Genomic DNA, 72,089 nt, shown 5'->3' on the forward strand with positions numbered 1-72,089 from the left:
AAGAAAATATAATACAATACAAAAATATTCTCTTGTAATTAAAATGTTTAGGATATAATTTTAAAATCATATATATATATGTAGCATTAAGTTGAAAAATACCATCAATCACTTATTCCCTGGTGGCTCATACAGTAAAGAATCTGCCTACAATGCAGGACATCTGGGTTTGATCCCCGGGTTGGGAAGATCCCCTGGAGAAGGGAATGGCAAACCACTCCAGAATTCTTGCCTTAAGAATTCTATGGACAGAGGAGCCTGGTGGGTTACAGTCCATGGGGTCGCAAAGAGTTACTGACCATTTAACTTTCACTTTTAAGAGAATATTATTTTATTGCATTGACTCTAAGATACCATAAATGGTAAACACATCTTTAATTTATATGCAATTAAAATAGAAAAACAGTGGCAAATAACATAATGTCATTAATAAATATTCAGATATCTTAGAAAATTGTTGAAATCAATAAAATAATATATACACATATACCTGCATACACACACATTTTATTTTTTTGTTTTTTTAGGTAATAGTATATTCACCTGCAGCTGTCACCAATAACATAGACAGACCCTATGTGCCCTTGATCTTCACACAGCGATACCAGCGCTCAAAGCTACAGGGCAATATCCCATCCAAGAAATTGGCATTGCTACAGTCCTCTATCCTTGTGTATGTATTTGTGTATCTACCACCACATTCAATACACAAAGCAGTTCCATTACACCATGGATACCTTGTTTTGCCCTGTTGCCTGTCATCTCTGCCATCCCCAGCCTTCAACCAGAACCTCTGACAAATACTAGTCCGTTTTTCATTTCTATAATTTTTCATTTCAATAATGTTATAAGTGGAATCATGTATATGGTTTTTTGGTATCAGCTTTTGGAGTCAGCATAACTCCCTGGAGATTTTTTCAAGCTGTAGCATGTATCACTATTTCCTTCCTTTTGATTTCTAAGTAGTATCCCATGGTATGACTGTACCACAGTTTGCTTAAACATTCACTCAGTTAAGAACATGAGTTGTTTCTAGTTTTGGGCTATAGCAAAGAAAATAGCTCTGAAGATTCATGCACACATAAACTGAAGGTTTTTTTTTGGAACATAGTTTTCATTTATCTGGAGCAAATGTCTAGGAGTGCAACTGCTTGATCTTATAGTAATTATAAGTTTAGTTTAACAAGAAATTTTCAAGCTCTTTTCCAGAGTGGAAAACATTTACCCTGTTATAATCTAAATCTCGCTAGCATTTTGGGCCATCACTTTTTTTTTTCAGCTGTTCTGATAGGTGTGTAACGGTACATTGTCTTATTGAAGTAACGTTGGCTTATAACATGACACGTCTTATATGTAAAACACTTCAAATTCTGTATATACTACAGTGTGCCCATCACCAAGAGTTTAGTTTGCATTCATAATCCTACAGCTGATCTCCTTTACCCATCTTGCCTTTCCCCAAGCCCCTTCGCCTCTGGTAACCACAATCTGTTCTCTGTATCCATGTTCGCTTTTGTTGACTTTGGTTTGCTTAATTTTTAAATAGTCCACATATGAGTGAAATCATAAAGTGTTTTTTCTTCTCCGTCTGACTTTTATTTAGCATAATGTGAGAACCATTGTGCTATAAGTGGCAAGATTTCATCTTTTTATTGCTAAGCAGTATTCCACTGTATATAATATAAAAACTTCTTTACTCATTTATCCACTGATGGGCATTTAGGTTGTTATCCTATCTTGATTATTGTGAATAATGCTGCAATGAATATAGGAGTATATGTAAATGTTTTTGAATTAGTGTTTTCATATTCTTTGTATATTAGAGATTTTTCTTATTTCTTGAGGTATTGCTGTAAACTTCCCTTTTAATACTGGTTTTGCTGCAAACTCAGATTTTGGTTTCGGCTATTTTCGTTTTCATTTGTCTTTAGGTATTTTTTCATTTCTTCTTTGGTTTCTTCACTGACCTAATAGTTGTTTGGTGGCAGGTTGTTTAGTTCCCACTTATTTTTTTCCAGTTTTCTTCCTAGAGTTGTTTCTAGTTCCATACCATGGGATTGGAAAAGATGCTTCATATGATTACAGTCTTAAATTCCCAAGGTTTGTTTTATATCCCAGATAATGGTTCAGATCCCTTTGCACTTGAGAAGAATGTATTCTGTTACATTTAGATGGAATGCTCTGTATCCATTTATCAAGTCCACCCAGTCTCATGTTTCATTTAAGGTTGCTGTTTCCTTGTTGAGTTTTGTCTGGATGATCTACTCATTGATGTAATTGGGCTTTTATAGTCCTCTGTAATTATTGTGTTGTTGCCTATTTCTCTGTTTAGGTTTAATACTAATTGCTTTATATATTTTGATGCCCCTACGTTAGGGGCATATATATTAGTGATTGCTATGTCTTTTTGATGAATTGTCTCCTTTATCACTATATAATATTCATTTTTTGTTATAGTTTTTTTTGGCTTAAAATCTATTTCCTTTAAAATGAGTATGGGGCTACACCTGCTTTCTTTAGGATGCCATTCCCTTGGAGGATTGTCCTCTACCCCTTTACTTTAAGCCTGGTTTTGCCAGCACTGAATCTTGTGGACACAGCACACAGTTGAGTCTTGTTTTTTTTTTTTTTTTTTTAACCTGTCTAGTCTGTGTCTTTAGATTGGTGAATCCAATTGATTTACATTTATATTGATTATTGATAAGAGCTTAGTACCACCATTCTATTTTTTGTTTTCTGGCTACTCTATATCTTCCTGTTTCTTTTATCTTGTTTCTGTTATTTTAGTTAGGTGGTTTTCTACAATGTTTTCATTTTTTTTTCTTTGCCTTCCGTTAGATTTATGTTTTGTGGTTATCATGAGGTTTGTATAAAATGTATCATAAATAAAATAGTCCTTTTTTTCTGTTGATAGCATCTTGTCTTAATTTGCCTATTAAAGTTTTATCCTTTTCCTTAAGTTTTTGTTGTCTCTAATGATCCCTTTTTACGTTGTGAGTTCATTACCAACTTGAAGTTATGCTGTCGTTATTTCTACTGACTTTTTCTTTAATCATTATACTATACTTTTAACAGCCTATTCTGATATATTGAGTTGCTATTTTCTGATTTTGTTAGTCTACTTATGTCCCCTTAGTCAAAGTTTCATATCGCCTGTTTTTGGGTTTAGGCAGAAGAGCTCCATTCAGCACTTCTTGTAAGGTAGATCTAGTGGTGGTGGCATGCATGCGTGCTCAGTCACTTCAGTCATGTCCAACTCTTTGTGGCCCCATGGACTGTAGCCCACAGGCTCCTCTGTCCATGGGGTGCTCCAGACAAGTGTACTGGAGTGGGTTGCCATTACCACCTCCAGGTTACCTTCCTGACTCAGGAATTGAACACATATCTCCTGCATTGCAGGTAAATTCTTTACTCATTGAACCACATGGGAAGCCTCTAGTGGTGATGAACTCCCTCAACTTTGTTTGGGAAAGCCTTTATTTTGTCCCCATATCTGAATGGTAACATTGATAGATGCTCTTGGATGACAGTTTTATCTTTCAATACTTTGAGTATGTCATTCCAATCTCATGGCCTGTAGAGTTTCGGCTAAGAAGACTGATGATAGCTTATGGGGCTGATATGAAAGCTTATCTACCATAAGCTTTGCTGATTGCCATCTTTTTACCTTGGCTGCCTTTAATATTCTTTTTTTCTGTCATTGATTCTTGACAGTTTTCTTCACAGTCCAACTCTCACATCCATACATGACCACTGGAAAGACTACAGCCTTGACTAGACGGACCTTTGCTGGCAAAGTAATATCTCTGTTTTTTAATATGCTATCTAGGTTGGTCATAACTTTCTTTCCAAGGAGTAAGTGTCTTTTAATTTCATGGCTGCAATCATCATCTGCAGTGATTTTGGAGCCCCCCAAAATAAAGTCTGACACTGTTTCCACTGTTTCCCCATCTATTTCCCATGAAGTGATGGGACCAGATGCCATGATCTTCGTTTTCTGAATGTTGAGCTTGAAGCCAACTTTTTCACTCTCCTCTTTCACTTTCATCAAGAGGCTTTTGAGTTCCTCTTCACTTTCTGCCATAAGGGTGGTGTTATCTGCATATCTGAGGTTATTGATATTTCTCCCGGCAATCTTGATTCCAGCTTGTGCTTCTTCCAGCACAGCGTTTCTCATGATGTACTCTGCGTATAAGTTACATAAGCAGGGTGACAATACACAGCCTTGATGTACTCCTTTTCTTATTTGGAACCAGCCTGTTGTTCCATGTCCAGTTCTCTTGGACTGCAAGAAGGTCCAACCAGTCCATCCTAAAGGAGATCAGTCCTGGGTGTTCATTGGAAGGAATGATGCTAAAGCTGAAAATCCAATACTTTGGCCACCTGATGCGAAGAGTTGACTCATTGGAAAAGACCCTGATGCTGGGAGGGATTGGGGGCAGGAGGAGAAGGGGACGACAGAGGATGAGATGGCTGGATGGCATCACTGACTCGATGAACATGAGTTTGAGTGAACTCCGGGAGTTGGTGATGGACACAGAGGCCTGGAGTGCTGCAATTCATGGGGTCACAAAGAGTCGGACACGACTGAGCGACTGAACTGAACTGAACTTGACAGTTTTAATATCCTGTGTCTTGGAGAAGGTTTTTTTGTGTTGCGGTAATTATGTGTTCTCTTAGTTTTATGAATTTGTGTATCCAGTCTCTTCCCCAGGTTTGTGAAGTTCTCAGTAACTATTTCTTTAAATAAACTCTTCATTCCCCTCATTCTCTCCTCCCTCTCTGGGATGCCCATTATCCTCATTTTTTTAAAATGAGGAGAAATTGTATGAGCTTTTTCCATATTTGTGATCCTTTGCAACATTTTCAATGCAGTATATGATGCCATGCTCTTCTTAATGATTTAAGATTTTTTAATTTCAAATAATCGATATTTTGAGAATAAAAACTTATATTTCTTTTTAACATTTAATCCATTTGAAATAAATTTTATCATATTTTTCCCTGATTGGTCATAGAAATATATTACATTAATCCCATAGAAAAGTCCTGATTATACATACCTAAAATAAATCCTCAATAAGAATTATATCTATAATTGCTGAAGTTTAGATTAAACCAAATTATTTCCTCAACCAATTATTATAATTTATAAAGATAAGTTTGAGGTCATAACATACATGATTAATTATTTTGCTCCTATCATAAAGAACATAAACACTAGCAATTAGCTTTCTTTCTTCCTTTATCTCTTGAAGATTGATCTATAGAATTTATTTATTTGAGTAAAGTACACACTATTACTATACTATACATTGGGCCTAATGATGCATCTTAGTTAAGGCAATTTTAAGAATTTGCTTGATCATGACCATTTTCAAATTATATTTATATTTTTATGACATTATTAAACAAATGTTTTCAAAAATTATTTTAAAAACTAAACACAAATTTTAATGTAGTCTTAGGTAAATGTAAGTATTCAAAAAGAACATGTTTTTAAATATAAAGAAATATATACTAAGAGGCAATGTAAGAAGTTTGAAAGAAAAGTGATTGAAAAGGAATGAGAAAGTGCCACTTGCTCAAAAAGACCTTATTTTCAAACCAAATATTGAAAATCCATTCGGTCAAATGTATATTTTTTCTTTCCTTTCAAATTGCAATTCCCTTGAATGGAAAATGAAGATTGTAAAGAACCATTCTTCAGTTATGGGAGCGCTGAAGCCATTGTTGAATTTGTTGAATTACTCAATTATTCCAAAAAGTTGTACAGAGATTGCCAAGGGTGATGGTAATGAATGAAATTGATCTAATCTTGCAATATGAAAAGAATTTCTTGGAGTGGAACACTTGTTTCACAGAGGAATCTTCAGGGAAATAACTGGCAAAAGCATCCTTTTTTCATGGAAGGAAACTTATTAACATGACATATAAGAGAAAGCCTGGACATTTTAAATCCTAATGCAAAGCTTCTCTATTAGAGTCCCACAGTAATACTAGCTTCAGAAAGCGTGCAAGCATCCTGAAAAATGAAAATGCCACAGCTCTTGTCACAGTCATATACATACATTCTTGGCCAGGTCTTTTTAATCCTCATCATGTAGTAATGTGAAATTTAATTTATTGTATGATCTGTCAGATACAGGCTTCAAGACCTGTGAGACTACTAGGCATCTTTGATTTGCTTTAAAGATTGGCACCAATCAATGGCACTCTGATTTGCATTCATAAAGCAAAGCTACTACATGGGACTTTACAGTGTTGAATCCCAGTGATGAAGTATACTTATATGATACTTTACCGCTTTTGAATTTCTTTCATATATATTTCATTACTTGAATTCCATAGCAACATTAGCAACTGTTATAATAACTGCAATACATCTTTAATTCATTTCTCCACCTATTCCATTCCATGAAAGCAGCTCACAATAGCTACAGAAAATATAAAACTATGCTGGCTGATCTCACTTTAAATTCATGACCAGGAATTTCAAGTGGGTACTTAGCACTGCCAGGCAATTTTACTACGTTTCTCTAGTTCATTTACTCTCCTACTTTTTACATGACTGTTGCACAGCCCTTTCATTTTCTTACTCTCTGCTGATAACTTTGCTTCTCAATTATGGTTCAGTTCAGTTCAGTTGCTCAGTGGTGTCCAACTTTTTGCCACCCCATGAACCACAGCACGCCAGGCCTCCCTGTCCATCACCAACTCCTGGAGTTTACTCAAACTCATGTCCATCACGTTGGTGATGCCATCCAGCCATCTCATCCTCTGTCATCCCCTTCTCCTTCTGCCCTCAATCTTTCCCAGCATCAGGGTCTTTTCAAATGAGTCAGCTCTTCTCATCAGGTGGCCAAAGTATTGGAGTTTCAGCTTCAACATCAGTCCTTCCAATGAACACCCAGAGCTGATCTCCTTTAGAATGGACTGGTTGGATCTCCTTGCAGTCCAAGACACTCTCAAGAGTCTTCTCCAATACCACAGTTCAAAAGCATCAATTCTTTGGTGCTCAGCTTTCTTCACAGTCCACTTCTCACATCCATACATGACCACTGGAAAAACCATACTCAATTACTGAGATAGGTGCAATTAGAAGAGACTTTCTAAATACTCTATCATTAAATCTATCACTCTACATGAGTCTGTACCTATATATTTCTCCTTCCCTTTAATTGCAAAGGATGAACCATTCTTGCTGTCAGGCCCCTTCCTCTGTTCTTTGCATCCTCTTTCAACTCAAGGACATCACTTCTGGGTTGTTTTTTGTTTGTTTTTTCCACTTTGTTTTCTGTATCATCAGTTTCCCCTCTCTGCTGTTTCTTCCATCAAAACACAAACATATTATGTTAGTTTTTTCCTTCAATTATTTCTCCCTTAACCCTTTACTCTCTTGATCTAACATCTAAGTTCTGTACATTTGTCTAGAGAGTTTCAGTATTTTCCTCTCATTCACATATTACCCACTCCAATATATATATATTTGTCACTATCATTCTACTGAGACCACTCTGGTCAAGGTGACCAGTGATCCCTACATTGTGGAATCCACATCTTGTTTAATCACTCAGCAGCCCTTAACCTGCTAAACATATCACTATTTGGAGCCCTTTTAGTAACTGAATGCTGCTGCTAAGTCACCTCAGTCGTGTCCGACTCTGTGCGACCCCATAGATGGCAGCCCACCAGGCTTCCCCATCCCTGGGATTCTCCAGGCAAGAACACTGGAGTGGGTTGCCATTTCCTTCTCCAATGCATGAAAGTGAAAAGCCGACTCTAGAGACCCCATGGACTGCAGCCTACCAGGCTCCTCTGTCCATGGGATTTTCTAGGCAAAAGTACTGGAGTGGGGTGCCATTGCCTTCTCCATTAACAACTGAATAGACAGTATCAATCTCACTTGGTTCTCTTACTTTATGGCTCTTTGAAGTTTTTTGCACTTTGCAGTTTTCTTTTTCGTTCCCTGACTTGCAAATACTGTAGTTCTATAGGCTCAGTCCCTGTATTTTTCTTTTTTATCCACAATTAATCTATTTTGACATTATCCAGAGTGTATATGCAAATGCCATCTAAATGTTAATTATTTCAAATTTACATCTTCAGCCAATCCACTCTCTTGAATTCCATATTTCAACTATTAATTTTTTAAAAATATGAATATACCAGTATGTGCCCCCAATATTAATGTTTACAAAATGGCACTTCTGTTCTTTCCTTCACAAATATGCTCATTCCTGAATGTATGGTAACTCTGTCTTTCCATTTGCTTGCATTATCCTTGATGCATCAAGGTACATCCCTTGATAGTTCCTTGTTCTTATTCTTCACACACAGTTTATCAGTAAATCCTGCTGACTCTACCTTTGAAAATTGTCTAGATTGTGACTATCATCTCCTACCAACATTACTACAACTGCATCTACCTCATTTCTTTCTTTCTTTTTATTGCTTTCAGCACAGCAACTAGGTTTATAAACTAACATCAGATTCAGTTCAGTGATCAAAACCCTTCAATATGTCCTCAATTTATTTCACTGACTTTTGAGAAGTTAATTATCATGGCCCCAGATAATTCTTTGACCTTGATTCCTCTCCTTCCATCATTTGATTCCTCCAGTCACATTATCCACAGACTTCTCTGGACCTCAACAAAGATATTTTAATTTGAGGTTACTTCTGCCATGTTCTTTTGACTGTTCTTCCTCACTTTTTAGGGCTGTACTCAAATATCCTCTTTTCTTAAAGGTCTTTCTTGATGATTCTATTAAAAATAGCTAACTTTTCAAAACTGGCTTCAGTAACTCTCTAGCTCCATATCCTGCCCCCCCCCTTTTTTTTGGGTCTTAACATTTTTTATCTAATATAAATCTATAGTGTAAGGATCTTTGCATTTTAAATGGTGTTTGGCATACAGAGGCACTCAACAGATACTTGATAAAGAAATAAATATTAAAGACTTTTGGTACATTTGCTTTTTTCTGTCTCCCTAATCATCTATTACCACACTAGGCTATGTTGTTCAAACAAGAATGGGTTTCATCTGTTTTGTTTAAGACTATGCCACCCAGTGTAAGATTAGTGCCTGCCTCCTAGTAAGACCTTATCAATAAGACATTAAATGAATGGATACATTAAAAATATTAATATTACTTTAAGTCAAGAAAGAATAAATAAATTGCATGAACTTTTTGTTATATAAATTAAAACTGACTTCAATTCAGATCATTAGTTACAGTGTAGCTTTAATCTATATTTTCACATCATCATCTACCATGGACTTCTCAGTTTCCATATACAACTTATAGCTCACAAATCAGAACAATTACTATTCCTGAGTATAGAAGGAAACTACACCTATTTTCCATGTTGTTGCTTCTGGCTTGGGTGTTTGCTCTTTATAATTTCTGGTTAATATTTTATTTATCTTTAAAGATCTGATTTAAAGGTCAACTTCTCTGAAACCTTTCTAGACTTTTGCATGCGGAACTAATTACTCTCTCTTCTGCTATTTCACAACTCATTTATGCATTCATTGAATAATTATTTATTGAATTTTCTGGGGAGTATAATAAGACTTTGGAGACAGGAATGGTTACCTAGATGAATTTTACTGTGAGTTCCTTACTGCAGGTTTTCTAAGGCATTAGAAACAATTGCATATTGTTATTAATTATTGATTTATATATGTACTATCACAATTTTTCCCCGGACAGTTTCCATGAATTATTCTATTTGTGGTTGTTGTGGTTCTGAATACTCTGTTTAGTATATACCAACTCAGACAGTGTTTGTTGAAATGAAATAAAACATCTATTCACTTCAGGGCTATTTCTAAAATTGTATTTTAAAACTTCCTTACTTTCTCTGTTATGTACATTACTGTTAGAAACAATACCTAATCTCAGCACACTCAAATCAAATGGAACACAATTTCAGTAAATTATATCCAAGTTTCAAGTTTGCCTTTTTCCCAATTGCATATTGGCTGCTCCTTCAGTTGGATAGTTACATTGTGATTATTTTTTATATAAACTGTATGCCTATTAACTAAAGAGGAAAATAAAACATGTTTTTTGACCTAGAGATTTGGGAAAGCCCATTTTCCATATTTTGTTTATTTACTTACTTTACAAGGTGATTCTTTTCTCCCAGCCAAAAGAGCTGAAAAGTCAGGCTGGAATAAATGTGAAAGATCTATTACCTTTAGAGAATATTCAAGCCAAGATGGAAGCACCACCTAAGATGCTCTGAAAGCCAATTTACATCTGTTGTTTGACCAATAATTTATAAACAGTTAGAATACTCTTTGGGGCATCCCCTGTGGCTCAGTGGTAAAGAATTCATCTGCAATTCAAGAGCCACAGTAGACAAGTGTTTTATCTCTGCGTGGGGAAGATCCCCTGGAAGAGGGCATAATGACCCACTCCAGTATTTTTGCCTATAAAACCCATGGACAGAGGAGCCTGGCAGGCTACAGTCTATGGGGTCACAAAGAGTCAAGACATTACCGAAATGACTTAGCATGCATGCATGCAGAATACTCCTCAGAGAGAAGTGTCAAGATTTTTACCATTGCTGTAGAATAAAATGGGGAAATTTCTAGTTGTGTAAACACTATATTCTTATCTAATTCAACCAATGAATGACTGTAAGTTCATACTCTCTGCTACTTGTAATATGTATTTTTCCAAGACTGAAAACCAGTTCTTGAAAATGTCCAGAGCCATGATTTTTGTCACGATTATTTAACGAACATTCTGGGTGATTCTTTTGCATTTCTTCTATGTCTGATTATTTTGTTCAATGTCAAGAGAGGTTAACGGGATTCTCTGGCTATAATCAGCTCATACCTTCTGGAAGAAAGGCAAAGGTCAGTGCCTAGCAATTAAGTCAAGGTATTTTCTAAAAGATTCCTTAAAGTTCATTTTCTTCTAGACTCACTATGCATTTTAAACCTTGTGTGTGTGTGTATGTGTGTGTGTGTGTCTGTTAGCAGCATCCCTTTCTGTCTTATAACTATATATGTATTTTCTTAATGAAGGTGCAAATGTAAAATTATACTTTATGTGAGATTGCACTTTATTTAATTTTGACTAAAAGACAGTAGAGGAAACATTCAACGTTACTATTCATCAAATAAAATTAGAACATTTCAAATTTGATAATACTAGATATTAAATAGAATTATGTAACAAAAGATGCTCAGTTAAATAAGCAACTTTTTGCTTATTTAATCTGTCAGTATTGATTTATCCTGGAGAATTCAGATTTGTTCATCATGAAAATAAATAAGCATGTTGATTAACAAGGACTACTGTCATTTTGATGTCTTCAAGTATATGGTTTTATAATAACATAGGCAACTGAAAATACAATTTCCAGTCTAAATTTAATACTTTTAAAAGTGAGCATGCTCAATATGCCATAGGGCATATTCCTCTATGGTGATAAAATCATCAAGAACGATTATGCTATTGATAGAGAAAATCGGCCATACAACAATATTTAGAAAAGAGTTCTACCAAGTTGCTCATTATAAAATCATTCACTATCCTGCCCCCAGGTACAAGTCAGCTGCAGAGAAAGTGACAGTGGGGATGAAGGCGTATTTTTCTCTGTTGTTGGCACCAGTCAGTATAGAAATATGGGAGCAGCTGGGAGCAGCTCAACTTGATTCACCCGAAATACAGAGAAAAAATCCATACCAGGAGGAACAAGAGCTCACTGCAAGAGTTCTGAGCAAGTCGTGATGTGTAGTGCTTCACAATGGAGTTGAGCCCAGCATCTCTGGGTGTCTTAGTACCACAGTCATGAGTCAGAGGTACAGCCACTAGCTAGTCCCATACTTTTGTGGCCCCTGCCCCTTCTTTTTTCAATGTCAGAATGAGTATGTCAGAAAAATACTACAGAATTCTTCTCCTGTTTTTAAATTTTCTTAGAAAATCTTTCACTGAATAGAACAATTGCAATTTCTTTCTTTTCCTAGTAAGATCAGTAATTTTAGCAAGTAAAAATATTTCATAGCAAATTCTTCTACAAAAGATTATTTGTTGTTTTTCTGAAATTCAAATTTAACTGGGTATCCAATATTTTACCTGGCAATTAAAAGGCAAAAAGCCCTGATTATTACTCGGTTTCAACCTGAAAATATAAAACGTATTATTGGGATGCTGAAAGAACGTCATTTTCTGTCTGGTTTATTTAGAGTTCTAATCCCCTCAGCTGGAGTTGGACACTCACAATGGTGCCCAGGCTGTTTTGTTTCTATAGTCTTTTTAGAATCCTAAATTTGAGCTTCATTGACTAGGACATGAGATCCTTTTTCTTCCACTCTGGTTTCAAAGAACACACGTTTGCAAAGGAAAAATCAGTCTGAGAAGTCAGCTAATGAATTTGCTGAACAATTTTCAGACATGAGATACTAGGGTTGGATCTTTCTAAAACACCGTGGAGCTTGTGTTTTCATGAGAAACTGAAAGGAGAGTGTTATGGCAGAGAGAATATTGGCTTTAGATGCAGGAGATTCAGGAGACACATTTTATTTTTATTTCTATCTTTAACTGGAGCAAATAATATTATCTTTAAGAAACTCAGCTTCTATCTCTTTAAATGAAAAAAAGAAAAAAATAGTCCTTCCTAAGGTATGTCCTCCCAAATTTAACAAATTTGAAGATATGTTTCTCACCATAATTAAAACTTAAATCAATTTATTATTTGCAGAGTCATTTAAAAATTCTGTTATCCTTGAAGTTCTGTTCTGTGTTTTCTTTGTTTCATCATGACACACATTATTCCCTTTTCAATACTGTATTCTCAGGATGCAGGATGTATCTCACACTTAGAAGGCATAAAACAAATATGTACAAATATTGAAGGAATACTGAGTAGTACAGAACGATAAAGTGAAATTTATATCTGGCTTTACACTGGTTAAATTATAGATGTTTCCCCCCAGAGTAGTCAGTATCATTATTTGAATGAAATCTCCAGGGAAATAGAATTTTTCCCCTTGTAGCAGGTTTCACATATATTAGACATTCAATAAAAATATATTGCATGAATTAAGAAATCATCAGGACCTACTTATAGCATTGAAAGTGCCTAATTGCTTTGAATAAAATTCAACATAAAATTCTTGAAATAGAAAGGAGAAAATATGATTTTCCTAAATGAAGTGAAGCATTTTTAATTTTATGAGAAATAAAATTTGTCAGTCAGTTTTGTATGATATGTAAGCAAAAAAAGTCATTTCTAACTTGATTTATAGTCTTTTTAAATTATAAAAGTAAAAACTACATATTTAAGAACATCTTCTTGATACTGCTAAAGTAAAGAATAACTTTATTATGCATTTTTTTGTTTTTAGACATTAGATTTTATTATAGTCATAGTCAACAGTTGAAGATTTAAAATTAAAATGTCTCACACTGAATTCCCCAACCTTTTTTTGATTTGGGAACCATTTTCATAGTTTCACATTATTTCACAAATATATATAAACCAAGACAGCACACACATTTTTGCATATCATATACACATTTACTCAATTTATCTAATCTAAATTTACTTCATTTCATTAGGTCCTACTGTCAGATGCCCGTTAAGGTACTGAGAAAAGACAAATCTGAATAAATAATCTCCAGTTTTCAAGGGCATTCTGGTGTAATCACAATGTGAATCTTTTTTCCCTAGATATTTAGTATAGTTTAAAGTGACAAACCATCTGACTTTTCCACAGCACATCTAGTATAGTGAATGTCAAGTTAGATAACTTATTAATCAAGGGCTTCTGTGTAAGCAGCAAGTTTATTTAATAAATGCTTTTGGCCAGATTGTACTGATTTCTGTAAGGTTAATGATGCTTCATTTATTTCAGTGACTCTTTCATTTCAATGACTTTACACCTTTCCACACAATAGTCATAGTATTCTCAATAATTAATGATGATTATTAAAGATTTAATGTATCAGGGGCCTTTCAAACAACAGTTTACATGACATCATTTGCTCCTCACAAAGAAATAGGAAGTTATTATCACTATGTTGGAGTTGGAAAATGAAACAATATAGAATAGTTTACATAATCTGTAAGTAATAGAGATGAGATCAAGCTCAGACAATGTGCAAAGACAAATTTCTCTCCATAATTAAAACTTCAATGAAGTTATTATTTTGGGGCTCACACATCACTGCTTCAAGTTGCCTTAAGAACCAAGTGATTAACAAAAACTTACTATTGAACTGTGCCAGGCCAGAACTAATAAAATGTGGTTTTGTTTTTTCTTATTTTATAACTATTTTTTAGCACGTGCTATTTGCCAGTCGGGTGTCCCAGTTAGTGCAGTGGTAAAGAATCCGCCTGTCAATACAGGAGACAGGAGAGACACAGGTTCAACTCTGGGTTGGGAAGATCCCCTGGAGTAGAAAATGGCAATCCACTCTAATATCGTTGCCTGGAAAATTCCATGGACAGAGGAGCTTGGCAGGCTATAGTCCATGGGGTCACAAAGAGTTGGACACAATTGAACGACTGAGCATACACTGGAATCAGAATCCTTACCCAATGGAAATCACTGTGATGACTTTTGTGAACCTTTTAGGCCTTGATGAGCTTTTATGTAAGGATTGAGAGTAAAGTACCCTAATCAGAATTTTAAAAAGGAATTTCTAAGCCATCACTTTTAGTGAGTGTTAGGAATCAAGCCAATGAGGAAAGAATCAAGATAAGTGCAATGGACAATATGGCAGCCAAAAATAAGATATAACCCGAGGGCAAGGAATTTGATGAAAGGATAAACCAAGAAAGAACATGGACAGAGACTGAGTCATTGATTAGACAAATGAATGACTGATCTTGTCACTTTCAATACATATATCTTGGCATCAGTAAAACATAATCATAGTTGCATTTCTCGGTTGGCATAATTTCTTTTCTTTCTACTAATGTTTGATTTAATTAAGAAATTCACTGATAGAGAATAGAAAGTAGAAAGTGCTTCATATCTTTTATTTCTATAAAATAAAGACTCTATATCACCTTAAGAAAAGCTGTTCGGAAATTCAGTTCCCACTTTGGTATGAGACTAATGTGCCCTGACAGTTGGTGTTATACTCCTATTGCTATAATCATGCAAGACACAAAGTCTAATGTGAAATCACATTAACTACAGGGTAGCCTACTATTTGCAAGATTACACATGGGATAGGTCAATTTAAGAAGATGCTAGTTTATCTTTTGCTTGGGATGTGCAAATAAATAACTTCTCAGCTATTTCAGTGGGAAAGTATTAAAAGGACATACCATAAATATTACTCTTTCCATTTGGCATATAATAGCAGTTATTTTTTTTTCCCCCTTTAAGTGATTTCCCAAAATTTCTGAAAGTGAATGAAAATAACTTTGAGTAACTACTTTTTGTCAAGTACTTTTGTAGAGGCTATATTTTACAGACAAAGAAATAAAAAGAAAGCCTGTGGCAACAATCAAGATTTATACTCAGATCAATCTGAATATAAAAACCTTAATTCTATAAGCAAAATTGTTTTCACATTAGACCTTGGCATTTACTTTAAAAAGTGAGTGAAAACTTTCACTTTTTTTCTGTAGTCATATTTTTGTTGTTATTGTTTAGTCACTTAATTGTTTCCACTCTTTTGTGACCCCATGGACTGTAGCCCACCAGGCTCCTTTGTGCATGAAAATTTCCAGGCAAGAATACTAGAATGGGCTGCCATTTCTCCTTCAAGGTATCTTCCAGACCAGGGATCAAACCTGTGCCTCTGCTTCTCCTTCCTTGCAGAAGTATTCTTTACCACTGAGCCACCAGGAAAACCCAGTCGTATTTGAATAGACTGTATTTACTCAGTCAGTCAGCAAATACTTGCTGCTGTTGCTAAGTCGCGTCAGTCATGTCCGACTCTGTGCGACCCTATAGACGGCAGCCCACCAGGCTCCCCTGTCCCTGGGATTCTCCAGGCAAGAACACTGGAGTGGGTTGCCATTTCCTTCTCCAATGCAGGAAAGTGAAAAGCCGACTCTAGCGACCCCATGGACTACAGCCCACCAGGCCCTTCCATCCATGGGATTTTCCAGGCAAGAGTACTGGAGTGGGTTACCATAGATTAGGTTACCACTTCTAATTCCCAAGGAATTATGAAATGGTCAAAGAGACAGAAAAGTTTGACCAAGAAAGGAGAGTTCGGTCCACATGCTTTGCCCATTTCTGGTCGGTTCCTGAAGGAGACATTGGGTGCCTCTTGGCATTGGCAGGTCGGTATAAACCCCCGACAGGTTTCTGCCATAAGCCGTATGAGATCGCCATGGAACCACAGAGCAGGGCTCCTTACTTGCTTCACGCAGGGCATGTCATTCATTCACACAAGCACACCCTAGAGTTAGTAAAACACAGCAGAAAACGTATTTGCTAAGAGAACAAAGAACTAGAGCTCCAAGCATCCTTACCTTGTCCTGAAGGATCCCAGACGAGCCCCCAAGATGAAAGGTTTTTATTGAATCACTCGAAGACACTGGGATTCTTAGCCCCCCCGGAGGAGAATAATTCAATCCGGGGCCAGAAACTAAGCTTGATCGCTCAGAGCTTTTGTGTAATAAAGGGCTTGGTGGGTGGGGTCAATGCCTTGGCTTCTGGGATAAGATTAAAGCAAACTTCCCTTGTGGCTCAGAGGGTAAAGCCTCTGTCTACAATGTGGTAGATGCGGGTTCGATCCCTGGGTAGGGAAGATCACTTGGAGAAGGAAATGGCAATCCATTCCAAGTACTATTGCCTGGAAAATCTCATGGACAGAGGACTGTCCAGAGGACTCTGGTAGACTACATATAGTCCATGGGGTCACAAAGAGTCGGACACAACTGATCATTCATTCAAGGTGAAAGTGAAAGTGGAGAGTGAAACAGTTGGCTTAAAGCTCAACATTCAGAAAATGAAGATCATGATATCTGGTCCCATCATCTCATGGGAAATAGATGGGGAAACAGTGAAAACAGTGTCAGACTTTATTTTTTGGGGCTCCAAAATCACTGCAGATGGTGACTGCAGCCAGGAAATTAAAAGACACTTACTTCTTGGAAGGAAAGTTATGTCCAACCTAGATAGCATATTCAAAAGCAGAGACATTACTTTGCCAACAAAAGTCGGTCTAGTCAAGGCTATGGTTTTTCCAGTGGTCATGTATGGATGTGAGAGTTGGACTGTGAAGAAGGCTGAGCACTGAAGAATTGATGCTTTTGAACTGTGGTGTTGGACAAGACTCTTGAGAGTCCCTTGGACTGCAAGGAGATCCAACCAGTCCATTCTGAAGGAGATCAGCCCTGGGATTTCTTTGGAAGGAATGATGCTAAAGCTGAAACTCCAGTGCTTTTGCCACCTCATGCGAAGAGTTGACTCATTGGATAAGACTCTGATGCTGGGAGGGATTGGGGGCAGGAGGAGAAGGGGACCACAGAGGATGAGATGGCTGGATGGCATCACTGACTCGATGGACGTGAGTCTGAGTGAACCCCGGGAGTTGGTGATGGACAGGGAGGCCTGGCATGCTGCCATTCATGGGGTCGCAAAGAGTCGGACAGGACTGAGTGACTGAACTGAACTGAACTGAAAGCAATAACCATGGATAAAAGTCTGAAACCTCATGGAGTTTTTACATTTTAGTGAGGGAGACACATAAATTAACAGAAGGTATGAAAGACTGAAGGCAAGAGGAGAAGGGGACAACAGATGATAAGATGGTTGGTTGGCATCACTGACTCAGCGGACATGAGTGAACTCCGGGAGTTGGTGATGGACAGGGAGGCCTGGCGTCCTGCGGTTCATGGGGTCACAAAGAGTCGGACACGACTGAGCGATTGAACTGAACTGAACTGATGTTACATGGGGCGATGTTTTAAAGTTCTCAGTTTACAATAATATGGAAGCTTTTTTATTTTTAGAAAGTTCTGTTAAAATAAACTTTATTGCTCTTTATTTTCTATGAGGTAATATGATTATTAATGTGAGGTACTACATTAACTTCTTATATATTTATAAACTTATTTTACCTTAGAGTGACTTACTGTAGTTGGAAAATACAGAATAGTTGTTAAATGACATAGATGAAAATAAATTCTGTGACAATGTTCTTCTGAAAAGTGAGGAATTTTAAAGATCATAGCAAAATTATTTTAACTACTAAAGGAATTCCCTGAATATGCATAACTTATATTTTGTCTATATTTTAGTTATCCTTCTACATGCATAGTCGCGGTAACCTGCTGATTAGTCAAAATTCAAAATTTAAAAGAGTCCAACAGCACATGGAAACTAGGGTGATTTTTAATAATAAGAAAAATATGTTGCATCTCAAATCTAAATTGGTTCACTGGGAGATGATCTAAAGCTGTTTGAACATCTGTTTAAAATGGCCCTCAAGAACATGGTTATTTTGGATTAAATGAAGATACTTCACTTTGGAAAATTATAGCTTCTAAAGGACATGCATACCATCATCCCCATTTTCAACCCATGCTTGTCTTCTGGAGCCCAATCCAGATGCAAATGATTTAATGGCACTTAATAAAATCTTTGGAGACCTATAGTGGAATAGTGCCCACTGGTCAGTATTCAGGCTTGCCAGGGATTTCATTTGCATTTGCTCCTAAATATAGAGAATGTAATAATCAGTGTGTCATAATTGCTGTTGTTCAACACACTGTGCTTTTTTCTTTCTTTTTTCCTGCCTTACAAACTAGGTTTCTTTTCTTTCCTTATTTCTTTTTATTTAGGTGAAAGAAAATGGCTCTAAATAGCAGGAACATCATCCTTTAGCTCTGTTTTCTCTATTACAAGAGATATAACTGCACATGCAAAATTGCTCTGCCCAGGGAATTGTTATTTGAATCTCTTTAAATCCACTGTGAGAACACAATCAAGTGGACACATAAATGTGATTGAAAAAATTCCAAATTGTTACCTTTAAAGGTACATTTGCAAGATAAATATTACTGTCTACATTTCCATTTATTCTGTGGGGTTTTTTTCTCTTTCAAGACAGTGTTAACTAATAGAAAATCTTTTATGCCTTCATTTAAATGAAAGCTCAAAAACGCCTGGAATATATTTGATGTTTTCATGTCACAACATGTTTATCCACTTAAATTTTCTAAGAAAATCTTTTAGTTTTTATCTCAGAGAAATGCAGAACAACATTAGCACAACCTACTTTTTGAGAATAAGCACATTATAGTTATGAAATTCTTTGGCTATATGGAATTTATTATGATTTGGGAAAACCTGAAACATTTTTTTCCTAATGCATTTTTCTTTTTTACATTACATATAGTAATTTTATTTTTCACGAGACAAGCCTTGTCAGAAAAGTTCGATTGAAAATATAAAATCACATTCAGTTCTCCCCAAAGACAGCCAGGGAATGGCAGTCTTCTGGAGAGCATTCTGCAAATGAAAGAGGGGAAGATTATATATTTTTTATTGTGTAATAGTCACACAAATCAGAAAGTAGTTAATTTGAAACACATTTTCAGTTCCTCAGGAATTTTTTTTTTTAATGGCTCATTTTTTCCCCCAGTTCCACCATATTTGGGATAATTCAAAATCTCTACAACCATTGGTTCCCAAGTGGTATCATTTTTGCACCCCTCACCTCTCCACTCCTGGGATATTTAGAAATGTCTGAATATGTTTTTCATTGTCACATCTGGGAGTGCTACTGGCATGTAATGGACAGAGGACATATATGCTGAACTTATAATGCACAGGAAAGCCCCCACAACAAAAAATTATCTGATATACATTGACAATAGTGTCAAGATCAAGAAACCCTGTCTAAAGTAAAAACAATCTTGTTGTTGCCAGTCACTAAGGCTTATGAAAGTGTCTTATGGAATCTGTCCTTCTGCATGGAAGGAAGTAAAACACAACCTTGTCTCTAGAATCTCATACTGTGAATGTTTTATAAACCAACACTCAAAATATTTCAATATTAAAGAAGATAAAGTTGATAACACCTTCATTTATTAATCCCATCGAACAGATATTTATTGTAGAACCCTACATAACAATTCTTATGCTAGATACAAGCAACACAGTCTATACAGAAGGACATTACCACTGGATATGTGTTTCCCTGGTGGCTCAGAGAGTAAAGAATCTGCCTGCAATACAAAAGACCTGGGTTGGCTCCCTGTGGTTGGGAAGATCCCCTGGGAAAGGAAATGGCAACCCACTCCAGTATTCTTGTCTGGAGAATCCCATGGACAGAGGAATCTGGAGGACTACAATCCATAGGGTTGCAAAGAGTTGGACACGACTGAGCGACTAACACTAATAAATGTTTCATGAAAGCAGGGAATAATGGTGGTGTTGTTTAATGTTATATTTTTCAATTGCTAGCGTAGAGCCTGAACACAGAAAGCTTAATCAATATTTGTTGCATTAACAAAAAAAATTAATGAGTATATTAAACATGTGACATGACAAGCATGTACCAGGCACAGTGGCACATTAGAGAAAGAATAACTTGCATGGTTAGACATGTCAGAAGTCTTCCTGATGAGGGAGCATTTGACCTAAGCCTCTTGAACTGATAAGTTTATTGAACAGTAATGGGAAAATGAGTAGGGTTGAATGATCCTAGAAAAGACAATAGATGAGGTTTCTGTACAAGGTAGGCCTTGGAGGATAAAGCATTTTGTTGAAAATCAGGTGAACTAATATGGTTGGAGGTCCGTAGCTCAAAAGAAAGTCTCAGTTCAGTTCAGTCAGTATGTCTGACTCCTTGCTACCCCATGAACCACAGCACCCCAGGCCTCCCTGTCCATCACCAACTCCCTGAGTTCATCCAAAGCCATATCCATTGAGTCAGTGAGGCCATCCAGCCATCTCATCTTCTGTCGTCCCCTTCTCCTCCTGCCCTCAATCTTTCCCAGCATCAGGGTCTTTTCAAATAAATAAGCTTTTCGCATCAGGTGTCCAAAGCATTGGAGCTTCAGCTTCAACATCAGTCCTTCCAATGAAAACCCAGGACTGATCTCCTTTAGGATGGACAGGTTGGATCTCCTTGCAGTCCAAGGGACTCTCAAGAGTCTTCTCCAACACCACAGTTCAAAAGGATCAATTCTGCAGTGCTCAGCTTTCAGACATCCATGGCTTTGGATGAACTCATGACCACTGGAAAAACTATAGCCTTGACTAGATGGTCCTTTGTTGACAAAGTGATGTCTCTGCTTTTCAATATGCTGTCTAGGTTGGTCATAACTTTCCTTCCAAGGAGTAAGTGTGTTTTAATTTTATGGCTGCAATCACCATCTGCAGTGATTTTGGAGCCCAGAAAAATAAAGTCAGCCACTGTTTCCAATGTTTCCCCATCTATTTGCCATGAAGTGATGGGACCGGATGCCATGGTCTTAGTTTTCTGAATGTTGAGCTTTAAGCCAACTTTTTTACTCCCCTCTTTCACTTTCATCAAGAGGCCCTTTAGTTCTTCTTCGTTTTCTGCCAGAAGGGTGGTATCATCTGCATATCTGAGGTTATTGATATTTCTCCTGGCAATCTTGATTCCAGCTGGTGCTTCATACAGCCCAGCATTTCTCATGATGTACTCTGCATAGAAGTTAAATAAGCAGGGTGACAGTATACAGCCTTGACATACTCCTTTTCCTATTTAGACTAGTCTGTTGTTCCATATCCAGTTCTAACTGTTGCTTCCTGACCTGCATGTAGGTTTCTCAAGAGGTCAGTCAGGTGGTCTGGTATTCCCATGTCTTTCAGAATTTTCCACAGTTTATTGTGATCCACTCAGTCAAAGGCTTTGGCATAGTCAATAAAGCAGAAATAGATGTTTTTCTGGAACTCTCTTGCTTTTTCCATGATCCAGCGGATGTTGGCAATTTGATCTCTGGTCCTCTGCCTTTTGTAAAACCAGCTTGAACAACTGGAAGTTAATGGTTCACGTATTGCTGGAGCCTGGCTTGGAGAATTTTGAGCGTTACTTTACTAGTGTGTGAGATGAGTGCAATTGTGTGGTAGTTTGAGCATTCTTTGGCATTGCCTTTCCTTGGGACTAGAATGAAAACTGACCTTTTCCAGTTCTGTGGCCACTGCTGAGTTTTCCAAATTTGCTGGCATATTGAGTGCAGCACTTTCACAGCATCATCTTTCAGGATTTGAAATAGCTCAACTGGAATGCCATCACCTCCACTAGCTTTGTTTATAGTGATCTAGGGCTAGCAGGAGAAAGCAATGGCACCCCACTCCAGTACTCTTGCCTGGAAAATCCCATGAACGGAGGAGCCTGGTAGGCTGCAGTCCATGGGGTGGCGAAGAGTCAGACACGACTGAGCAACTTCACTTTCACTTTTCACTTTCATGCATTGGAGACAGAAATGGCAACCCACTCCAGTGTTCTTGCCTGGAGAATCCCAGGGATGGCGGAGCCTGGTGGGCTGCCGTCTATGGGGTCGCACAGAGTTGGACTGAAGCGACTTAGCAGCAGCAGCAGCAGGGCTAGCAATATCAACTGAAGAGGCAGCCACATAGTGGTGAAAGAAGCAGCTTTAGAGTGGATGAGCAAGTGACTGAGAAGATAATGAAAAGAACAAATGGAGAAGGGGAGAGAGAAAGACAGAGAGAGATGCAAAGACTGAATATTTGTTAGGAATGAGGGCTACTAATAAGATTTCTTATATTATAGTGTGTATCGTGAGAGCCAAGAGAAAAATAATTGTTTAAAAGCAATTACTGGTTTACAGGGACAAATGAAAAGAAGTCAATAAAGCCAAGGTTTCAGAGAAGTCACTGAGTTTTTCATCAGGAAGCCCAATATTTCATTCACATATGCCAGGTGATAGAGGGTCAGAGTTCAAGGGAAAGTTACCTGAAAGAGCTGTGAAATTTCACTCCCCTTTCAAGTACATTTCCTTGGTTCATAGCCTCATTCTATTTTACTTGGGCTGCGGTCATAGCCTCCTAAATAGCTCTTCCCTGGCACAGTGCCTTTTATGAACAGCTTCAATATGAATCTTTTCAAATCTCAAATTTGAACATATCACTCCCTTGCTCAAGCTGTCATGGACTAGTCATTATTTATAATCCCAATTTTTTCCCCCTGGAATTCAAAGCCCTTCATTTTCTGTTTCCAGTCTATTTTTTGTACCTTTTCCATTTTATATTTCATCACAGGTTCAAAAATTACACAACAGGCAGTTTTCTGGGTTTACTGCATTGTTCCTTGCCTGAAGGTCTTTTCCTGTGTTTTTATTTTACCCATTTAGGAATATCACTTTTTTAGTTCTTCGCTGTCAACATCCTAGGCATCTTTCATGTTATAATTTAATACTATCTACTCAATTACACTTGCCCTGATGCTCCCCACCTGTAGGTAATTTCTGTTTTCCATTTTTCTGAAATATCTTCAGACCTCCCTCCTAGTATTTGTATACTTTTTCCTTTATCATATTTACTTATCTCAGTTGATATATGTATGGCTTTCTCAGCATCCATTCCATATGTTTCTGTTAATGGCAGCCTGATAGAAATTACGTGACTCCCTAGGCTATGTATTTTTCATAGGATTAACCCTATTCCCATGGCCACACTGAATTGATTTCTGATCCAAGTGAGCAGGCTGGATCAATCAAGCATCAATACCTGGATTTTTCTGACACTATAAAGAATGATATGTTCACCTCCTACTGGCCTAAGTGACAGAATTAATGTGTCATGAAGAGGACTGGCTTGGGAATTAAGTCAATATACATTAAAATGGAATTGAGAAGAAGTCTGTAAGAGATAGAGAGAAAAAGGCCAAATTGTAATGAATTTTTTTTTTTTTTAATCTGGATTTAGGAATTCTGTATTGTGTAACTACAGGGGACACTGTTCATTTCTGTTCTGTATGAATGATGCCTCCAGGAACTTTGTGATGTGGTAGCATGGCATTTTATTATTTGAACCAAGAAATTTCCCATTCTCAGATTAATTACATTTAATGGAGTTTCTCACACTGTCACTTACAAATGAAACAAGTGATATGTTTACTGACAATTCAAAAAATATTTCTTCTGCTGAAGAACACACTCTTGAGAACTGTATTTACTTTCTCATTTTGAATTCAAGTAGTTCCTAACAGAGCTTTTCCGCTAGTAAACAAATTTATGTTTTAATGTATTCTTATACATTAGTTCAAGCTGGTTTTAGAAAAGGCAGAGGAACCAGAGACCAAATTGCCAACATTCATGGATCATGGAAAAAGCAAGAGAGTTCCAGAAAAACATCTATTTCTGCTTTATTGACTATGCCAAAGTCTTTGACTGTGTGGATCACAATAAACTGTGGAAAATGCTGAAAGAGATGGGAATATTAGACCACCTGACCTGCCTCTTGAGAAACCTGTATGCAGGTCAGGAAGCAACAGTTAGAACTGGACATGGAACAACAGACTGGTTCCAAATAGGAAAAGGAGTAAGTCAAGGCTGTATACTATCACCCTGCTTATTTAACTTACATGCAGAGTACATCATGAGAAATACTGGGCTAGAAGAAGCACAAGCTGGAATCAAGATTGCCGGGAGAAGTATCAATAACCTCAGATATGCAGATGATACCACCCTTATGGCAGAAAGTGAAGAGTAACTATAAAGTCTCTTGATGAAGGTGAAAGAGGAGAGTGAAAAAGTTGGCTTAAAACTCAACATTCAGAAAATGAAGATCATGGCATCTGGTCCCATCACTTAATGGGAAATAGATGGGGAAACAGTGGAAACAGTGTCAGACTTTATTCTTTTGGGCTCCAAAATCACTGCAGATGGTGACTGCAGCCAGGAAATTAAAAGATGCTTACTCCTTGGAAGGAAAGTTATGACCAACCTAGATAGCATATTCAAAAGCAGAGACATTACTTTGCCAACAAAGGTCCATCTAGTCAAGGCTATGATTTTTCCAGTGGTCATGTATGGATGTGAGAGTTGGACTGTGAAGAAGGCTGAACGACGAAGAATTGATGCTTTTGAACTGTGGCGTTGGAGAAGACTCTTGGGAGTCCCTTGGACTGCAAGGAGATCCAACCAGTCCATTCTGAAGGAGATCAGCCCTGGGATTTCTTTGGAAGGAATGATGCTAAAGCTGAAACTCTAGTACTCTGGCCACCTCATGCGAAGAGTTGACTCATTGGAAAAGACTCTGATGCTGGAAGGGATTGGGGGCAGAAGGAGAAGGGGACGACAGAGGATGAGATGGCTGGATGGCCAATGGATTCAATGGACGTGAGTCTGAGTGAACTCTGGGAGTTGGTGATGAACAGGGAAGCCTGGCGTGCTGTGATTCATGGGGTCCAAAGAGTTAGTGACTGAACTGATTACATTGGTTGACTTAAGATTAAGTGAATGTCATAAAGTGAAAATCAAGGACTATAAACCATGTAAGAAGGTTTAAGTGGCATGTACAGGGTTAGCAGTTTAGGGGAAAATATCAGACAAAGCTTTCTTTCAAGAAAAGTCATTCGTTTTTGAAAAATTAAATTGAAAAACTCAAAACAATTATCATGTACATGATCTCATGCTCGTTATTTGAACTTATGAATCATTGTTAGAGTTCACCGTTTATGCCATTATTTTTATTACAGGATTTTTATTTGTATTACTGATAACTGTGGGCAATATTGAGTTGGTGATGAACAGGGAAGCCTGATGGGCTGCAGTCTATGGAGTCCCAGAGTCAGACACAACTGAGCAACTGAACTGACTGACTGTGGGCAATATGGAGGACTTCTGATAAATCTGGTTCAATAACTGTATCTACCTGTATATCTATCTCAATGACTATATCTTAGAAGAAATACGAGTTCATTCTCAGTACTTGAGAAAGTAGTATCACACATATGCCCACACTTAAACTCTACTGGAGCCATAATAAGAAGTAACATTCTGTCAGCATTTGGTAAGAAATCTAAAGAAAACAACTACCATGATCTCCCCTTCCTTCTAAACTCACTGCCTAATTTTTAAAATTCTCCAACTCGGAGCCCTGTTTCCCTCAGTCCTTACTTAATTATACATGTTTATAAACAGTAAATAGCTTGATGTTATAACAAAGATTTATAAGACCTTGAACAGTGTTTTACAGGTTTTAAAAGATCAGTGGGGTGGGGGGAGGAAACAGCACTTGGAGAAGAAAGAGTGCCGGTAAAGTTATTTTACTAGTTTTTTTACAGTAAAATAGCGATCATGAGCACGGAACACAAAAATTAAAGGGTTTCTAAAATGGAAGAAAGTATTTAGGTTAAAGTAGGTAGAAATGGAGTCTTTAAGGTTTGGAATGCTAGAGAGGATGACTATGCTAGGTGTGAAATCATTTACTCTGACATTATTAATGGTAAGTTAAATCATTCCTTTTCTGGCTTCTTTCCAAGGCAATTAGGCCTGGAAATGTAAGGATGGGCCAGATGACTTCTTGAAATGCTTCCTTTGATTTATAACTATCAAGATGAGTATATGGGGGCATGAATACACATGTACTTAATTTGAGAAATAGCAGTGCTCCTGATACATGTGGCATAACAATGTATACTCCCTGAAGAAGCCAATGGAAAAATCTCTTTACTACAGACAAAAACGTGCAATCGAAATTCAGAGCAGTTTCTCAAGACTACTTTTACTCTTCACAATGAAAATCTATGAAGGAATTTTAGTGAAAGTTCTATGATAAAATAGCAAAATTTTCTAAGTACATTTTTCCTTCTTAGAAAAAACAGTCCAGTATGTCAAATAAGGTGATGCAAATTAGTATCATTATAAACAATCCAAGAATGAACTTAGCTAACAGGAACAGGAAATGACCCAATAAGTCTTTAATTTAGGTGGTTACTAGTTAAACAGAGCAGAATATTTACATTTCTAAGTAGTTCTGACTCTAGAAGATAGTTTTATGCAGTTCTGATATTTCCTTTAAAGTAACAAACATTAAGTTATCTAGCAAAAAATCAAATCATGGGTTCGTATTTGGAAAATTTTAGCTTCATCCTTGGATATTTATTCTTAGTAGCTTTTATTGCTGCTATTCACTTTTCACCTTACTTATACAGTAGGAAACCAGTTTGAGGCAAACCAACATTATTTCTCTGAGCAACTTAAACTTAGAAAATCCTGAATATTAAGGTAATGAGAGGGAAATGGTAACCCACTCCACTATTCTTGCCTGGAAAATCCCATGGACAGAGGAGCCTGGCAGGCTACAGTCCATGGTGTTGCAAAGGGTCAGACACGACTGAACAACTTCACTCTCTTTCTTTCTAAGGTAAAGAGAATGGGTGACATATTCTTTATGTAAATACAAAGAAATTTCCCTGTGATTTTCAACAAAACACAATTTAATGTTAAAAAATATTGCTGAACTATTTTATAAAGCATGTCTTTTAACTATAACTAAAATTAATAATAATAATAATAAATACTTGTCACAAAGAATTTATTCACTAAAAGTATACCTGTCTTGAAATTATTATAGCTATATAAGATAATCCTGTTTAATAAGATTTTCAAGTTAAAATTCTAAAAAAACCCTTAAACTTTTTGATGTAATACTTATCTCTTGGTTAAAGTTCAGGGTACAGAAGAGAAATCTATACAGTATTTTATTGTACACGATAATGTAGGTTACTTTTCCAATTCCAAACCAGTATTCTAGCACCAACAGAATCTCTTGTTTAGGTGATTAACTTTTTTCTTGTGTTTAAATAATATACATTGTTTATTAAATTTGATTGTAATATAGTCCACAGCTTTTCAGTAATATCTCTCATTTTTCCTACCATCAATAATTTTCTCATTTTATACCTGTTCTGCCAAATGCACTAAACTGGGACTCATGACTCAAGTTCAAACTATATCTCAAGACAACTTCAGTTCCAAACAACACTTTGAAGAGTAGGTACCTAAGGGAAGGCCTATTGTTTCTGAGAACTAAGCCATCCATCCTCAAGGAAACTTGAGATCATAAAAAACTCATTGAGTTCTCTGGATTTAATCCAGCTATTCTAATTCTGTCCTGTTTTTGTGACTGAATTCCCAATTATTTACCTTGTATTTAAATAATATGTAGCTCTCTTTCCCTAGTATTTCTTGCTGCCTAATTGTATGTGTCTGCATACTTTTCCAGGAGTTAACTTTCAGAATTGATCCTTAAATTTGGCATGTCTTTGTAAATGTCACTTAGGTGGGATAGTTTTTTTTTTGTTTTGGTATGTGCTTTACTAATAAAATGTGGATTGATATCTATCATTTTATCATGTGTTGTGTGTTGCTCTTTGTCCTGCTCTTAATATTCCCCTTGCTTCCTTTCTACTTCAACTCCCCAAATTTTATTCTTTTCTGTTGACTGGGACATATAGTTACATCTTCCATATAAACAATGTAAGGAACTTTGGAAGATATTCCAGTTAGGAACCTCATGACTCATAAGGCTGTATAGAATTGTAATTGTATTTTGTTTTATAATCTTATAAATCTAATATCATTAATATTATCTTATACAGCTAAAGCATAATTTTTATTTTGAATTTTGTTTACTCCACATTGCTTTTTGTGTTTTCAACTTTTGTGTTCATTTTACTAATTTCGCCTATATAATCTAAAGAAATTCCTCAGCAAGTTTCTTCTAATGGTTGTGCCATCTCAGTTTTGAGTTTTTCTTTTAGGGAGTTCCCTGAGGGTTCAATAGTTAGGACTGGGTGCTTTCACTGCAAATGGCCCAGGTTCAGTCCCTGTTTGGGAACAAAGAGCCCATAAGCCACAAAACAGAAACAAACGAACAGAAAACAAACAAACAAAAACAAAGACTATTTTTAATGTGTTCTCTTTGCATAATGGTTTCTTTAGGTATTTGACTTTAGATTGCCAATTGTTTTTCTTAGTTGTTTGAGGATATAATTCTGATTTCCATTGTGGCAGCTGAAAATACCAAGTGTCAGTTTAATTTTTATTTCTCTTTTGCTGTGGGGCTGGGCATAGTGTGTCTTTTTCCTTCTGGCTTCTTTTAAGATATTCCCTTTCTCTTCAGCCATCTGAAGTTTCATTATAATGAGCCTATTTCCTTTTATCCTTCTTAATGAGTTTTTGATTCCCTAAATCTAATTATTTTTATTTTGGGACAGTTTTTTTTGATATCTCATCTAATAGCTCTTTGAATTTCATCTCTCAACTATACTCTGTTTTCTCTTTCTGAAATTCTTCATTATCTTTTCTCATGGTTAACCTCTTTTTAGTTCTCTTTCTGCATTATAGGAAAATTTTTCAGGATGAATTTTCTCATTCACAAGTTCTCACTTCAGCTGTTTTCCATATATTGTTTAGTTTATGAAGTACTTTTTAATTGTTATTTTTTTTTTCTTTTCTGGAAAGTCTATTTGGTTTTTTAAAAAATCTTTGGGGTCTTTTTTTATAGTCTCTTGTTCCTTTCATTTTAAATATCTTCTTTTAAATTTTAAATCAACTAAATAATTCTTATTTAAGTTGAAGTGTCACCTAGTATACATGTTAAAATCTGCAGTCTCATTGTTCCTGTTTGTTATTATTTCTTACTCTCACGCTGGCTTGTTTTATTGTTTACTTTATAGCTTCCACTGTGAGCTTACTTTCCATGGCATTTATCCTGGGGTAAAACATGGAGCTCTAGGCTGAAGATTATTTCTTCCAGAGAGGAGTTTCCTCCTGCCAGGCATCTGGGACACTACCAATTTGGAACTATTTTAAATTCAATTATGGTTTGTGATTAGAAATTCTTAGGGAAGATTCCCCCCCGCCCCACCCCTACCTATCAAGAGCCAAAGCTGAGACAGTCTTTCATAATATTTCCTTTTGGGTCATGGAATTATATTAAAACATTCATCCAACTTCTCTTCTCACACAGGTCCTAGACATTTTATTTTTTTCCATTCTGCACTTATGTGAACTTTTAAAATGGAAAGCTGTAGACAAGGAATGGCAGCTCTCTTAAAGGCAACTGTTGGCTTTAGTCCTTGATGATGAGGCCAACTCACCATTATGGCCAAGTCATGTTTTCTAGCAAATTTGTTCTCTGAGAATTCCCCTCCCTCTATTGCTAGTTCAGCTATAAATTCAAGGTACATTAATAAATACTGTACAGGCATATTTAAGTTTCCAGTTTTGAATGGATTTCCTAAGTTATCTAGAATATCATATTTTCAGAAATATATGTGTCTAAACTAATTCTATATATTTAATGTGGACTGATAAATGAGCCTATTTCTACAAAGTACATGTATACCTTGCATTTTATGAGTCTAATTGTATACTGTACTGAGTTGACTTTTGAAGGTCCCTTGGACTGCAAGGAGATCAAACCAGTCAATCCTAAAGGAAATCAACCCTGACTAGTCACTGGAAAGACTGATGCTGAAGCTCAAGCTCCAATACTTTGGCCATCTGATGTGAAGAGTCAACTCGTTGGAAAAGATCCTGATGTTGGGAAAGATCGATGGCATAAGGAGAAGGGAATGGCAGAGAATGAGATGGTCAGGCAACATCATCAACTCAATGGACATGAATTTGAGCAAACTCTGGGAGATAGTGAAGGGCAGGGGAGTCTGGTGTGCTGCAGTCCAGGGGGTCACAAAGAGTCATGTATGACTTTATAATGCAAAGAGGAGACACAGAGAACACACACAAGGAACATTCCATGTGATAAACAGAAGCAGAGATTGGAGCGATGCATTTTACACGCCAAGGAACCCTAAGGATTGCAGAGAACAGTCAGAAGCTAGGAGACAAGTGTTGGATACATTCTCTCTCAGAATCTACAAAAACTAACTTTGAGAACACCTTGATTTCAGACTTATAGCCTCCAGAACTGTGAGATAATAAATCTCTGTTGTTTTAAGACGCCCAGTTTCTGGTAATGTGTTACAATAAGCCCTAGGAAAGAAATAGATATTAACCATGGGACACACCTCCCCCCACCTGATGTTTCGCTAATGTATTTCTTCTAAGTTTTATTTGTATCTGTGGATATGCATCAATAGTCACTCTGTATTCAGAGAGTCTATGTTATGCCTAAAACCCTAAGCATTATTGCAGAAACTTTATTTTCATGATTTAGTAGAGAGTAAAATCATATTAAGTTCATAATGTAGTGTCTAAAGAGAGAGTGAAAATCACTTCATCATCTTGACATATTAATCGCTAGTTATATAAACAGACTCCAAGCAGTTAAAATCAGAACTCTGGTAATAACCTTTAAAAAAAAACACAAATATTCTATAGTATATTAGTAATAGAAGATTCCCAGATGGAAACTGTCAGGATAAGTTCTGAAATTCTTTAATGCTATCAAATCTATGACACATAGACAAGAATAGGTGATAACAGATATACATGTTCTATTGGTTTCTTGCTTGAGGAAATATTAAGATATATTGTTGCTCAAGGTAAGTATTGACCTTAGAATTTGGACACTCAATATTTTCCTTGTCCATCAACACATTTTGAGAGTCCCTTCAGCATTCAATATTTTCTTAGTGTTAAATGAAATGACAAGAGTAAAAGTAGTTTATCTTTGTGCTCCCTCTAGCAGATTTTATATGAGATTTATTTGAAACTAGAAACAACTTACATCAATAGAACTTCTGAAAACACTCGCCTATTGCTAGAGGGGTGTGTGTGTGCACGTGTGTGTGCCTGCATTAGCAGAAGAAAATAGAAAAAACTTTAATGTGGATTTTCAGTTCAGTTCAGTCGCTCAGTCATGTCCGACTATTTCTGACCCCATGAATTGCAGCACGCCAGGCCTCCCTGTCCATCACCATCTCCTGGAGTTCACTCAAATTCATGTCCATTGAGTCGGTGATGCCATCCAGCCGTCTCATCCTCTGTCATCCCCTTTTCCTCCTGCCCCCAATTCCTCCCAGCATTAGAGTCTTTTCTAATGAGTCAACTCTTCACATGAGGTGGCCAAAGTACTGGAGTTTCAGCTTTAGCATCAGTTCTTCCAAAGAACACCCAGGACTGATCTCCTTTAGAATGGACTGGTTGGACCTCCTTGCAATCCAAGGGACTCTCAAGAGTCTTCTCCAACACCACAGTTCAAAAGCATCAATTCTTTGGTGCTCAGCTTTATTCACAGTCCAACTCTCACATCCATACATGGCCACTGGAGAAACCATAGCCTTGACTAGACGGACCTTTGTTGGCAAAGTAATGTCTCTGCTTTTCAATATGCTATCTATGTTGGTCATAACTTTTCTTCTAAGGAGTAAGCATCTTTTAATTGCAGATGGTGGCTGCAATCATCATCTGCAGTGATTTTGGAGCCCAAAAAAATAAAGTCTGACACTGTTTCTACTTTTTCGCCATCTATTTCCCATGAAGTGATGGGACCAGATGCCATCATCTTAGTTTTCTGAATGCTGAGCTTTAAGCCAACTTTTTCAGTCTCCTCTTTCACTTTCATCAAGAGGCTTTTTAGTTCTTCTTCACTTTCTTCCATAAAGGTGGTGTCATCTGCATATCTGAGGTTATTGATATTCTCCCAGCAATCTTGATTCCAGCTTGTGCTTCTTCCAGCCCAGCGTTTCTCATGATGTACTCTGAATAGAAGTTAAATAAGCAGGGTGACAATATCCAGCCTTGACGTACTCCTTTTCCTATTTGGAAATAGTCTGTTGTTCCATGTCCAGTTCTAACTGTTGCTTCCTGACCTGCATACAAATTTCTCAAGAGGCAGATCAGGTGGTCTGGTATTCCCATCTCTTTCAGAATTTTCCACAGTTTATTGTGATCCACACAGTCAAAAGCTTTGGCATAGTCAATAAAGCAGAAATAGATATTTTTCTGGAACTCTCTTGCTTTTTCCATGATCCAGCAGATGTTGGCAATTTGATCTCTGGTTCCTCTGCCTTTTCTAAAACCAGCTTGAACATCTGGAAGTTCATGGTTCACATATTGCTGAAGCCTGGCTTGGAGAATTTTGAGCATTGCTTTACTAGTGTGTGAGATGAGTACAATTGTGCGGTAGTTTGAGCATTCTTTGGCATTGCCTTTCTTTGGGATTGGAATGAAAACTGACCTTTTCCAGTCCTGTGGCCACTGCTGAGTTTTCCAAATTTGCTGGCATATTGAGTGCAGCACTTTCACAGCATCATCTTTCAGGATTTGAAATAGCTCAACTGGAATTCCATCACCTCCACTAGCTTTGTTCGTAGTGATGCTTTCTAAGGCCCACTTGACTTCACATTCCAGGATGTCTGGCTCTAGGTCAGTGATCACACCATTGTGATTATCTGGGTCGTGAAGATCTTTTTTGTACAGTTCTTCTGTGTATTCTTGCCACCTCTTCTGAATATCTTCTGCTTCTGTTAGGTCCATACCATTTCTGTCATTTATCGAGCCCATCTTTGCATGAAATGTTCCTTTAGTATCTCTGATTTTCTTGAAGAGATCTCTAGTCTTTCCCATTCTGTTGTTTTCCTCTATTTCTTTGCATTGTTCACTGAAGAAGGCTTTCTTATCTCTTCTTGCTATTCTTTGGAACTCTGCATTCAGAGGCTTATATCTTTCCTTTTCTCCTTTGCTTTTCACTTCTCTTCTTTTCACAGCTATTTGTAAGGCCTCCCCAGACTGCCATTTTGCTTTTTTGCATTTATTTTCCATGGAGATGGTCTTGATCCCTGTTTTCTGTACAATGTCATGAACCTCAGTCCATAGTTCATCAGGCACTCTATCTAACAGATCTAGTCTCTTAAATCTATTTCTCACTTCCACTGGACTTTACTGAGTTGTAAACAAGAGAGCTCGGGAAGAATCCTGTAGATGTGATGTTAAGAATCATTTTCAGAGATTATTTTCTTATATTGATGTCAACTTCTTTTCAGTCATTGTCAAAGTAACTGTCTTGGCTATGTGAAAAAACAATATCTTTAACTGTGTTCTATATTTTACCTTGCATTGGTAATATATATTGAGTATATGTGCACACACACATCCAATTCCATATATAAAATACATAAACATGATAAAAACAGATAGCTAATATATCTTAAAATAGAAAGCAAGTTTCAATCCTTGGTGTGAGCCAACCTGAGTTATCTACTTACACTCTCAGTAGATATATACACTCAGTAGATGCATACATTGACTCTGAAAGACTTTAGGCTAAGTTGCAATATTCAGTTCTGTTGGAGATGGGTCTCTATTCTCCTTCCTCCACATAATGCTGTTAAACGAGTTTAACCACTTATTACAAAAGCAATCTCCCTATCATAATGGTCGATCCATGATATCCACCTGACCGTGGCAGTATACAACCACAGTCTGTGACCATCCTCAGCTTCCTGAATGCTTGCTCCTGCCATCCCCTCATCTGGTAACACTCTTCTCCTGGCTTCATCCTAAGAGTCATCAGCTTTGCACCTGCTCTCCAGCAGCTGAAAGCTCTCAGTGAAGCCACACACCTGGACTGACTCATCACTTTAAACAAAATACAGCAAAACCTCAGCTGAGTCTCAAAATGTTTTAAAATTATATTACATTTTCACAATGTGTTTAGATAATCGATATTACTTTTCTCCTGGTGTTTGAAAGTCTCTACTGAAAAAAAAAAAATACTATGAAGCTTCAATTTCAAGATTATCAAAAGCCCGAATTGGGAAATTTTAGCCAGAAGTTAAAATGAATAATAGAAAATATAGAGATGCAGCTTCTTGTAAAAGGGGGTTTGTGGCCTATGGTTTATAATTTTTATAGAATTAAATGACTTCCCTTTGAGGAAAACTGCCTGATAATTCTTTCTTGTTCTTAATCTTACATGATAACCACATTTTATTCTTTCTTTAGAAACATTGTTTTGAATTTTATCCACATTTTCTACTCAAAATCTACATAATTTAAGGTTAAAGTTTCCATCCGAATACAAAGAATGAACATGTGCATGTATTTGCATGTGCTCATTCTTGGAGCAAATAAATGTAAAAGCATTAATATATTTTCCCTCTTGGTGTTGATTTTCATTCCCAAAGAATTCTCTTGTATTCTGTAGTGCATGATCCCTGAAACAAATTACATGGTATATAATGATGTATTTTCCAGTGAGTCAGCTCTTTACATCAGGTGGCCAAAGTATTGGAGCTTCAGCTTCAGCATCAGTCCTTCCAATGACTATTCAGTGTTGATTTTGCTTTAGGATTGACCAGTTTGTGAAATACCCTGGTGCTGGGAAAGATTGAAGGCAGTAGGAGAAGGGGATGATAGAGGATGAGATGGTTGGATGGCATCACCGACTTAATGGACATGAGTTTGCGGAAACTCCAGGAGATAGAGAAGGAAAGGGAAGCCAAGCATGCTGCAGTCTATGTGGTCACAAAGTCAGACATGACTGAGTAGTTGAACAATAATGATGTCATTTACCCTATCCATTAGCTTACATGGCACCTAAATTTCTCCCTAAAATGATTGGGTATTAAGTGTATATTAAGCACCAGACTCATAAATTAATGAATGTTCAAGTGCTGCTGCTGCTGCTAAGTCATGTCAGTTGTGTCTGAATCTGTGGGACCCATAAATGGTAGCCCACCAGGCTCCTCCGTCCCTAGGATTCTCCAGGCAAGAATACTGGAGTGGGTTGTCATTTCCTTCTCCAGTGCATGACAGTGAAAAGTGAAAGTGAAGTTGCTCAATCGTGTCCGACTCCTCACGACCCCATGGACTGTAGCCTACCAGGCTCTTCCATCCATGGGATTTCCCAGGCAAGAGTACTGGAGTGGGTTGCCATTGCCTTCTCCCAATGTTCAGATGACATTGTTATAACATTTTAAATTATATAATGATATATAAATGATAGAATAAGAATTTTAAAAATACCCCTTGATGATGCACATAAACAGCAGCAGGGTAGATTCTAGAGTTCTCTTTCAAAGTGATTCCACAAAGTGAAAATTCAGTACTCAGAGTTTACTGTTCACTTCATCTCTGATATTCAAAATTACTCAAATTCTGGAGTGTAAATTTGAAATTGAGCATGCATAGATGTTAAATAGTGTCAGTCATGTCCGACTCGGGAACCCTATGGATTGTAGCCCACCAGATTCCTCTGTCCATGGGATTCTCCAGGCAAGAACACTGGAGTGAGTTGCCACGCCCTCCTCCAGGGGATCTTCCAGACCCAGGGATTGAATGGGTCTCGTATGTCTCCTGCATTGGCAGGCAGGTTCTTTACTACTAGCACCAACTGGGAAGCTCATTTAAAACTGAGAGATTTGCATAATTAAAGAATGTGCATAGAAAGTGAGATGTATTAATATTTAGTTGTATAATTTAAAGTTCACACCATTTTTATATACAAAAAAAATCACTGTATGGTTGATGTGTGTTTGCTTGGTTGTTCAGTCATGTCCTACTCTTTGCGACCCCGTGGACTGTAGCCTGCCAGGCTGCTCTTGTCCACGGAGAGTCTCCAGGCAAGAATTCTGGAGTGGGTTGCCTTGCCCTCTTCCAGGGGATCTTCCCAACCAAAGAATATCCCAGGGATCGAACCCAGGTCTTCCATATTGCAGGTGGATTCTTTACCGTCTGAGCTACCAGGGAAGCCCAAGATACTGGAGTAAGTAGCCTATCCCTTCTACAGGGGATCTTCCCAACCCAAGAGTCAAACCAGGGTCTCTTGCATTGCAGGCAGATTCCTTATGAGCTAAGCTACCAGGGAAACCCTTATGGTTTGTACTCACCTTTAATCATTCACCTTTCTCTTGGCTACTACACTTCAGAGTTCACTGGAATTTCTAACCATCATCTCAAGACTCAGCAGTGAGACTAGGTAGAACAGACTCCAATCCAAAATAGGGTTAAACCAATTAATTTATACTCTTTGCTTACCTAAAGATGATGTGATGAAAAATATATAATCAATCAAAGACTGTGAAATGGGATATCTTTCTGAAATTTCTAACGAAAATAAGCTTACAATTTCTTTCAGATTAGGTGGTGCAAAGGTGTAAGATTTGAAGCTGCTGCTATTAATGTAATGCCACAGGCTAGTACAGAGAATTAATGCAAATATAGAGGTAGAGCCATGATAGAGCAACCAGGTATAATTACATTTTTATAACTGATTCATCATTAGAACAGATTTAAACACTCTTAGAACTATTTCTCCTGAATTTTCAGCTTATATGAAACAGTATTCATATCAATAATAATAATAAATTAATAATAATTTACATTATTTTAAGTAGCCACATTGAATTTTATTGTTATTTGCAATTGAAAATTATTTCAGTGACATCTTCAATTTTTCTTTCATTTGCATCCATTTGCTCCATTTGAACATCTTTTATGAGCGAATAAATGTTTCTTCTCTTGTCAAACAACAAACCCTCCAACTGTTCTCTGAACTGTATCTCTACTAATTTCTCAAGAAGTTATTACCTCACAGTTACAATATTAGTTTCTTTTTCCCCTTTCTATAATTGCTGTCACTAAAACCTTTCCAGTATCTCTTGTTTAAAGAATAATCACTTAAAAGAAAATCTTCCTTGTCTTTACAGCATCTTGCAAATGCTCTGCTTGAATTTAATTGCTGTGCTTGAGTTTTAGCAAAGAGTGGAGATATTGTCTGCACTGTTATTCATTTCTCTTTTTGGAACACTCCAATCTGGCTCTCATCATTATCACTTTACTTCTAAGCACCTTTTCCAAATTAACACAAATCATTTTCCTCTCTTTCCTCAATCCTCTTTCAGCATAAAGTACCATATACACTTTTTCTTACAAGTGTCTCCTTGTATTTTGTTATGACATCTCTACATTTTAACATGTTTCTAAGATTCAACTCTCCTCCCCTTTCCCTTGCCTTACTTTTTACTATTTCTTCTATCTATTCCCTTTCTTTTTGTTAACACAGTGTTTATTTATTTATTTGGTTGGGTCAGGTCTTACTTGTGGTACATGGGCTCAGTAGTTGAAGCTTGTGGGCTTAGTTGCCCGAGGACATATGGGATCTTAGTTCCCGGACCAGAGATCAAACCTGCACCCCCTGTATTGAAAGTGGATTTTTAATCACTGGACCATCAGAGAAGTCCCTAACATGATGTTTTTAGGCAACTTATTTAATTCTAAGTTTTCAAAAGATGACCACCCTGATGATCTCAAAATGTATATCTCAATCTAAGACTTGATCGTTGACCTCCAAGTTCTTAAGTCTAACTGTCTGCTTAAAATTAATTTCAACAACACATATTATTAAGCATCTATGAAATGCCAGGTGCTTTTTTTTTGGTGCTTGGGACACTTCACATAAATGAATATAGCAGGCTCAGCAATTTTTCCTGTAAAGGGCTGTATAGAAAATATTTTAGGCTTTGCAGACCATATGCTCCCTACTGAAATTCTGCTATTGTAGCACAGAAACAGTCAGAGACAATATGTAAGCGAATGAGAGTGTCTGTGTTCTAATAAAACTTTAGTTATGAGACCGGGTAGTAGACCATATTTGTAAACTGACTTTGGTCTATAAATCTCTTATAGAATTACCCATGGATATCTCAAATGGCTCATATCTAAGACAGAATGCTTGATTATCCATGCCATAGCTTTTTCTTCTGTCGTTACAAATTCAATGAAGCATAACATTTTTAATTCATTTACTCAAGCCAAAAGAAAAAAAAAAAGAATTAGGGTTAGTATTTATATCTCTCTTTTCATTATCAACATTCAATTTCTCAACAAATCACACAAATTATATCTCCAAAATACACTTCACATCCATTCATTTCTTTACATCTTCACATCTCCAAAAGAAAGTAAAAACATTGGTCACTTAGTTGTGTCTGACTCTTTTCCAGCCCCATGGACTGAAGCCCTCCAGGCAAGAATACTGGAGTGGGTATCCATTCCCTTCTCCAGGGGATGTTTCAAACCCAGGGATCAAAAGTGCGTTGCCTGCATTGCAGGCAGATTCTTTACTGTCTGAGCCACCAGAAAAGCCTCCTACATCTCCAGATTATTATTTTCACTGTATTCTTGTAAGCAGTGCCTTACTTTATTCCCTTCATCTTTCTTTCCCTATCCATTCTCCACACAGAATATCATGACATTTTAAGAATATAAGACAAATCATGTTATTCTTCTACTTCAAACTATTCAGTAAATTCTCTTCGCTCTTTGAAATAATTTCACATGTGTATGATCCAACTCTACTGGAATCCTCTACGTTTCCTGCATACATCAAGGTCTTTCCTGTCTAGTGGAGTCTGCATTCACTATTTGTACACCTGGGATATTCTTCCTCCAGTTCTTTGCATAACTGACTCCTTGGCTGTCTTTGTTAAAGTATTTCCAACTCTTATCTCCTCTATCAATTTCTATATCATTGTTTATTTATTATCTAGCATTTATCACAGCCTAATTATTTATGAGTTTATCATCTTTTACTTCTTCTGATATTTAAGATCCTCAAGTACAGGGTTTATCACAGAATCCCTATGATCACCATGAGCAATGACTAAGAGTCAGTTAATGCTTAAAAATAGAGTGAATAAATGAATATATTTTTATTAAATATATTACAAAGAAAAATAATATACTAATAAAAACAAAACCTTTCATTTCATGTTTTCTGAATTTTACATTTATTTAAAATGAAAAATTAGTTTATTCATTAGTTATTTGACTTGTTCACTCAATAAATATTACCCTGCACATCTCAGCCTCAGTACTATTGACATTTTGGGCTGGATAGTTCCTTATTACAGAGGCTGCCCAGTGAGTTGTAGGATGCATGGCAGCATCCTTTATCTTTATCTCTGAGGTACTAAGAGCACCCACTCTTTTCCTCCTCCCTAGTTGTGACAACCAGAAATGTCTCTAAACATTGCCAAGTGTGTCCTGGGAGGGAAAAATCACATCCTCCCAATTGAGAACCTTGATAATGAAACATCTGTTGTAGCCTACATATTTTGTTGTTGGTGGTGGGGGTTTAGTTGCTAAGTCATGTCTGACTGTTGCGACCCCATGGACTCTAGCCCCACCAGGCTCCTCTGTCCATGGGATTCTCCAGGCAAGAATACTGGAGTGGGTTGCCATTTTAGATACTGGAATAAATGGGAAGCTGTCTTCCTGTCCTCAGAAAACTAAAACCTAGTAGGAAAGAGAGATATTGAGTTAGTATTTTAAATAAGCACTATTAAGTATAGGGTAGAATTAAAGTATGCAACAGGGAAATCTAACCTAAACTGGGGAGTGGGGAAATTTTCCCTTCAAGAAGTGATTGTAAGCTGAAATATCAGTGTTCTAAGTGAAATAACTGTAGAAGAAAAGAGTACTCCCGACAGAGGAAGAATCATGTAAAAGAACAAAGTATGGCCCATTTAAGAAGTAAAAACAAAATGCCAGTCTATCTAAAGTATACAGCACAATCCATCACATGAAGCCTGGAGAGGTCGGCAGGTGCCATGTCTTATTTACACAGGTGCATTCCATTAAGGATTTGGTGCTTTATTCTACAAAAGCTATAAATGGTTAGACACATACATGATCAGACATGAATCCTAAGGTCTTGCCCTGGATTTTCTGAATAAAATGGATGAGTAGGAGAAAGAGGACCTATAAAGTGAGTAGAGAAAGCATGATGTAGTGTATAAATGCCAGCAATGATGAAATGAGTAGGAAAAGACAGACGTGGGTGGAAATGAAAAAAAAAATCGAGTGTGAATCAACTCGGCTTATGGATTACATAGATTTCAGGGGCCAAGGACGGAAGAACCATGATGTAAGCCATTGAGCAGATGGTGGTATTTTGCTATTATTGATGCTAGGTCCACACACCCAAACTAATACAGAATTTCAGAAAATATAAATCTACTTTTGAATGCAAAGAAACTCTTCATATCAACAATTCATAACATTAAACATGCTGTTCTTTTGATTTATTTTCATTGTGATGTCAGTCTTTTATTCATTATCTCTTAACAGCCTAATAAATCTCTACACATTCAGTGATTAAAATTGTGGTTTACATACTTTTTATGATATCTATTGGTCAGGAATCTAGGCATGACTTAGTTGGGTCCTCTAATTTAGGATCTCTCACAGGGTTAGAGACAAAATATCAGACAGGGCTGGGGGCTTTTCTAAAGGCTTGAATGTGAAAGGATCTGCTTCTAGGCTCGCTTGGTGGTTCCTGAAAAAAATCAGCTCTTTGTGGGCTGTTGAATTGAGGCCGTTGGTTTTTTTTTTTTTTTTTAAGGACATTGACTATAGTTTTTGCTCACTTCCTGGCACATAGGCCTTTCTACATCTAACTGCACCAAAGCCAACAAGAGACAGAATCTGCTAACAAGACAAAAGACATAATCTTTTGTAGCCTAATCATGGAAACACTTTTCAGCATCTCCAAATTCTCTTGGTTGGAATAAATTACTCAAGGGAAGAGGGTATACAAGGTCATGAAGACTAGGAGGTTGGACCCTTTTTGTGCTAGCTTGGGAGTCTATCTACCATAATTTATATATTATTTCAAACATTCAGATTAAAATAAAATAAATACAATATGAAAAGGCAGGATTGTAGATGTATTAAGAGTCTAAAATAAATGTTTTACTTAAAATTAGTTCTTCCTAGGAATAAATTTTCACAAATCTTGGAAGCTACTATGTAGCATGGACAAGAAATATGTTTTCCAAGAACACACAAGTTGAATGGGAATAGTAAATTGAGAAAATATTTTCTTTAATTATATAGATATTTATAGTATAGGATAGGAGTAGACAGAGTGTGTGGAGAAGAACCCTAATGTTATTAATAAGTGTCAGGATTATAAACTTAAAAGCATAAATTGTTTCAATTTTCTTTTAAAATGTCACATTATTTCTTTCAAGAAACATCTGATCTTGTCAATCAAAACTAGGCTACACGTCCTAATGTCTTTGTAAAAGTTTGGACACGCAGCAAAACATTTTATTTTTTTTCTCTTGAGTATCTTATTTTATTTAACTTCCTGCATATTGTTTGGAATTGATCTTGACAGACTTTAATCAGGTTGATGAAACTCTGTAGACTGTCAAGCATAAAATATAATGTTTGTTCTACCCATCTTAGAGGGCTCTTAAAATGAACATAACTCATCTGTGGCAGTGGGCAACAAATGTTTAAGAATATCTTTTTTTTTTTTTTTCTCTACACTATCCTCAGTAGCTAGGGGGTTGCCAGAGAATGAAAACTTCCAGATCTTTTACTCACCTTAACATGACATCCTAAAATGGTGATATTTTCAAGTTATTAATGTTGAACATGTAGGATTTGAATTTTTTATTAATATTTCCATTTTATTTCAAACTGATGTGGGTGCTCTAGATACTGTTTTATCATCCCCAAAACACCTTTTTAAGCTTTAAAAAATATAACTTAGTTCTATTTCATAATCCATTTTAGTTAGAATTTTCCACATAAGTAACTCAGGAAAGGGCTATTATTTTTAAATATCAGTTTCCATGTTTTGTATTATTCTGAATGTCAGGCCAGCACTGCCAATTGTATGATTTAATTATTTGATTCATGATGTCAGATACTTATTATAAATAAAGAACAGCACTTCCTTTCATCTATAGCAAATGTTATTCATAGGGAAATTGGCCATTTTGGAATTTAAAAAGGAGGGAAGTAAGATAATTTGTTAAATTTCTTTTAACTTTGCTCATGTCCAATAATGAACAGTGCATACTATTAATATTGTCAGTTATAAGTTAATAAGACAGCAGTCTCAGGTTAATAGGATTGGAAAATTTTTAAGTTCCAAGGCCATCTCTCTCCATTTCCAGAAACAAAAATGTTAAAAATCAAACCATCTATTTAAAATTACTTTTTGCTATTGTTGATTCATGCATGCTACATTAATGTAATAAGGGCACCTAATTTTAAAAAAAGAGTCGGATTTCAGCATTTTAACTTGTCAAACTATAGGAAAAATAGACCAACATTAAATTTCTAAAGGTTCTTTGAAGGGAAGTTAGGAGGGATCTAGACTTCCACCACCAAAGAGAGAGGATGTGGAGGAAAGGGATTGTGGGAGAGAAGTGAAAATTCTAATTTTAGTGGAGCAAAAATGGAAACATTCCCAATGGTAAGACAGGGACAATGGTTTCTTCCTCGTAGCAGGATCTGAGCCCAGCAGGCGAGAACCACTGTGGAATGGTAGGGACCTCAGAGCATAGTGGACTTTGGTGTGCCTAGGAAGGCAGGGTGTACAGCACGGGGCTTCCTGTTATGGCAAGGATTCCCAATGGACAACAGAGCAATGAAGCTTTCCGCCACCTCGAGAGCATATGAACTTATATAGTAATTAATCAAACCAGGGGACATAGTTTTACTTGTATTAACATGGGAAAGAACTTCAAGATCTTTTTAGGAAGTGAGTAAAGAGAGGGAGAGCCAATGACAGAGGTTATTTATTTTTGTTTTGTTTTATAATTATCTGGTAAGAGGGATCTGGGATCTATGTTGACCATCATTTCATGCCAAATAGATGGGGAAACAATGGAAACAGTAACAGACTTTATTTTCCTGGACTCCAGAATCATTGCACATGGTAACAGCAGCCATGAAATTAAAAGATGCTTGCTCCTTGGAAGAAAAGCTATGACAAACCTAGACAGCCTATTAAAAAGCATAGACATTATTTGCTGACAAAGATCCATATAGTCAAAGCTACAGTTTTTCCAGTAGTCATGTATGGATGTGAGAGTTAGACCATAAAGAAGACTGAGAGCCAAAGAATTGATGCTTTTGAATTGTGGTGTTGGAGAAGACTCTTGAGAGTTCATTGGACAGCAAGGAGATCAAACCAGTCAATCCTAAAGTAAATCAGTCCTGAATATTCATTGGAAGGACTGATGCTGAAGCTGAAGCTCCAATATTTTGGTCACCTGATGCAAAGGGCCAACTCATCGGAAAAGACTCTGAAGCCGGGAAAGATTGAAGGCAGAAGAAGGGGACGACAGAGAATGAGATGGTTGGATGACATCACCGATTCAATGGACATGAGATTGAGCAAACTCCAGGAGATGGTGAAGGACAGGGAAACGTGGCGTGCTACAGTCCATGGCGTTGCAGAGTGCTGGACATGACTGAGCGACTAAACAATGACAACACTATGTATTAATGTTACCCCCAAGTCTTTTTATGACTTGAGAGCTTATTTGTGTTTTGAACTGAAAATATTCCATTTTCTGGATGTACCAGGATTTTTCAATCCATTAATTTACTGAAGACCATCTTGTTTGCTTCTAAACATTGGCAATTATGAATAAAGCTGCTGCAAACATCCTTGTGCAGGTTTTACATGGACATAAATTTTCAATTCCTTCAGATAAGTATCAAGCAAGGAAAACAATTGCTTGATCACATACATCACATAACAGTATGTTTACTTTTATAGGAAAATGATAAACTATCTTCCAAAGTGGATGTACCATTTTGCTGTCCCATCAGCAATGAATGAGTACCTTTTGCTCCACATTTTCACAGCATTTGATGTTGTTGGGGCTTTGGACTTTGGCCATTCTAATGGGTGGGCTGCCATCTATGGGGTCGCACAGAGTCGGACATGACTGAAGTGACTTAGCAGCAGCAGCAGCAATGGGTGTGTAGAGATATCTCACTGTTGGTTTAACTTGTCTTTCTCTGATGACATATGATGTGGACCATATTTTCATATGTTTATTCATTTATCTTCTGTGATGAGGTGTCTTAGGCCATGTTTTTATCAGGTTTATGTTTTCTTTTTGTTGAGTTTTAAGAGTTCTTTACAGATTTGGGATAACAATCCCTTCTTAAGTGTTTCAGAAAATATTCTTCTAAAACAATATTTTGTATTGAAGTATAGCCTATTAACAATGTTGTGATAGTTTCAAGTGAACAGTGAAGGGACTCAGCCATAAATATACATGTATCCATTTTCCTCCAAACTCCACTCCCATCCAGGCTGCCACATAGCATTGAGTAGAGTTCCATATGCTCTACAGTAGGTCCTTATTGCTTACCCATTTTAAAAAATAGCAGTGTGAAGATGAGGGAGATCTTTTTAAAATCCTATGTCCTGCTGGCAGTGATCTTTATTAGTTAACAGGAGAAATCAACCCTTTAAGTAAACCCATTAAGAAAACCCTTGCCTTTGCACCTACTTTTTGGATCATTTTATAACAAGATGTGGTCATCACAAATATTTCTTGTTATGTGGTTTGTTAGTGAAAGGAAATGTCTTATACTGTACTTGCAATATTCTGAATATGTTACAAATGCAACCTCATCAAATAAGTTTATACATAGTACAGAGTTAAGTTTTTGAAGGTAAATACTTCTGGTTTAGACCTTGTTATTTGTTCAACCTAAATTAATAGTTGTAAAAACATAGGAATCACCCAATGCATTTTTGAAGAAAAATCAATTAATAATATAATGAAAAAATAGTAGTTAAATATGTGGTTCAAACAGGCTAATCTTGCTTCCTATCTTGCTTTTGCAAATGATTCCCTTCACTGAAGACTAGGGGCTACTCTGGGAAACCAGCTTCATTCCTGGGGCCATGTTGGCTATGAAAAAAATTCTTTGCTTGTCTAGATTTCATATATTGCTGCCAATATCTGCCTGCCTTTTTTTGTGCTTTTTCATTAAGGCACTGTAGTTATACTTCCCATTTCTGTTCTTTATCTACACTCTACTTTTATCCTCAGGGTACTGTAAACTATCCTTTCCCATTCTATTTATACATTTAAGATAAATAACTTGTAGTGAATAAAAGAATGAATCTAAAAATGAAGGGGTAAGAGTGCATTATATCTGTGGAAACAAACTACAGTAATCCTAAATATAATATTTTATAGTTACATTGATTATTTTTTGGCTTGAATATTTTAGGATATACAACTGTTAGTTCAACGTTCTTTCCTATGTTTTTCATCCTATGATATTTTATTTTAAAGGTAATGAGAGTGCTATAAAATATATAAACATATATATATATATACTTTTATATCTACATATATATTGGAATGTACATGTATATGTGCATATATACATCAGATCAGATCAGATCAGTCGCTCCATCGTGTCCGACTCTTTGTGACCCCATGAATCGCAGCATGCCAGACCTCCCTGTCCATCACCAACTCCTGGAGTTCACTCAGACTCACGTCCATTGAGTCAGTGATGCCATCCAGCCATCTCATCCTCTGTCGTCCCCTTCTCCTCTTGCCCCCTATCCCTCCCAGCATCAGAGTCTTTTCCAATGAGTCAACTCATCGCATGAAGTGGCCAAAGTACTGGAGTTTCAGCTTTAGCATCATTCCTCCCAAAGAAATCCCAGGGCTGATCTCCTTCAGAATGGACTGGTTGGATCTCCTTGCAGTCCAAGGGACTCTCAAGAGTCTTCTCCAACACCACAGTTCAAAAGCATCAATTCTTCGGCACTCAGCCTTCTTCACAGTCCAACTCTCACATCCATACATGACCACAGGAAAAACCATAGCCTTGACTAGATGGACCTTTGTTGGCAAAGTAATGTCTCTGCTTCTGAATATGCTATGTAGGTTGGTCATAACTTTCCTTCCAAGAAGCAAGTGTCTTTTAATTTCATGGCTGCAGTCACCGTCTGTAGTGATTTTGGAGCCCAGAAAAATAAAGTCTGACACTGTTTCCACTGTTTCCCCATCTATTTCCCATTAAGTGATGGGACCGGATGCCATGATCTTTGTTTTCTGAATGTTGAGCTTTAAGCCCACTTTTTCACTCTCCACTTTCACTTTCATCAAGAGGCTTTTGAGTTCCTCTTCACTTTCTGCCATAAGGGTGGTGTCATCTGCATATCTGAGGTTATTGATATTTCTCCCAGCAATCTTGATTCCAGCTTGTGTTTCTTCCAGCCCAGTATTTCTCATGATGTACTCTGCATGTAGGTTAAATAAGCAGGGTGACAATATACAGCCTTGAGGAACTCCTTTTCCTATTTGGAACCAGTCTGTTGTTCCATGTCCAGTTCTAACTGTTGCCTCCTGACCTGCATACAAATTTCTCAAGAGGCAGATCAGGTGGTCTGGTATTCCCATCTCTTTCAGAATTTTCCACAGTTTATTGTGATCCACACAGTCAAAGGCTTTGGCATAGTCAATAAAGCAGAAATAGATGCTTTTCTGGAACTCTCTTGCTTTTTCCACGATCCAGCGGATGTTGGCAATTTGATCTCTGGTTCCTCTGCCTTTTCTAAAACCAGCTTGAACATCAGGAAGTTCACGGTTCACATATTGCTGAAGCCTGGCTTGGAGAATTTTGAGCATTACTTTACTAGCATGTGAGATGAGTGCAATTGTGCGGTAGTTTGAGCATTCTTTGGCATTGCCTTTCTTAGGGATTGGAATGAAAACTGACCTTTTCCAGTCCTGTGGCCACTGCTGAGTTTTCCAAATTTGCTGGCATATTGAGTGCAGCACTTTCACAGCATATATATATATATATATTTATATGTATATATATGTGTATGTATATATACACATATATTGGCTTCCCAGGTGGCTCAGTGGTAAGCAATCCACCTGCCAATGGACACAGGTCCAATCCCTCAGTTAGGAAGATCCCCTGGAGAAGGAAATAGCAATCCCCTCCAGTAGTTTTGTCTGGGAAATCCCATAGTCAGAGGAGCTTGGCGGGCTACAGTACACGGGACCGCAAAGAGTTGAACACAGATAAGCTGGGGCTTCCCAGGTGTTGCTAGTGATGAAGAACCTGCCTGTCAGTGGAGGAGATGTAAGGGACATGGGTTCGATCCCTGGCTCATGAAGATTATCTGGAGGAGGGCATGGCAACCCACTGCAGTACTCTTGCCTGGAGAACCTGATGGACAGAGGAGCCTGGAAGACTATGGTCCATGGGGTCACAAAGAGTCAGACATGACTGAAGCGACTTATACATGCAAGCCTTAGGAATACACACAGATATACAACTTTTTTTAGCAAGACGATATTGTTCTTTGTGGTTTAATGGACCATAGAATTTTCTTGTGGAAAAAATGTGGTGGATATTTGCTTTTTGGCAACAGATCTCTAGTTTTCGTCTCAGTGAACACCCCTCTTCTGTACTCGCAGCCACTTGTTTACATGAAGCTGTCTGCCTAGGCACAGTTGTCTTAATCTGTAAGTGCCATAAATGGTATCATACTGTGTTAGCAAATAGCTGGCTTATTAAAAAATATAAAAATCTGATAAATTGGGAACACAGATGTCTTCTATTTATTGCTTCTTTGCACGGTGTTTAAGAAATATGGCTGGCATAATGTTTTAAACAGAACTAATACAGCTGCACAAAAGACCCTCATAGTCAGTGTTTGTAACCTTCTTTTAATTTATAATTCTAAACACCCACAGAAGCTCATAAAGGAAGGTTAGACACAGGGACAGGTTCAACAATGATGTTAGGTCTCTTGCTCCAACAATGCCCAGGGCAACAGATTGTCAAATTCAGACTGATTGTTCCGGCAGCGAAAGAATAACAAAGTGCAAAGGCTTGTATGTTTGGAGCTTGTTGAACTTAGCCCAACTCTGCTATCTTTTGGGTTGAGATACTTGTAAATCTTACAACTGTTTTACTGCATAGCTGAGCCATGTCAGAAGGGTGCAGGGACTCTTATTTCAAAGCCCTCAGAATTCTTAGCTACCTATGCCTGTCAGGCCTTTCTAACCTTCCTTTGAAATGAAAAATAGTTTGAGATGTTCTCCTAGACATAACAATGGTGAAAAAGAAAAAGGTTACAATAACAAAATTGTTTTAACAAAGGGCGAGGGCACAAAGTTGTCTCAGCCAGTTGTGAACCCTAGCTACAGAGGCTTGATTTTATTACTTATAGGTTACAGGAGGCAGTGAGGAAAATTACAGAATGCCTAAAACCAGATTTGAAAACTTGGAGCTAGTCCAAATGTTCCTCCAATTCACCTGTGAAACAAAAAATGGAAAAATGTTTTGCTGATTTTTTTTCTCCCACAGTGGCCTTCTGTTATGCTAGAAGTTCCATCTCTAGGAAAAGCCATTCTATTGGATTAAAAAGTTAGCTACCATTTATTGAGAACTTATTATACATCCAGCATTGTTATGGATTTTAAATGTTTAATATGTGTTTTGTGGTCAGTTGTAAAATATACTGTGAGCCAAGGAGAAATCTAGGAGTTTGGGAAGATGATGGAATATGGCACCATTTGTAGTGAAATTCAATAGAAAGGGCTTTTTAAATGTAACCCTGATTTGGAATTTTGTGCAAACTATTGTGGCAGAAAATTTTTTTAGGTACTTATTAAAGATTCAACCTCTAGGGATTTTTGGTAACCTTTGGGTTGGCAACAAATAAGTAGCTATTTGCCTGGAGATAGAGAAATATATCCAAGAACAAAATCATTTTTGTTCAGGTTTGTATTTCAAATGAAAATTCTTTGAAAACCCATAGAACAAGCAATCATCCTGAAAGTTGAGATTGCAATTATAGAATTGGGCCCCTTAAGAGAAAAAAACATATGCTGGGCTTCAAGGTACTAAGAACCTTGAGATCCCAGATTATATAATTTAATTAATACCATGAATCAAATCAGAGAAGGTATGTTGACTAGAGAAAACTGTGATGAATTTTCAACCTCCTGACTCTGTGGTTTGAATTTTGAACCAGAGCCTTAAGAATTCCAAAACACTCCTGAGAATATTAACTTGGATTTTCCTTTAGTAAAGTTACCCATGGAAGGTATTTGGATGAGGGAAGAAATAATCCAATTATCTGTGGTAACCACCAAGTATCATGGACACCATTACTGAGGACTTAGAAATAGTCAGGAACTCAGAGCATCTGGCAAAATATTAGTTTTGATCCTATAGACCTCTAACTCTTTCAGAGAAAAGCTATGAAACTAGTTTTTGGCGAACTAAAGAAGAGACTTTCATAGGGTTACACACAATCTTTACCGTAAGTTCTGTGAATTACATATATTATTTTCTTAATCTATAATTGAAGGAGTTGATATTTAAAGTGCTTGACTAATTTTCCCAAGATGCCAGTCTTTGGCAGAAACAGGATTTAGACAAATCTAGATTTTTCTGATTCTTTGGCCCTTTTTTTTTGTCACCACATAATATTTACTTTGCCACAAAATAATAGGTGAAACAGCTCCACATGTGAGTAGTGATTGCCACCCATATTTCTGTCTATTGTGAAAACCATTGACACAGTATTCTTATTTTCAGGTATTGTATTCTGAGCAAATATTTCTTTTCATTTCCACAATACAAAATACATTAGCTCCTTTTTAAAGCAAACATCTTGTCCATTTGGAGGGAAAATAAGGAAGTACTTGAGGCTACATCTGGGCTGAGAAGCAGAAAGGAGGTCTCACATTAACATTTATATCAGAGCATAATGTAAGCAAAAATTTTCTGTTAAGTAAGAGACAGCTCCTTTTGTTTAAAAAAACCGAATGTTCTCTTCTGACATAGGGAAGCATTCTTGTTTACTTATAGCAAGTTTTGGGGTTTGTAAATGTAAGGATTACCTCTTCATTCAGTTGCATCTCTCCAAAATTCATTTGAAAATACATTTATTTAATAAAATATTTATTGAATATATAGTGTATTCTTGGCTTTGTAATAGGCACTGGAAATAAAAAAGCTTAATAAGACACTATTCTGGTCCATAAAAATAATAGTTTCTTGTGGAGACAAACTCATATCCCATGCTATTTAACTCATTTGTTTTGTACAATAACTATCTATTGTTGACATATTTGATATAAGACATTGTGCTAAGAGATGTGGTTCCTGTCCTCATGGACATTTTATAAAGACTAAAGATAAGTAAACAGGCAAAAAAAATGTGTATGATAAGATCTCAGGGAAAGCAAATGAGGTGTTTGTGGAATATTTAAGGATATGTCCAACTCATATCTGAGGATATCTTCCTAGAGGAAGTTTTATCTAAGGTAAGAACCAAAGTGTAGGTAGAGATTCCAGGCATCAAAAAGATTACGGATACCTGAGAGATTGTGGTCTGTTTAAGGACTACAAAAGGGTTGTTGTTTGTAAAATTTTCAAAGAATTTTTATTTGAAATACAAAACTGAACAACAACAAACAATAAGATTTGTTGCTGTTGTTGTTTAGTTGCCAAGTTGTATCCAACTCTTTTGCGACCCCATGGACTGTAGCCTTCCAGGCTCCTCTGTCCATGGGATTTCCCAGGCAAGAATAATGGAGTGGGTTGGCATTTCCTTTTACAGGGGATCTTCCTGGCCCAGGGATCAAACCAGAGTCTCCTGCATGAGCAAGCGGGCTCTTTACCACTGAGCCAGCCACCAGGGAAGCCTACAAAAGGGTGTAGCTAGGCTAAAAAACTAGAACTTTGGTCTTCTAATTTTGAAATTTTGACTAACAGAAATTGTAGAAAAATAATTTTGTTGTCCTTAATTTATATTGATCAATTTTTTCAATGAAAATCAAACCTTTTAAAATGATTTTTAAATAGAAATCATAATGAACTCTTTCCCTTCTTGATGTTCTATGATAATGTCAGTTTCAGTAGTGATGAATATATTCTCGGTAGTTTTTGGTAGTTTTCATTGTTTTATATCAATATTTTATGCTCTAACTTGTTACTACAAAACTCAAGTTGTAATATATTTCTTCAAAAGTTCCAGTGGAACTTTATTTAATTTCATACCGTATAATTGAATTTCTTTTTTAAACTGCAAATTAATAAAATTTATAAGATGTACCTTATAAAAAAGAATAATGTCCATATTTAAAATTCATAAAATGAAAAGTGCTTGAAAATATTCTATAATATCATGAAATTTTGACTGGTTCACTTTCAAATTTCTTTCTTCCTGCTGTAATCTCAACATTTTCAAAATTAATTTATGTCACTATTTGCATAAGCCCACAATCTGCTAAAGTTTCTCTCTTTCTGAAGTTCAAAGAGTTTGTATGTCAATTTTCATTCCCACTGTCATCAGGGAAGCAATATTATATATCAGTGAATATGCTTTGCTAAACTTCTATCAATTTTAAACTGCAGGAAATAAGTCTAGTCACCCTTAAACACATGCTGTCAATCAGAAAATCAGAAAGCAGGATAGACATAACATATCCTCACAGCATTGTAGAATCCACATGTGGTTGACACACTGAATGATTCATAAATGTATATCTTTAAACCCCAGAAAAGAAGCAGAATTTGAATGAATAATAAAAGGCCAAAGTTAATCCTAAACATTCAAGTTATTTCCAGAAATCAGAAAAGGGAAAATGAGTTTTTCTTTAAGGCATACAGAGTGAATAAAAGTATAGACAATTTGTTATAAATGGCTTTAGGATAAGTTAGGTAAATTTTATATCAAATATGAAATATAAATGCTAATTTCACACATATATTCATTTCTAAAGGGAAATGGATATAATCTCTGAATCTAGACTGCCTTTATAAAAGCCTGTTTTAAGAATTGATGATGAATTTTAGTCTATTCACAGTTGGAAGAAAACATTTTGTTTTAAGATTAGTTGTCAATATGCTGTATCTATCTAGTTTTGAATGAATATTATGTGTTTAAATTATCTACTTTGATTGTTTTTATTTGGGCATTAACTTGTTGAACTACTGTATTAGAGATTTATCACTAATTCTCCCAGCAACACTAAATATAATCATTAGAAGATCAGAATTTAAAGACAATTTCAGATATTGCCAATACAATGCCAGAGATGGCATTTCCTACAGCTATCTGGCAGATTATATGTCTTCTTTTTCTTTCCAATCAACTTTTCAACTCTAATGCATTTCATGTACTGTCAATCACAGCTCATTTAGACTTTCTGTAATTGGTGAAGTAATTACTTTTCATGCTTTTAAATCACGTGTGCATTTTGTAGCTATTAATCAATTTCCTGCTGTGCCCTGAGTTAAATTAAATTATAATACTAATACCAGAAGAGATCCCAATAGCTTTTTCTCCATACACTAGTGAAGCAATCATCAGTGGAGAAGCCAGACTTTAGTTTTTATATAAAAATGTAGAGAACGATTGTTTTGCTAGAGCTGACAGATGATATCTACCATTCTTTAGTGCTTACTGTTCTGCAACAGCAAAAATTGGAATAATATATTACAAGCTTTTGATGCAGTACAATTGTTTAGTGACTCCAAATAGCAGAATTTGCTTTTCTCTCCTGCAGCTGTCTGCCTCTTGTTCTCTCATTTGATGAAAATGAATGTAGAGTGAATGAGAATACATTTCTGCTCTCTTCTCACTTTCATGGTTATATTGCTTTAGTCAAGCAGTTAATTCAAACCAGTACATCCAGAACTTCTAGGTAAGAGCAAGGTGGATTTCATGCCTCAAAGTAGCTCCAATTGGAGCTATACCCAAAACTTAAACTAACAGACAGAACTTTGTGATAACTAGATAGATAGATGGTGGTTGTACTATGGGGAAAAATGATGAGGCAGGGACCCAATGCATATAGTGCAAAGATGGTGGGCAGCTATTTAAGTTTTACTAATTATCAGAACATAGGATCAATAATGTGACTGGGTACGTTTAAAAATTAAACCATGCTTAAGTTTGGGATGAAATGTAGATTATAAAACATAAGCAGGAATGTATTTAAATATCTCAAAATGGAAAATCCTTCCCACGTTTCACTCCTGGAGAGAATTTCAATATGACTTGCCCATGATTTCTTGCAATTAAATAGAATTTAGTCTTCCATTTTGTTTAAAAATAAGGCCTTAAAATAAATTTATAGGATTTAATTGCCTGAAATGTTGCAAGTATAATAGAAAATTTTTACAAGAATTAGAATATACTTTTTATTTTGAGGTTTTTGGAATGTTTTCTGCTGTATGTATACTTGTAGAAGTATAAAATTAGAGTTATTATGTAAGTGTTGCAGTTTTATATCTTACAGAGGTATGAAGAGATTTTTTAAAGATGTTTATGGCAATCGTACTATAAAACTAAGTTATCTTAAAATAGAGAGTAGAAACTGAATGAAAAAATGAAAAGGAAGATTAGAGGATAAATGTAGATGTAAAAGCTATCATAAATGCCAATGTTTGAAAATATCAAATGAAATAGCACGATTAAGATGCTAAAGAAAACATAATGAGCTAAGGAAATATTTTCTACCTTTTTTCCTCTGTATTTTTCACTGAAGTGACAAATTTTTTTTTAATGTGTTTTTTTCATAATGAAAATCTTCCTTCTTGTACCAGTTATACACAGTATCATTTTTTCTTTTTTTAAAAAAAATCTGCTATTTTATCTCATAACAATTAAAACAAAATATATGAAAGTAGGAGCACAATGCTTCAGACCTCATTTAAGTACATGTGCTCATGAACGGTTTCTAGAGGAGGAAAGAGGGCTGCTAAGGAAGACAGATATCATACAGGAATGTCAATCACATTTAATAGGCAGTGGTGGAAGGTAATCTTCTTCTTTCCATCAGTCTCTAGCAGACTAGTAGACAGAACTCATTACTGTGCAAATGAACCTGCCAGATGCTTCAGCCATTTGCCTCACTAGAGGTCACAGAGAGTTGACACCAGTTAAAGCTGGTTAAATGTGGCTAGGGAAGGAACACCAAGACAGAGCAGCTCCATAGGTGGAAATAAACAGTATCATACTGACAACAACCTTAAGAAAGTTTAAAAAGTCTTTGTGCAATTATAGGAGGGAGAAAAGTTTCATCAAAGTGGTTCATGTGTTTAAAATTAGTTCCTCTCATCATTTAACAAATAAGAAAAATAGGTATTTCACTTTCCCAGTATTATGGCAACAGAATGTCAGTTCAGCAGCCTTTAGCCTATAGAAACCTAGAGATTTTTAGAAGGTTTATCTCATTTTCAGTGAGCTACCTCTTCTTATTGGGTCATTCTTTGTACTTAAAAATACTCATCACCATCTTCAACTAATGGTGGTAATACTGCTTATTATTGCTAGGTCCATTGACTGTTAGTTACTCTCTTTGAAGAGCTCTGCTAAGCATCATCTGGTTTAATTTTCAAAGGCTCTCAACACAATAGGCATCATTATCTTCGTTTTACAAACAAGGAAACTGGAGCTACAAGAAGTTGGAATTTGCATCAAGTCATGATCTTAAAGGCAGAAAGGTTCTTTTTAGATTCAAGTGTATCTGACACCAAAATCTATAATTTTGTTTTTTTTTTTTTTTACTTTTCTTTACATTTTCCTATTTTATTTTTTAACAAACCATTGCATGGAGGGCTGACTTTCAATAGATCTCAGTGACGGAGCTTCTCTGCTACTGTAGAAAATCCTCACCCCGAAGCAGGTCCTCTAGGAATGGTTTACCACCAAGTTCCCCACGAACATGCAGGGCAGGATGGACGAGGGGGCAGCTGCCTTTCTGGTTATGCCTCATGTTCCAAAATCTAATCTAATAGAGCCTCATTATTATTATTAATTTTTTAGTTTGTCACTTTATTGTATTTCTCTTTTATATTGTGTTTACATAGGCATAATCAAAACATAGGTTCTATGAAGACCTAAAAGAGCTTCTAGAACTAGCATCCAAAAAAGATGTCCTTTTCATTATAGGAGACTGGAATGCAAAAGTAGGAAGTCAAGAAATACCTGGAGTAACACACAAATTTGGCGTTGGAGTACAAAATGAGCAGGGAAAAGACTAACAGATTTTTGCCAAGAAAACATACTGGTCATAGCAAACACTCTCTTCCAAAAACACACGAGAAGACTCTACATGTGGACATCACCAGATGGTCAACACTGAAATCAGATTAATTATATTCTTTGCAGCCAAAGATGGAGAAGCTCTATACAATCAGCAAAAACAAGACTGGGAGCTGTCTGAGGCTCAGATCATGAACTCCTTATTGAAAAATTCAGACAATTTGAAAAATGTAGGGAAAACCACTAGACCATTCAGGTATGACCTAAATCAATTCCCTTATGATTATACAGTAGAAATGACAAACAAATCCAAGGGATTAGATCTGATAGACAGAGTGCCTGAAGAACTATGGATGGAGGTTCATGACACTGTACAGGAGGCAGTGATCAAGACCATCCACAAGAAAAATAATGCAAAAAGGCAAAATGGTTGTCTGAGGAGGGCTTACAAATAGCTGAGGAAAGAAGAGAAGCTAAAGGCAAGGAGAAAAGGAAATATATACCCATTTGAATGCTGAATTCCAAAGAATAGCAAGGAGAGATAAGAAAGTCTTTCTCAGTGATCAAAGCAAATAAATAGAGGAAAACAATAGAATGGGAAAGACTAGAGACCTCTTAAAGAAAATTGGAGATACCAAAGGAACATTTCATGCAAAGATGGGCAAAATAAAGGACAGGAATGGTATGGACCTAACAGAAGCAGAAGATATTAAGAAGAGGTGGCAAGAATACACAGAAGAACTATACAAAAAAGATCCTCACAACCCAGATGATCACAATGGTGTGATCACTCACCTAGAGCCAAACATCCTGGAATGTGAAGTCAAGTGGGCCTTTGGAAGCATCACAACAAACAAAACTAGTGGAAGTGATGCAATTCCTGTTGAGCTATTTCAAATCCTAAAAGATGATGCTGTGAATGTGCTGTACTCAATATGCCAGCAAATCTGGAAAACTCAGCAGTGGCCACAGGACTGGAAAAGCTTACTGTTCATTCCAATCTCAAAGAAAGGCAATGCCAAAGAATGCTCAAACTACCATGCAATTGCACTCGTCTCACACACTAGTAAAGTAATGCTCAAAATTCTCCAAGTCAGGTTTCAACAGAATGTGAACTGTGAACTGTTCAAACTGGATTTAGAAAAGGCAGAGGAACCAGAGATTAAATTGCCAATATCCACTGACTCATCGAAAAAGGAAGAAATTTCCAGAAAAATATCTACTTCTGCTTCATTGACTAGCCAAAGCCTTTAACTGTGTGGATTACATGCCTCCTGACTGTGTGGATTACATGCCTCCTAAGAAATCTGTATGCAGGTCAAGAAGCAACAGTTAGAACTGGATATGGAACAACAGACTAGTTCCAAATAGGGAAAGGAGTACTTCAAGGCTGTATATTGTTATCCTGCTTATTTAACTTACATGCAGAGTACATCATGAGAAATGCTGGGCTGGATGAAGCACAAGCTGGAATCAAGATTGCCAGGAAAAATTTCCATAACCTCAGATGTGCAGATGACACCACCCTTATGGCAGCACACAAAGAACTAAAGAGCCTCTTAATGAAAGTGAAAGAGCAGACTGAAAAGTTGGCTTAAAGCTCAACATTCAGAAAAGTAAGATCATGGCATCTGGTCCCATCACTTCATGGCAAATAGATGAGGAAACAATGGAAATAATGAGAGACTTTGTTTTTGTGGGCTGCAAAATTACTGCAGATGGTGACTTCAGCCATGAAATTAAAAGACGCTTGATCCTTGGAAGAAAAGCTATGACCAACCTAGACAGCTTATTAAAAAGCAGAGACATTACTTTGCTGACAAAGGTCTGTCTAGTAAAAGCTATGGTTTTTCCAGTGGTTATGTATGGATGTGAGAGTCGGACTATAAATAAACCTGAGCACCAAAGAATTGATGCTTTTGAACTGTGGTGTTGAAGAAGACTTTTGACAGTCCATGGACTGCAAGGAGATCCAGCCAGTCCATCCTAAAGGAAATCAGTTCTGAATACTTATTGGAAATACTGATGCTGAAGCTGAAACTCCAATACTTTGGCCACCTGATGTGAGGAACTGACTCACTGGAAAAGACCCTGATGCTAGGAAAGACTGAAGGCAGGAGAAGGGGACTACAGAGGATGAAATGGTTGGGTGGCATCACCAACTCGATAGACATGAGTTTGAGTAAACTCCAGGAGTTGGTGATGGACAGGGAAGCCTGACATGCTGCAGTCCATGGGGTCGTAAAGAGTTGGACATGACTGAGTGACTGAAATGAACTGAACTGAATCAAAATATTTGTACTTAAATATAAAATATTATAAAGTATCCCTCTTAGAAAAGCAATTATAACTTTATAAAAATGAATTATTTGTTATTGTGGTACACGACTGAGCGACTTCACTTTCATTTTTCACTTTCATGCATTGGAGAAGGAAATGGCAACCCACTCCAGTGTTCTTGCCTGGAGAATCCCAGGGACGGGGGAGCCTGGTAGGCTGCCGTTTATGGGGTCACACAGAGTCAGACACAACTTAAGTGACTTAGCATAGCATAGCATAACATAGCATATATACTTCATAGACCAAGAATCCCAGAATAATAGCTTTATATTCAATAAAAGGAAAGGATAATGAAGACAAAATTTAATGCTACTGTCCACTAGATTTTCCAGGTAAGAATACTGGAGTGGGTTGTCATTTCCTTCTCCAGGGGATCACCTTTCTTGACCCAGGGATTGAACTTGGGTTTCCTGCCTTGCAGGAAGACTCCTGCATTGCAGGTGGATTCTTTACTGACTGAACTATGAAGGAAGCTCCCAATAGTTGCTAATATATATATTAAATACATTTTAAGCTACTCTGTTCAGTATTTTTTTGTATTAAAGTTAATTCTTGTAATAATTATATAAGATAGACACAATTTTCCCATGTATATTCATCAGATAATTTAGAATTAGGAGCTAATTTATTTGCTTAAATCTAAAAGATTAGTAAAAGATAGAGATTTAAATCTCTGAATGTCTAATTCTAAGCCACTCCTTAGACAGTCTTCCTAATATGCTCTAAGTAGAGCATCTATAGCAGAAACAAGTATTAAGAGTAAGACTAGGTAAATAAAAAAGCTGTACTGTACTTTTTCAGGTTTTATTATGTATTCTAAAACATCTCTTATAGCAAATGATCTCGAGTAGAATTCACTCAATGATATTTTGAATATCACTATGTTATGAGAGAACAATGTCATAAAGACTAAAATTATGGTGGAGAATGACCATGAGTTCTTTTTATTTCTCCAATATCCTCTCTGTCAATTCTCAATTCAGTCTTGTTTCCATATAGCCATTTTCCCTGAATCACAGACTTTTCTGGAAAAATGGTCAATTACATTCATAGTATTTGAATGTTTCTGGTTTTCTTTTTTCTTATATTCTACATTCACAGAATAGAGAAACTGAAATGAAGCCAATGTTCTGATTTCCTGCTTTAACAAAACTCCATATTTAAATTTGTTTTCAATTGTTTTAAATAAGAAAATATTCATACAAGTGTTAGTCAATTTAAAACTTCTTAATCATATCCATTGTACAATAAATTCAATGACTATAACTACATGACAGTAACAAATATTATTTGTGCAGCACTACCTTAATTGTCAAATCTATGCATATGACTGAATGCTGAATTGATATATTTTTTAAAAAAAAAAAAATCATAAAATTAACTAACATCTTCTCTCTAATATATTTTTCTAGTGGACTTTCCAGTGTTTCTCTGTCCATGATTCCAAACTTAACCTTTCAAAGATGAAAGAGCTGAAAATAAACAAATCAATGTGAGAGGAAAACCGAAAAGATTTTATCTTCGGAAGGCAGAGGAAGAAAGAAAGAGACTGGGACAGAGACGGAGGGAAAGATCAGAGATACATTAATCGTAACAAATATTCTAGCCCAGAAGGGAACATTGGAAATTGAGAACTAGTGATGGGTAAGCTTTTCAAGGTTTAAAGATGGGGTCTAGATAAGAAACTAACATTATTGTGATTATCCTAACCTTTCTCATAGAAGTTGAAATCAGATTGGAAATATGAGAACAAGCTTTCTTGTAATTCATTGCTCCTTCCAGAGTCAGTCCAGCTGGAAATGCATAGAAGCATGAAAATGAAAAAGAAAACAAATAGAAACACGCTAACCAAATCTTGAACCATAGGAAAGGTTCATTTGGGTTTGCGTAGGCCTAGGTCATTTTGCTTTTTTCTTCATCTGGACTGATTGTTCCCTTGTTTCTAATAAGAGCACTTTGTTGTTTTTTGTAAATGAGCCTTCAAGAAACTAGTTCATCTTGTCTTCACAAAGGTCTGGGATTATTATTTTTTTCCCTTAGAAAAGTTCAAAACATCATAGGAAAAGTGTGAAAGAAAAGGACATGGTTTTGGATTAAAGTAAAATGACTGAAATTGGAAGTAATTAATGAGGATAGTCTCACAAATGGTGCTGATAGCAAAATGGATGAATTATGCTATATTATAATAGACTCAGGAAATCTTTGAAGGCCAGAAGTCTGACAGAATGATGTAAAAGGCTCAATGTACAAATTGCAGTATTACTGCTCTTATTCCATTTTTCTAAAGAGAAACATTATAATTACAGAGTCAATTATCCCAATCTGTAATAATGTGCTGAATAAGTGTCTACATACTCATATCTAAGCTTATTTTATGGTTCAGGGAACAAAAACACAGTTAGAGAAGCAAAATTACTGCATATTTTAACTTGATGTGAAGAACAACAGTTTTAGGCTGTGCTAGAGAAAAGAAATAATTTTATATATGGCATGACTCTCTCAATTTAAAACAAAACAAAACCATTTTGTCAAAGTCAAAATTTTACATATAACATACACAGATGTGCATTCCCAGAGTGTCCTTACAAAGTAAATGCCAACTCAGCCATGCTTCAACAGTGGAGAAAGGTCAATAGATTTATGCAACTGGAAAGCCCAGAAATGACCGAAGTAGAACTCCAGTTCCATTTTTCATGACACTTACAGAAATGCCCTCTTCCCTAGGCTGGCACATCTTATCTAAAGAATGTGAAGAATAGCTGTCATTAACACCAAAGGTTACAAATTATCTGATTCACATTAATAATAAAGGAGAATATCAGCTCTTATCATCATCACATAATCCTTGAATTTGACCAGGGAATGCCAGCTCTTATTTATTGAGACTATTATATACAAATTTCTAAACCAAACTTTCAACAAAGGGACAAGATTATGTTGACTGAATAATGTCACTGGGGTTTTATCCATGGAGATTGGTATGAGTTTAATACTGTCAAAATCATAGAGATAAATAAAATTGGAAGAAGTGTGTTTTTCCAAGGGAAAATCTGGATGGGTTTAGAAAAAAAAGGATAGTTGGTGAATAGAAGAGCAATGACCCTTCAATATGGTAATACATATAATGGATATAGGGATTAAAGTCCATATGTAAGAGAGACCAAGGACTTCCCTCCACATTCAGGGGTTAAGACTCTGCACTTCTACTGCTAAGGGCACTGGTTCAATCCCTGGTGGGGAACCAAGATCCTGCATGCCCCGTTGCATGACCAAAAAAATAATAATAATGCTATTTTGTTTCTACTTATAATCATTATTGATTGAATCATTCTAAATTCAAATTTGATGTCTTACACAAGTACTTTATTCTTATAAAACAAATCTGTGTACTCTTTACATGATGGGACGTTAATATATCCAAGTTTAGCTATGTACCATCCCTTCTTTAGAATTTGCCCTCATTCCTATCTTTCAGCCACTATTGCTCAAATTAACTTCCAAACAACTTTCTCAAGTAAAGCACAATGGAAAAAAAAAAAAAAAAGAATAGGCGATTAAAGATGTAATTTTACTGCAAAGATAATAATTTATACCTTTATCTAAAATATTCAGATCAGTTGTTGCTCTTACGTCTATTCAGTATAAATATTATTTGATGTTATTCCATAGGTAATAAATGTTGAACATAATTTATATTTTCACACACAAAAAAACAAATTTCCTCTAACTTTGAACTTCTATTTCTACAAAATTGTAATTTTTTTGTAATTCTTATCTTCTGTATGTCTATAGCTGTTTTTCTTTTTCTTCAATTCCTTTTACATTCAGTAATTCATTCATGTAATTATTAACAACTATTTACAAGAAGCTTACGTACTAGACATAGATGTGAATTTTCTGTTATTGGAAAACAATGAAAAAACGAAATAAACGAAGTCTCTAGCTTCATTGACTTTAGACTAGAGGAGGGCTGCTGCTGCTGCTGCTGCTGCTAAGTCACTTCAGTCGTGTCCGACTCTGTGCGACCCCATAGACGGCGGCCCACAGGCTCTCTAGTCCCTGGGATTCTCCAGGCAAGAACACTGGAGTGGGTTGCCATTTCCTTCTCCAATGCACGAAAGTGAAAAGTGAAAGTGAAGTCGATCGGTCGTGTCTGACTCTTAGCGACCCGACGGACTGCAGCCCACCAGGCTCCTCCGCCCATGGGATTTTCCAGGCAGGAGTACTGGAGTGGGGTGCCATTGCCTTCTCCAGTGGAGGGCAGTGAATAATAAATAGAATATAGTATTTCTGATGATGATGATAATAAAAATTGTTGAGGAAAGAAACAAGATGAAGGAGAGAAACATGGAGGGTAAGGAGTGATGGCTTCAAAGTTAAAAACTGTCAGCAAGATTGAGCTTAAGGAAGGAAATAGTGAACACCTATAGTGAGGTGTAAAGTCCTGAGGCAGGACAAGGCTGGGATTTTTCAGGGACAGTGAAGAATAGTGGTAATGGGCAGAGAGAATTAAGTTAGAGGCAGAGTTAGTGGGCAATTAGGTCAGAGAGGAAACAGGACACTAGATTGTCTGTTTCACTCTCTTTCCTTCTCTGTATTTCTATCTCAGTCATGAATATGAAAGCATTATCTACCTGATGCATCCTTCAAAAATTCACTATCTAATCACTGTCTTTATTAACAATTTTGATTTCCTCTTAGAGTTGTATCTTTATTATTATTATTTTTAACTTTATGGTTATTTTGTTGTCCTTTTCTTAGATCTGTGGGAGAATAAATAACCTCATTTATTTTCAACTTTCCTATTTGAAGATAATGAGATTAAAGATATCTATCACTTTAGTTTAACCTCCAAGCTTTCGATGCACTGAGTTCTCTATGTTATTTATTTATGATTAGGTTGTAATTTTCAATTCAATGCTCTTTTTAATCCATCTGAAGAGTGTTTTATTATAGGGCTTATGAATTTTCAGATCTATAAATATTTTAGGTACTCTTGTTATTACATCTAATTTTACTCCATTGTACCCAAACAGAATAGTCTATATTATTTCTGCATTTGGTACTTTTTATTATTGACTTTGTGATCACTTTTTGCAGATACTAGATACGGGTTTGAAAGCAAGGCATATTTTTGCTCTTTGAGGTTTAAAATTTAACTATATCTGTACCAGGCAGAATAATGGATGTCAAAAGATGTCCACATCTTAATCCCAAGAACCTGTGAATAGGTTACTTTACACAATAAAAGGAAATTTGTGGATGTATTTAAGATTAAAGGCCATGAAGTGGGAAGATTATTCTAAACTATCTGGGTGGGCATAATCTCTTAAACATTTGAGTCCTTAAATGCAGAAAATTTTCCCAGCTGTGGTCAGAGAGAGAAAGATGTGAGAACTGAAGAAGAGTTTTAAAGGCATGTGACGTGACGTGGCCGGCTTTGAAGATGGTGGAAAGGAGCTGTGAACTGAAGACCATGAGCAGCCTCTAAGAAGCTCGAAATGTCAAAAAACTCCTTAGAGTCTCAAGAAAGGAATGCAGCCTCACGACACTTTGATTTCAGCTCAGTGAGAACTCTGCCAAACTTCTGGTTCACAGAACTGTAAGATAATACACTTGTACTGTTTAAACCACTATGCTTGTTATAATTATTTTTTACAGCAGCAGTAGGAAACTAGTAGAATATTTACTGTATCAAACTGTTGATTCAATTGTTTACCTCTTTTATTCTTTATTATTTTTGCCTGGACCTGTCCATTTTTAAAGCTGACTTGATAAATCATTGGTTTTTGTCACATTTTCTTCTACTTTCATCTCTTTTTCCTTTGTATATAGATCAAAGTTATATTGTTAATTAAATAAGCTTAGAACTGATATATTTTCTAAATATCTGCCACAATAAGGAACAAATGCAAGACTGTCTTCCATTCTTAACACTATGATATTAATAAAAATGCAGTATACACAATAATTAGGTATATTCAAGAAAAAAATAAATTAGGACTTAGAAAGACTGAAAGTGTTAGTCTTTAGTCGCTCAGTTGTGTTCAACTCTTTGCGACCCATAGACTGTAGTCTGCCAGGCTCCTCTGTCCATGGAATTTTCCAGGCAAGAATACTGGAGTGGGTAACCATTCTCTTCTCCAGGGGATCTTCCCAACCTAGGGGTCAAAACTGGGTCTCCCACATTCCAGGCAGATTCTTTACCATCTGAGCCACCAGGGAAGCCACCAAAATTAGGACTTAACTTCTCCTTTAACATCCATAGTTAGTTTAAGTAGTCTTGCTATACCTAGGGGGTATCTGCTATACCTAGGTGATCTGTTAACATGATGAAAGTATTGGGTTGTGATTATTTAAAAGAAGCATCAATACTTGGCTTTATGGAGCCTACTGTAAGAAGACAAAGAAGGTTCATAAAGATCTTCAAATAAGAAGTGATGCAAGGCAGTGGATGAATCATCCTTTTTCTCTAGGAAACAGTGTATATATTAGAGCAGAACTTAATTATCCAAGACCAAAATAAGAAAGGATAATCTAACTTTGGAATTTTAAGGATCCCAGATGCAATTTATGTTTATTCTAGTGAGATATTTAAGACAATGTGAAAATCTGGTTGTCTACTTATAAGATCCTACTATTGGAACAGATTTTAGTGTTCTATGAATGATATCCTATCCATCTTGCTCCTGTCACTGTCTTTGCGCCCCAAACCACCAGGAACACACCTGTAGTTAAATCGGTTTAATACTGATTGCAGTAAGAGAGAATGTTCTTGGGAACCATGGCACATCTTGGTAACAGGAAATAACTTGAACAATTTAAGCATCAACTGAGTAATTCGGTGAAAGAAGCAGAAGAGTTTTGCTCTCAGTTGGATATTATGAGACAGCAGGGACAATTTTGTGATTAGGCATACCAATAAATCTTAGCTCTATGGAACACAGACTAAAGTGAGAATAAATATGTAACAGGTAAAGTAGCAGTCACTCATTTAGTAATAGAGAGGGGGATGTTTGATATTTTGTGGGTTGTTCAGTGATCTATCATGAAGTGGATGTTTCATGAGATTGTTTATGTCCAATGCAAGCACACCATGACTCAGCAGCAGATAAACATGTAATGATGTTAAGGCTTAGCTTTGAGTGTCAGATTTGTTGCCCAATATCCAGTGTCCAGGGCTGCTTTTTTTCTCCCCTCACACTACATATTTAGCACTAAATAACATTTATAAAAAGAGGGAAGGTGGAGTTTTTTTTTTTTTTAACAAAATCTCTTTTTAGAAAGAATAGGGTAATATTGGGTAGTCTGCATATTTTAAAGAAAATTGCATAATTGCTATACTTTTCATTAGCTAAAATACTGAGCAATATATTTTCTGAACTCAATTAAATAATTTCTCCATTGGAAATTTATAAGAAATTACCATTTTTGTTCCTTATAAAAACTGTGTGGTTACATGAAAATTGTTTTCTGATAGTTCTACAGAATTGCATACCATTTCATAAGTACTTACGAGAATTTACCCTGAAGACTCATCAGAAAATTGGGCCAACCTCCTTAAACTGATTTGTTGGTGTATTACACTGTATGAGGAGGATTTATCACTGGATGAAACAGAGCATGAGAAAAGGTAAAGACTCACTGGAATAAAATAAGAGCAAAAAAGCTAATACTTGAGCACATTCCTTAAGGAAATTATTATCAACCCTGACTTTGGGGAGCCATTATGAAAACTACAAGGAATATCAAATGGATTTGATTTTAAAAACAACTCATATTTGATTTCACAATATAGAGAATAGTTATAAAAGGTTTTGTTCCTTCAATCCATATTAGGATAAGGCAGGGTAAGAAATGTTGCCTCAATAGCAAAAAGTGAAGCCAAAGTAATTCAATGTAATTATTTTGTGATATATTTTATGCGTGCTTTTACTTAGGCAATACTTCAGAAATGATTCTATGCGGCGAGTGAGTCCAGCCATTTTCAATAGAGTAATCATGTTTTCATTGCTTTTTTTTTTTTCCTGAGACTAAAATTACAATCTTAATTTACAACAAAGTTTTATCATTTAAATTACTAAAATATTACCTGCATCTGGGCTAAATTAAGATGAGTTATATCCAAATCTCTCTACTGTCTACCTCACAAAGATGATGTATGTGCATACTTAGTCACTCAGTCATGTCCAAGTCTTTGCTACCCTATGAACTGTAGCCCACCAGGCCCCTCTCTCCATGGAATTCTCCAGGCAAGAATACTGGAGTGGGTTGCCAGGCTTTCCTCCAGGGGATCTTCCTGATCCAGGGATTGAACCCATGTCTCCTATGTCTCTTGCATTGCAGAAAGATTCTTTTACCTACTAGGACACCTGGGAAGCCCCACAAAGATGATATCTTTTGTCAAATCTGCATATTTACATAAAATAACCCTGACATTTCAGAATAATGAGAAATAACTTTCAATAAAATTGTTTGAGCTTCCGAATCTCAGGTAAATTTCATTTTAGGCAAAATTATTATTTTCATGTTGTGTGGGATTAGTGTCAATTCAGAAAACGAAGATCATGGCATCTGGTCCCATTGCTTCACAGGAAATAGATGGAGAAACAGTGGAAACAGTGTCAGACTTTATTTTTTTGGGATCCAAAATCACTGCAGATGGTGACTGCAGCCATGAAATTAAAAGACACTCCTTGGAAGAAAAGTTATGATCAACCTAGATAGCATATTGAAAAGCACAGACATTACTTTGCCAACAAAGGTCCATCTAGTCAAGGCTATGGTTTTTCCTTTGGTCATGTATGGATGTGAGAGTTGGACTGTGAAGAAGGCTGAGTGCCGAAGAATTGATGCTTTTGAACTGTGGTGTTGGAGAAGACTCTTGAGAGTCCCTTGGACTGCAAGGAGCTCCAACCACTCCATTCTGAAGGAGATCAGCCCTGGGATTTCTTTGGGAGGAATGATGCTAAAGCTGAAAGTCGAGTACTTTGGCCACTTCATGCGAAGAGTTGAGTCATTGGAAAACACTCTGATGCTGGGAGGGATTGGGGGCAGGAGGAGAAGGGGACAACAGAGGATGAGATGGCTGGATGGCATCACTGACTCGATGGATGTGAGTCTGAGTGAACTCCGGGAGTTGGTGATGGACAGGGAGGCCTGGCGTGCTGCGATTCATGGGGTCGCAAAGAGTCGGACACGACTGAGCGACTGAACTAAGTGTCAGTTACAATGACCGAATTAGTTTGTAACATTTTGGCACGTTTTCCTCAAAATTAAAAACAGTACTGTAGTATTTAAGTGGAAGGATTTGCAAAGAATAATACAATTTCCACTCTAGCAGATGGCAAACTTATCAAAATTCATTTTTATTATTTGAATATATTTCATTAAAAAACACATCTATTTTCAAAGCTGGACAAATATTTTCCAGGACATAGTCCTTAGAACTCTCCCTGTTGTCATAATCTGTTTCATCAAAGACACTTCCTTCAGAGCAGCACTGTTTGGAGTGCACTTTCTTTGAGGCTTGAAGTGTTTGACTCAAGTACAAAGCTGACTGCGTCATTCTGAAATTTGTTTTCAGTTCGACTGTTCCCTTCCATAGGCTGCTATTATTACTGTCCTCTGAATGATTCTAGTGGTAGAGTCATTCAAGTAGAACAAAACAAAACAAAACAAACAAAAAAGCAAAACAGATAATACTTTCCCAGGCTGGGTTCTCAGAAAGTTGACTCTGAGATGTTGAGCAGGGTATGGGAGGTTTATTAAGTTCACACTTTCTAGATCTATTGAAAGAAGTGATGAAGAAAGAGTGGGCAGAGGGAGAAGATGAACTTGGATGGGGTCTCAGTGGAGGTGGGGGATGAGGTATTTCTTCAGAATTTTCCCCAGTGGGGTGAGGGTTCTTGACTTTATCAATCCTCATAGTGAATAGGCATCTTTGGAAGTCATCTTCATGTGGGCATGTGACCTTGGGAAAGGTCACCCTCCTAAGCTAAGGCAGTGTGCAAACCCGGCAGGCCTCACTTCCTGAATGGGGGTCTGGGAGGCCCATCCAAGGTACACCTGAACTCTAGCTGTCTATCTTTCACATTTGGTTCTACAGATGTAAAAATTATTTTTGCCTCTGATCAAAATTACTTCATTACAAAGAAAAAAATATATACTATGCACCTTTTAAGAAACTAATTAGTTTTCAAATTTTATTTTGTAATAAATATGAACATCTCTATTTTATTGACTTCCTGTCAGAGGGGTTTAGTGTGTATGTGTTTGTCTATCTGCATATGGTTGAATCAGTTCAGTTGTTCAGTTGTGTCCGACTCTTTGAGACCCCATGGACTGCAGCACCCCAGGCTTCCCTGTCCATGAACAACACCCAGAGCTTACTCAAAAACTCATGTCCATTGAGTCAGTGATGTTATCCAGCCATCTCATCCTCTGTTGTCCCCTTCTCCTCCCACCTTCAGTATTTCAGGGTCTTTTCCAATGAGTCAGTGCTTCGCTTCAGGTGACCAAACTATTGGAGTTTCAGCTTCAGAATCAGTCCTTCCAATGAATATTCAGGACCGACTTTCTTAAAGATACACTGGTTGGATCTCTTTGCTGTCCAAGGGATTCTAAAGAGGCTTCTTCAACACCACATCATTACTACATTAAAACATGGCATATATAAATAAACAATGTAGATATTTGTGTATCTAAGTCATTCCATTTTCTGAATATAACAAATTGTACAGAATTTATGTTTTGAAGTTTGTAAAATGCTCTAGGTATAAAAAATTTTTAAAAAGTTAAAGTTAATAAATTGTTTAAAAACACTCAAGAAGCAGGAAGTTAACATGCAGTTTTTGTGGGTGATTAAAAAAAACCTTGGTTAATCATCATGAAACACATAAGAAGCACCACTGAGAAATATGGAAAACTCTGAAGTGCAAAATATGCAACCAAATTATTTTGAACTATTAAATGTTTCAAGATTGTATAATGAAAAAATATTTTCACTAATACAAAAATCCTAAACTGGGGAATTCGCTGGTGGTCCACTGGTTAGAATTTGGAACTTTCACTGTCATGGGTCCAGGTTCCACTCCTGGCCTGGGAATTATGACTCCCGCAGCCAAAAAACAAAAACTCCAACTGTATATAACATACTATGTCTTTATCTCCAAAACAGGTAGGAATTAGACAATTTCTCTATGAAAACAACACTTTCTACCTTTTCCAGGAACAAGAATGATTTTTCTCACTCATTAAATAAGGGTATTAGTAATAGTCACATTGAGTTATGATGAGATTCAATTATATAATTCATGGAAAGTGCTGAATACCATGCCCGATACACTATAATTATTATATAATGTTAATGCTTATTTTTATTTTTGTTCCTGGGAAACTTTTATCACAGCAGTGTAAAAAAAGTTAATATTGATCAAGGCATTCTATGACCTATTTGACAGTGACTTTTAAAGTTCACATCCTCCAATGCTAAACTCTTAGTCCAAAAAGAAAATTTAAGATGTTTGTTTTAACTTTTATTTCGGACTATGAAAAAATTTCACAAAATGTTTACTTTAACTTTTAATAGTCACTCAGCATATTCTAGATATAATATTTGCAATGTTCTCTGATGTAACCAGATTTAAGATATTGTTTGGTCATATTGTTTTGTGAAGACTACCTACTGAAATAACAAAGAAGTTGGTTTATGGATAAAGTTATCAGTCAGTTCAGTAGCTCAATTGTGTCCAACTCTTTGCAATCCCATGGACTATAGCACTCAAGGCTTCCCTGTCCATCACCAACTACTGGAGCTTGCTCAGAATCATGTCCATTGAGTCCGTGATGTTATCCAACTGTCTCATCCTGTCATCCCCTTCTCCTCCTGCACCAATCTTTCCCAGCACCAGGGTTTTTTCCAGTGAGTCAGTTCTTCACATCACGTGACCAAACTATCGGAGTTTCAGCATCAGCAACAGGCCTTCCAATGAATATTCAGAACTGATTTCCTTGAGGATGGACTGGTTGGATCTCCTTGCTGTTCAAAGGACTCTTAAGAGTCTTCTCCAACACCACAGTTCAAAAGCATCAATTCTTTGGCACTCAGCTTTCTTTATAGCCCAGTTCTCACCTCCATACATGACCACTGGAAAAACCATATCTTTAACTAGATGGACATTTGTTGGCAAAGTAACATCTCTGCTTTTTACTATGGTGTCTAGGTTGGTCATAACTTTTCTTCCAAGGAGCAAGCGTCTTTTAATTTCATGGCTGCAGTCACCATCTGCAGTGATTTTGCAGCTCAAGAAAATAAAGTCTATCTCTGTTTCCATTGTTTCCCTGTCTATTTGCCTTGAAGTGATTGGACCAGATGCCATGATCTTACTTTTCTGAATGCTGAGTTTTAAGCTAACTTTTTCACTCTCCTCTTTCACTTTCTTCAAGAGGCTCTTTTGTTCTTCTTTGCTTTCTGCCATAAGTGTTATGCCACCTGCATATCTGAGGTTATTGATATTTCTCCTGGCAATCTTGATTCCAGCTGGTGCTCCATCCAGCCCAGCATTTCACATGATGTACTCTGCATATAAGTTAAATAAGCAGGGTGACAATATACAGCCTTGATGTACTCCTTTCCCAATTTGGAACCAGTCTGTTGTTCCATGTCCAGTTCTAACTGTTGCTTCCTGACCTGCATACAGATTTCTCAGGAGGCAGGTCAGGTGGTCTGGTATTCCCAACTCCTTCAGAATTTTTGACAGCTTGTTGTAATCCACTCAGTCAAAGGATTTGGCATAGTCCATAAGGCAGAAGTAGATGTTTTTCTGGAACTCTCTCACTCTTTTGATGATCCAACAGATGCTGGCAATTTGATTCCTGGTTCAAATAAAGTTATAGCTCATCTAAATACATTTTAGAAAATGAGCATATTATTTCCTATGAGTATTTGACTGGAAAAAAAATATTGAGCACATCCCTACTTTAGCTGCTTTTTCTAGGAATGAGGAGTAACAATAAAACCAAAGTTGAGAAAATAATTTTATAATGAAAAATGGCTGTTTGGCTTGAAGTGAATATAATTTTTAATTATGTGCCTCAGAATTAGGAATTATAAAATATCTAAAAAGACATATAAAACATTGGCCCTCTAAAGTTTACTCTTTGTTTAAAAATCTCTTTCCCTTAATAGGTGTCAAACATATACCTTAGCTTTCTTACAGAAATTCTTTGTCTATAAAATGTTTCTGGTCAACTTTATGTTCTTATGTTATTAGATTACTTAATTCAGGTAAGAACCACTGTGGAGATTAGACATGCAAAGGGAAATTTGAGGAGCCATCACTGTCAGAAAGTTATTAACCAATGTTTACTTGGAAGCTAAGTCTGGGTCAGGCTGCAATACAAGTAAACATAGTAAGACTGTCTTCTAATAAGACTGAAATGTAGTTAGATGCTCAAGATATTTGCTAAGGAAATAACAAATTCTAACTGAAGTTCATGAGACAGGACTGAGAGAGGAGTGGAAGCAAGAGTTTGTTATACATTTCCTGAACAGAAACATTTGATCCATAGGTTCATTGTCTAGGAAAGGAGGGAATGAGTTGTTTGTTTTCATTTTATTTGGGTAGACAGAGAATGTTCAGGCAGAGAGGGAGCTCTGACCTTGCAAATGTCATTGTGAATTGTCAAGGAAATTCTAAACCTTTATGACGTGGAAATTAAGATAATGAAGATCTGTTAAGAAAAGAACTTCTATTTATTTGATCATGTGTAGGATTGTTTCTGTCAATGTCAATAACTTACTCATGTATTACAGATTGCTCTATTGCCTGTATTGTTTATTGCATTGCTATATTCCATCACTTGGCCAATGTTTCAGTTTGAACTTGCCTCTAATTAGATGGTTTTACATTCCTTCTCAAAATCATCAAATATTCTCATATGAAATATGAAATGTCCCTGATTGAGAATTGTTTTGTGTGAAATCTGTAGCTCTGAAAATACTAGGTAA

Source organism: Bos mutus, chromosome 5 (assembly GCF_027580195.1).
Source record: "Bos mutus isolate GX-2022 chromosome 5, NWIPB_WYAK_1.1, whole genome shotgun sequence".
Lineage (NCBI taxonomy): Eukaryota > Metazoa > Chordata > Mammalia > Artiodactyla > Bovidae > Bos > Bos mutus.